This window comes from Pantherophis guttatus, chromosome 7 (assembly GCF_059756535.1).
Source record: "Pantherophis guttatus breed Tessera chromosome 7, ASM5975653v1, whole genome shotgun sequence".
NCBI lineage: Eukaryota > Metazoa > Chordata > Lepidosauria > Squamata > Colubridae > Pantherophis > Pantherophis guttatus.
The window spans coordinates 63,728,853-63,800,941 of NC_142069.1; positions in this window are offsets into that span (position 1 = coordinate 63,728,853).

Here is a 72,089-nt window from a genome sequence, read left to right on the forward strand (position 1 = left end):
TTGCCTAGCCTTCCACTTGTCCCCCTGGGGTCACCGTGACTCCAGAGGGATTGGGATCCTCTGCTTCTGCCACATTCCCTATGTGGTTTGCAGATGAGCAAACACACAAGGAATTTCTCTCTCGTGCATAAGCTCTCAGTGTACATACAAACAACAATTATGTGATGTTATATCATCATATAATAACTATTGCTTGTGCTATCTGCACGCACTCTCACACCACCACCCAGCACAGATCAACTCCATAGCCAAGACACTCATCTCCAGAACAAAACGCTTAGCTGACGAACAACACCTAAAAACTGAACTACACACTCTCACTAACGTACTAACATCCAATGGATTCCAAAGAAATAAGATTACCAACCTAATCCAAAAAGAAACCCCCACTAAAATCCAAGACAGAGAACAAGAAAAGGCAAAGCCCTCCTCCCATACATAAAAGGCACCACAGACAGAATCAGCAAGATCCTCCACAAACACAATATCAAGACAGCATTCTGCACAAACTGAAAAATATCCATCATCCTAAGAAACCCCAAAGACAAAATTGAGTTAGAAAATCAAGGAGTATATGAAATCCCATGCACCGCCTGCCCCACCACATACATCGGACAAACCAACAGAAGAATAAGTGCATGCATTGAAGAACACAAGAACTCAATCATAAAAGAGGAACCAACTTCTTCCCTGGTCCAATACCTCAAAGCCACAGGACATGATATTGACTTTAAAAAGACTAGAACTATCGCCAAAACTGAACACTTTAACAACAGAATAATCAGAGAAGACATCGAGATAGAAAAACGCCCACACAGCATGAATAAACGAGATGATACCTCCCACCTACCAGCCATTGTGGAAACCCGCCCTTATTGACAAACGAGTCCTTAACACAAAGAATGACACCAGACCCACACTCACGAAAACCACACAGGATGTCACCACCACACATCCACGCAAAAAGCAAACCCACACTGATGAGGCACAACCACAAACCAGAAGCCAGACCACAGCTGCATCATTAGCCACTTTAAACCCCTCCAATCCATACATGAAGCAAACTGACACCCACCATGAAGATGTGGCATGACCATGAACATGAAGCCAAACAACAGCAACGCAGCTCACCAGCTCAAATCCCCCTGCTACTCAGACTAACCCAAGCACAACCAAGCTCCCACCTAAACAGAACACACACCCAGCCAATCAGAGCACAGCCAACCCCCCATCCAATCAGAACACAGCCAAGCTCCCACCCAATCAGTTCACACCCCCACTGGCAGTTAAAAGGAAGAAACACCTGCGATCACACACATTGCTCCTAGAAGCACGAAGCCGAAAACACCAGCCTGAAGATGACGAATGAGACTTCGTCGAAACGTTGCCAAGACACCTCCAATTTTACGCGGGAGAAAATCTGAATAACCAAAGACCTACATACAAACACCCACGAAAACCTCAGAAAACAAACAAATATATATCCCCCCCTCAAAAAAAAAACTTTTGGGGGGAATAAAGAAAAGGAAAGTGAGAGTTAAAAAAGCTGAAAACTGCAGACAGGCTATTCACAGAAACTAACAGAAATCCCAAATAGCTCAGTTCCGCATTGAGTTGATGGAATACATTAACTTGGGTTTCCCTGATCCTTGTCTAACTTATTAAGCATTTTTTTGCAATTCTTTTGAATAATTAAATGAAAAATAGGCAGTGGTGGTATTCAGACAGTTCTTTTTTTTAATTTATTTATAGATTTTTATTATTACAAATAGTGATACACTCAATACATTTTCGGTTCAGTGGTGCAAATATATACATACATACATACATATAAATATCTACATGCATTTTTACTTGTCTTTTGTTTGATATTGTTTCTTAAAGCTAAATTTTGTTTTAAGACAGTTAGAGATAATAGTACTCCTATCTCTACAGATATATATAATACTGTTCATTTCTCTACGTACTTTGTTGATTAGTTATTACTTATTATAGAGATTACAAGGGGACCAAAGGTAAAAAGAAAAAAAGGAAAAAATTTACCAAAATCATTTTTTGATATGGTAGAAGAGCTTAATCTAGTGGACATTTGGTGGGTTCTGCACCCACATAAGAGGCAATATACATATTATTCTAACCCTAAAAAATCTTGGTCTAGGATCGATATGGTGTGGGTAAGCAGAGACATAGGGTTAGATATCAAGTCAATGGAAATTATGCCCAACATTTGGGCAGATCATAATCCACTAGAGGTTAAATGGGAATGTACGCACAAGAAAGGAAATATAAGATGGAGACTAAATAATCAATTTCTAAAGGACAAGCAAAATGTTGAGAAAGTAAAAAAAGAATTAAATTTCTTTTTTGAAGTAAATGAAAAGGAAGCAACATCTCAAGGTATCATATGGGATACAATGAAAGCGTACATAAGAGGACTAGCAATATCGTATAGTGCACATAGGAATAAGAAAAGAAAAGAGAGGCAGAAGGCAATGATAGAAGAATTAGGGAGAGCTGAGAGGGAATTACAGCAAAAACTGGATAATAAGGCTGTTAAAGAAAATTGGATGGTTATACGGCACAAATTAAATATTATCGATCAGGAGAAATTGGCGTATAAAATGAAACCGACTAAACAATATTATTTTGAAAACGCAAACAAACCGGGCAGGTGGCTGTCCTACAGGTATTCAGCCAGTTATATCCGGTTTGGGTGAATTGGTAGCAGTGGGTGCTGGAGGCTCCACCCACCAGCTCGGACTTCCACACATCCTGTTTTTGATGCTCTGCACATGCGCAGAAGGTCCTGCGTATGCGTCACGGGTGAAATGCTCCTGGTTCAGACTGGATCGCCTGGTTCGGGTGGTTCAGAGAACCGGTAGCAAAAATCCCTGCACCCCCCACCCCCCACCCCAATGCCCAGCTGAGCGAAGCAATCATCAGAGGCTTTTTAAAAAAAACTTTTAAAAGCATTTTTTCTACAACCTCTTTGGCCGAAAAAATGCTTTTAAAAGTTAAAAAAAAAAAGCCTCTGATGATCATGCGGCTACAGAGGTTGTAGAAAAAAATGCTTTTAAAAGTAAAAAAAAAAAGTTGGCCACGCCCACCCAGTCACATTACCCCCACCCCACCCACCAACCACGCCCACAAAACCAGTAGTAACAAATTTTACATTTCACCACTGGTATGTGTGGAGGTGGCAAGTGCGCTCACATTTATGAACTGGTAAGTGAATACCACCCCTGAAAATAGATATACTCAATGTAATGCAATGTATTTATTTTAGCTTTTATTTTGTAAGAAAACTATTACAACAACAATCATAGTGCCAAAAATAACCATTTGCTGCTAAATTTTAAAAATTTCCAATTATGGGAAATCAACATGAGTAATATCATGTTGTAGTCTATGCCTTTTTGTGCTCTTCTAACAAACATATATTGTCTGAGTTCTCACCAAACCTAAAAAGTTAAACAGCTTTTGAAAACCTTTGAGAATTAAAATTTTGACTAGTATAAAAATGGCATCTGTGTAAGGTAAATAAAATCTTGATGGCCAGGAAGAACCAGTGGTTACAGAAAAGGAACAAAGCTGAGCATAATAGAACAAAAGTAATGCACTTTTCATGTTATGGAGCAAAGGAGACCGAAATTTTAATATCTTCCAGCAGACGAACTCATTCTGGAAACTTATTGAAATGAAGAAAAGACATATGCAATCCAAAAAAACAATAATGGTAGGTTTTAATAATATGTATTTGCTTCATATTAGAAAAAACTGTAATATTCTATTTTCATGTTCTCCTTACAAAGCAGATTTCCCTATGCCAACCGTTCCCATACTATTTATTATTAAATTCCATTAAATTCGGGATGATGAGCCAACAACAAGCAGATCTTGACATCTAAGGCCATCATCAGCCCTTTCCAGAACTGGGCAGTGAACTGGGTCCGTCTGTCCGAAACAACCCTATCTGATAGACTGTGTAGCCGAAAGACATGTTGGATGAACATGCGGGTGGTGGCACGAGCTGTCGGCAATCCTCGACAGGGAATAAAATGTGCCATCTTTGTCAACATATCCACCACTACGAATATGGTCATGAAACCCGAAGACTGGGGCAAGTCCGTTAGAAAGTCCATCGAGACAGACCGAAATGTCCTGCCACAGGGTTGTCGTGGCACTGGGACAATATAAGACCCTGAAGCGGCCCCGATGGTACAAAAAGACTCTCCCAGTACCTCAAGAGGTTGTCGGTAAATGTCCAGGGAGAGTCGGGCCCTACTTCATGCTTCTGAAGATCGATGTAGGTGTCCTGCTGCTGTGCCTCCCGGATCTGAACCCGTAGGTCGACAGGTTCCTGGATGGCAGCGAATGACTCGACTGGAAGAATTGTCCAAGGCGGAAGAGGGTCCTCGACTTGGGCATATTTGGGTTTCCTCGAGAGTGCATCTACTCATTGATTGTGCCCACTCAGAATGTACGTCACCTTGAAGTTGAAGCGGGTAAAAAAGAAGGACCACCGGATTTGTCGTTGATTGAGTTTCCATGCAGTCTGCAGAAACTCCAGATTCTTGTGGACCATCCGGACTTACACTTGATGTTGGGCCCCCTCGAGGTGATGTCTCCAGGTCTCAAATGCAGTCTTAATGCCCAGTAGCTCTTTTTCCCAGATGGTATAATTGTGCTTGGAAGGATTCAATCTCCGGGAATAGTATGCGCAAGGGAAAAGAGTACCGCCAGCCGTGTGAGCCTGGAGTAACACCGATCCGTCCACGATCCGATGTGTCCATTTCCACCACAAACGGATGGTGAGGGTCAGGATGTTTCAGAATCGGCTCTTTCATGAAGGCTTGCTTTAAGGCCAGGAACGCCTGCTGCTCAGGGGTGCCCCACCAGAACGGGACTTTCTTCTGCAGGAGCTGAGTGAGGGGCGCAGTCAAAGTGGCGAAGCCAGGGATGAATGTCTGGTAACAATTGGCAAACCCAAGGAATCGCTGGACCTCTTTCACCCGACGAGGAGGTTGCCAACTTCTCAATGCCTCGACCTTGTTCCGATCCATTGCTATGCCCTTGGGAGAAATGCGATGGCCCAAGAAGTTGATGGTTGTCTCCAGCTTCGCATATAACTGGTGTTCCCGAAGCCGTTGCAAGATCAGACGGAGATGTTGGAGATGACTTTTCCGGGATGTCAAGTAAATCAAGATGTCATCTGGATAAACCATGACAAACTGGTCCAAAAGATCCCACAAAATATTGTTCATAAAATGCTGGAAGACAGCAGGAGCGTTGGTTAATCCAAACGGCATGACTGTGTATTCAAAATGGCCATACCTGTGCCAAACGCTGTCTTCCACTCATCCCCTTCTCGTACTCGAACCAGATTGTAGGCACCACGCAGGTCCAAATTGGTAAACACGGTAGCCCTCCTCTAAGAGTTCAGAAATCAAGGGCAAAGGATACCGGTTATGTACTATAATGGCATTCAGTTTATGGTAATCGCAACACAAATCTCTGGGTTTTTTTCTTGACAAAAAGGACCAGAGCGGACAAGGGCGATGACGCAGGCCGAATAAAACCCCGGGCCAGGTTTTTATCCACAAATTCCCTTAATGCGGCCAATTCAGGGTCCGACATAGAATACAACTGCCCTGCAGGGAGCAGTGTATCTGGGATTAAGTCAATGGGACAATCGTACGATCGGTGCTGGAGCAATTGGTCCAGCCTCTTTCTCGCTAAAAATGTCCACGAAGTCTGAGAGGTCAGCCGGCAAAGATACCGCAGGTGGACCCTGCACCTGGCCTGGGGAGTATGATCCACACATTGCAGGCTCAGAATGACATGAAATTCTGAGACCAAAGGAGGTGTGGATCATGAATCCGAAGCCAAGCCAGCCCCAAAACCAAAGGGAAATGTAATCTGGACGTGACATAAAATTGGATGGCCTCTTCATGCTTACCGATGGTCAGATGCACGGGTTGAGTGGCAGCCTTAATCGGCCCAGACAGAAGCACCCAATCATCAATGGTCTCTACGACCATGGGAGGATCCACTGGACACAGAGGAACAGCAAAGTGATTAGCAAACACCTCATCCATGAAATTGGTCATCGTGCCAGAGTCCACAAAGGCATGAGCCAGAATCCCTTGGGGGTTATTGGCAATGAAGACTTTGGTATTCAAAATCAAATGATGAGGGGGTCCGGAATCCATGTCGAATCATGAAGGGTGTGAGCCGGTGTTGGTATGTGCCCGACCCAGGGTCTCCCCTAGATCAGGCTCTGGCCATTTCCCAACAGGGTAGGCTGTGACTGTGGTGCAGGGCCAGGAGCCGATGCCCTGCGTCTCTTCTTGGGGCAAGAGGCGGCGAAGTGTCCAGGCTCCCCACAATATAAGCACAACCTCCTGCCCATCGTCTGTCCTTCTCAGCTATGGATAGGCGGGGTCTGGCTGCACCAATTTTCATGGGCTCATCCCTTGGAGCCGGAGCCTCACGTACAACTGGGTTCACACGGGGTTCCTAGTGGGCACGACGAGAGGGCCGCCACTGTAACCTCGCATCAATTCTGAGGCACAGACGAACCAGCTCATTAAGAGTTGGAAGAATGTCCACTCTAGCCAAATCATCCTGTAACGCCTCTGACAAGCCCTCCTGGAATACATCCAAAAGTGCTGCCTCATTCCAGGCCGAGTCCTGGTTTAGCAAACAGAATTTGCTAATGTATTCCTTTAGGGGTAGTCGGCCTTGCTTCAAAGACTTCAACCATCTGGTAGATATTTCTGCTTTGATAGGGTCCTCGTACATTTGCTGCAAGTGCTCACAAAGCCCCAGAAAGTCATTAAGCAATGGACTGTTGTGGACCAACAGGGGCATGGCCCAACAAACTGCAGAGTCGGAGAGCAGGCTGATAATGAATCCAACTTTATTCCGGTCATTGGGAAAATCCTCAGCTTGCAAACTCATGAATAAATTGCATTGTCAAAAAAAGCCGGGAACATTTCCAAATTACCAGCAAACTTATCTAGCACAGCTACCGGGCAGTTTGAGGAGGAGGAGGAGGAGGAGGAGGAGCAGATGAAACCATTTGGGCTTGAAGCTGAGCTAGCTGGCCAGCCATCAAAGCTAACTGCTGCCAAAGCTGTGTGTTCTTTACACTCAGCTGCTCCATCTTAATCAAGGTTTGTGTGTGTGTTTTTAGGCAGGAAACAAACTGTTCTGCCCAAGCTACGGACCCCAAAGAATGCAGCACACACAAAGTCCGTACAAACCTTAATTTATTAATTAAGGACTACTAATGAGCTTTCTTAGTAGTTGTTCAAACACAAGTACAATTTAAATCAGTCTTTTCTGAACAAGGGCTGTTAATTTAACATCCTTATCAGCCGACAAGAATTCAAAGAATAATAACTCAGTTCTGAGGCACAGTATTTCAGATAACCATAATCTTACTGTGGTTGGCAGAATGCCCAGAAGCAATTTGCAGGAAAACTGATAAGAGAAAAACAAGAGCCGAAATCAAACATTTCTGGAATCAAGACTAGAAGGAATGTGAATGAAGTTGTTTCCTGCAAATTGCATCAGTCATCGTCCTTCCTTAAATAGGCTAGGGGAGTGGCCAATTAGCCCCAAGCCTTACTCTCAAGGAGACTTCCTCCTTAGGAGCCATTCCTGCCTTTTTGCAGCTCTGCGTGCTCGTGCATCGAGAAGAGGCTCCTCCTCTTCTTCCTCTTCACTTATGGGAGCTTTTGAAGGCCCTGGCTGAATCCCCACCTCTGTTCTGTCCCCGTACCCCACACGCACCCCCACAGACAGCCTGGAGTTAATAAGCCAAACAACAAAACTCTTTGAAGATAAAGCTGGCAGCAACCCAGTGGCTAGCTGCCAATTCAGACTTTACTCACACAAAACAAAGATTAGACTGCAAGCATTCTGATAAAACAGGCAGAGTCTCAACAATACAAGGATTAATCCAAATGCAGTCCGATAAAACAGGCAAAGTCCAGTAACGCAGAGATCATGGAGTATTTCCAGTTTTTGCTCGTCACAAACTGAACCGGCCATCACACCCACATTTATACCCTGTGGGGTGTGGTCCAGTGACTCAGCTAATCTCTGGCACACCTTCCCTTCTGCTGCGCACGCTTCTCCCTGCGCCTCTGTTGCGGGTCCAGCCAGCACTTATCTTCTTCGTCGCTATCCACCTGTGGCTGCCGGGACGTACTTGGCTCTGAGCCTATCGTTTGGCCTTCGGTGTCCTCCGGAGGCATTGCCAGAGAGGAGGGTCCTGGAGAGGGAGGCCTTGCCAACTCCTCTCCCTCACTCTCAGAGTCTGCATCTGTCGATAGCCCAGACTCAGGCAATGGAGCCACAACAGCCTCTGGCACCACATCTTCTCCAGCCTCCTCATTGTCTGACTCGAATCCCAACTGCACAGGCTGTTGGCACAGCACCACACCAGCCTCCTCGCTGTCGGAATCAGCTACTAACTGCACAGGCTGCTGACGGGCCACAACACAACCTCCACAACGGCAACAAGTCCACTCAGTTATGTTGCTGATAATTTATGTAACATCTAAGGCAGTGGTTCTCAACCTTCCTAATGCCGCGACCCTTTAATACAGTTCCTCCTGTTGTGGTGACCCCCAACCAGGGGTGGGTTCTAAAATTTTTTACTACCAGTTCTGTGTGCGTGGCTTCAATGTCATGTGAGTGGGTGGGCATGTGACTGGGTGACCATGATTATGTGTATAGGGACTACTCAGAGGGCTGAAAAAGTCATTTCTGACAGGTCCTTGAACTTTTGACTGGTCCTCACACTTATGACCATCCTCACATTTATGCCCGTGCAGCATTCTTAACAACCATGTCACTCATTTCACAATTGCTTCTCTTCACTATGGTGACAAGATAGGGAGAAAAACGTAAAATGTGAGGACAGTCGTAAGTTTGAGGACTGGTCAAAAGTGTGAGGACTAGTCAAAAATAACTTTTTCAGCCCTCTGAGTAGTCCATATGCACAAAAGGACTACCCAGAGGGCTGAAAAAAGTGATTTCTGACAGGTCCTTGCACTTTTGACCGGTCCTCATACTTATGACTGGTCATCATTTATGCCCATTGTAGCATTCTTAACAACCATGTCACTCATTTCACAACTGCTTCTCTTCACCATGGTGACAAGATAGGGAGAAAAACGTAAAATGTGAGGACAGTCATAAGTTCAAGGACTGGTCAAAAGTGCAAGAACCAGTCAAAAATAACTTTTTCAGCCCTCTGAGTAGTCCATATGCACAAAAGGACTACCCAGAGGGGTGAAAAAAGTGATTTCTGACAGGTCTTTGCAAATCAAAGATTTCTGAGACCAATGGTGAATACTTAAATTTCAGTAGTCACCAATCCCAGTCTTAAAATGAGTTTAGAATCAGTGGGAGTCACTGATAACAATGAACTAACTAGCTACTGATAATGAGTCCAGTCCTGCCTTTCTTTTCCTTCTGTCCAAGTTTTGCAAGTACTTTTTCCAGGTATATGTTTTATTCCAAAGTATACAAACCATTATTGTTAGGGAAAAAATGGGTCTTCCAAGCAATTTTAAAAGACACTGTCAGAATGACTTGGCTCTCAGCCCCCCTTGTGGCTTGTGGATGAAATGCATCCCCCCCCCACATATGTAAATGAAAAGAATAAGCTTAAAAATCCTAGCCTTTTAAAATTGAAAATATGGAGAATTGGGAGGATGAATTTGAGACATTAAGGGAGATGTTTCAAAAAGTAAGGGAGGCATTTAAGGGAAATAAAGAAGCAGAGAATTGGTTAGCTTGCAAAAAAAGGAAGAGAAAAGATGAATGAGAAGCAAGAGAAACAAGGAGATAATATTGAAAAGGAAATAATTGAAAAAAAAGATAGAAAAAATGGAATAAGATGAAAAATACTGCTAATAATTAAAAAGATGAGGGGAAATTTTGAGAAATATACTTGATAAATGAAAGGAAGACTGGGGTTGCCTGGACTCCATAGCAGAAAATATAAAATTGAAAATGAATACAGCAATAGAGAGGGATGAAGGAAGGAGAAGAGAGATGGAAGAGGGAAGGAAGAGAAGGGAGGGAGGAAGGAAGGAAAGGGAAATTAGAGTAAGAGGGAGGGTAAGAGAGGGAGGAAGAGAGGAGGAGAAGGAGAAAGGAAGAGGAAGTAGGGAGCAGAAGAAGAGGAGGGAAGAGAAAGAAAGAAAGAAAGAAAAGAGAGAGGTGGTACGTTTGCGGAGAAAGATTGCTGTACAATAAAAAAGATGAAAGGGAAGAAAGCCAACCCCAAACAAATATAAAGATATTAAGATAAAGAATGAATTGTTAAACTTTAAAGAATAAAAGAGAACAAAAATAGCAATAATTAGAAACACAGGTACAAACATACAATGTATTTTCTTTGAACAGAGTATTTGGCTGGTTCACAAATTTAAACAGTGTTTAATCATTTCAATTAAATTTACAATTTCTATATTTCCTTTTTGCCATATTTATTCCTCATCTATTTTTTTAAAAAACCAATATTACCCTTCATCCTCATCTCTAATCTTAATCAAATACAATTTTTCCCTTCTATTCTATATTATACCCTTTCACATTGTCATCTATTTTTAAATCCATCCTCACATTGGTTAATTATGTAATATTACAGTTGTTTAATACAAATTCAACATTTTAATATAAATCAATTAGTTATATAACTATCTTTTTTGTATATTAATCAATATGACCATGAATATTCCAATTATTTCCATGCCATCCAATTTCTTACAAATCAATTAATTATATTTACCAATAATAATAAACCAAATAATTTCCCCCATATATTCCTCCAAATCACAACTTAACCATTTCTGCTTTCAACACAATATACAATTAATAGTATCTCAATTATTACAATTCCCTAGTTAAATAAAGCTTTTTTTTTCTTTTGTGTTTTAAAATCTTGAACTCTCCTCTTTTGCCCTAAATTTCCCATTGTTTTCACCTACCTTTTTTGGTGAGGAAAAAGAAAATAAATCTGCCTCTGCCTGCTTTACTTCCAGTTTCGTTTTCAGCTTGATTTGCATAAGGAGAAAAAAAATCCGCTCCAGCAATTTAGCTCTTTGCAGCAAGCTGCAGAGCCTTGCGCAAAACAGCTGAGAGCAAATCAGCTGAGAGTCGGGAGGCAGATCTAATCAACCGGCTAATTAGCCTATGGTGAAGCTGAAAGGAGTTGTTTTTTCTTGCTGTTTGCTTGCAAGGAGGTAACTGCTGCAAGGCACAGGCCAAAGGATGGGGGCCACCCTCCTTGCCACTTAGTGCCCCCCTGCCACCCCCCTTGCCTCTTACCGCTCCTTAAGGCATGGTGCCGCCCACTTTGGGAACCACTGGCTTAACTACTTAACAACCGGTTCTACCGAAGTAGAATCCTACCACTGGGTCTACCTGTTTATTTTTGGAGACACCGGTCTACTCATTTGTTTTCTTTTAACACTGATCAGCTGTAGGGCGGCCCTTTGAAGCCCCGCGGCAAGAGTTTAAACAGTTTTTTTCCCCTCTAGCCATTAGCTGGGACTCAGGAGGCAGCAATAGATTGGGGGTGGGGCCAAATAAAAGGTAAGAATAATGCAGGGGGTGGGAGGGGCCCCAGAACCGGTTTTCTGATGGTCTTAGGCGACCCCTGGGAAAGGATCATTCAACCCCCAAAGGAGTCGTGACCCACAGGTTGAGAACCACTAATCTAAGGTATTGTTTCAACACCGAGTTAGTTCTTTCACAAGCCCCATTGGTCTGAGGGTGGTGGGCGGAGCTTAACCCCTGGGCAGAGCCTAACAACCCCAGGAACTACTTCCAGAAGTGGGAGGTGAACTGTACCCCTCTGTCCAAGATTATTTGCTCTGGAGCCCTGTGTAATCTATACATATGCTGGACAAACAGTTTAGCCAGAGTCTTAGCTGAAGGGATCTTGGGACATGGGATAAAATGCACTTGCTTAGAAAACAAATCAGTGATCACCCAAATGACCATATTTCCTCCACTTTCAGGCAACTCAACAATAAAATCCATGGATATCTCCTTCCTTAATCTGAACTTTATAATATGCCTCCCGCAAGTCCACAATGTGTTCTGTTGTGGCCGCCACCAATTCACTCGACACTTTGGCCATGCAATAGAGGCTCCCCCCTCTCTTTCCTTGCTGGTTAGAGCAGATGCGCAACACACCCATCCTCCAATTTACATGCGGGTTCCATTTTCGGAGCCAGGGCAGCCCAAGTAGGAGGGGTCATTCCATGCCAGGGGCCACGATAAAACTCAGAGTTTCTTGGTGATCCCCCATTCTCATCTCAATCGGTTTGGTTACAAAATGGGCTGGGGGCCCTCCAGCTACCAACCCGTCTAGCTGACAGAATGTGATGGACCTTTTCATCGTTTTTAGTCTTAGACCCATCTTTTCCACAATCTCAGGACTGATGACACACCTTGTGCATCCCGAATCTAGAAGGGCTAGCATCTTCCCATGGGCCCCAGTGGATGGTACCTTTAGTTCCACTGGGATGGTCATGGGTCCCACACTCTGACTTACCAGGAGGTCCTCATCGGAATCAATTTTGGTTTCGCTGTCATTGGCAGGGGTCAGAGTTCCCAACTCACCCTGTTTCAGGGGAGAGAACTCAATGACTTCCACCCCTTTTAGGGTGGTCTCGGGGGCTTTTGCAGGCAGTTTGTCAGCTCTCTTCCCTCCACTAGGGGTCGCCTTGGGTCCAGGCTTAGAGAAACATTCAGCCGCTTGGTGCCCCTCCTTTCCACATCTGAAGCATGCGGTGGACTTCAACTTGGAGCCTGCAGGTCCCCCTTCGGCCTTTGGAGCCCCCTTGTGGGGTGAGGAGGGTGTTTTGCTCCAAGTGCGCCCACCATGGTAGTGATATCTGGCCAAGTCAATCTCCACGTCAGCAGCCAGCACATACCGACTTTGCAGATCCCTAGGGGCCCCTCAGGAGCAGCAATCCTTGTAGACATCCTCATTGAGGCCATCCTTATAGCTTTCCAGCAGGGCTACTTCTGACCACCCTCTCATGTAGTGCACCAGCTCACAGAACTCTTGGGTGTACTCCGCCACTGATCTCCGCCCCAGATGTATGGACTTCATTCTGATTCTCACCATTCACTCAGCTAATGGGTCCTCAAAGTGCGTTCTGAGGGCTGCCATGAACTGGTCATAATTTCTCATCAGAGGGGAATCTTCATTATGGAGTCCCACCATCCACTCAGCTGCCACCCCTTCCAGGGCCCTGGTAGTGCACCTCACGCATGCGGCATCTGAGGAGAAATCCTCCCCCCCAGTCTTGCATGTGGTTCCACACTTGGGTTAAGAAGAATCACAGTCCTTTCGGATCTCCCCCATATTTTACTGATAGCAAGGGAATTTTGGGCTTTTTTCACCTCCGTGGCAATGCCTACCCAGCAGGGGGGCCCTGGATCGCAGCAGCCACTTGAGTTCCAGAGGCCTGAGCTGTCTCTTCCTGGGCTTGGGCTCTCTCTTCTATGCAAGCAGCAGCCTCAATTTCACCCCCGGGGTGTTCAGCCTCCCCCCCCCCAGCAGGCAACCCATGGGTAGGCAATCCATACCTTTCATGGGCTCTTCGACTCTCACAAGCCTCTCTCAGTAGTTGCAAAGCCTGGGTCATCAGGAGTTTTTCTTTCTGCTCTTCCTGCCAGGCAGCATCTCCACGTCAGCGTCTGGTAGTTGTTACTCCTTGGGGGGTCTTCTCCAGCTCCGGCAACCTCCTCACGCTCAGCGACCATTTGGCTCTCTCCGGCTTTTCCTCAAGCTGTAAATCAGCTATCCACTCCGAAGCCTGCCAGCTGGGGCATGACTGGGAGGTAGTGGAACCAGCAGCTCCCATGTCCTCCTGGTCCCTGCCTTGGTCAGACATTCTTTGCTCAGCCCCAACAGTAGTTTTCTGGGATGGCTGTTAATTGCAGACCTTGCTTAATGTCAGGTATACCTCCTTTCAGTACTCAAGAAAGAAAAACCGCGACTCCATTTTCATAGAGAAAGGTACTTTTATGAGTATGAACTGAATGCAACTAAAGAAAAGCAAGGTCTGAGGCAATAGACGCGAAAATCACATATAGAAAGCATCCTTAAAACCTCCCCCCCCTTAAAATCAGGCATTATGATTATAGATTACGAGCATTTGCAGATGACTTGGTTATAACTTTAACCCAACCAGTGCAATCAGCTATAGGTTTAATGGATATAATTAATCAATATGGACAAGTATCTGGATACAAAATAAATACATGAAAAACAAAGATAATAACTAAAAATATAACTATAAATCAAAAAGAAGAACTAGAAAGAGTAACAGGATTTGAAATAGTAAAAAAGGGGTTTACTTAGGGGTTTATATTACAACTTCAAATGTGAAATTATATAATTATGAACCATTATGGCAAAAAATACAGAAAGAGATGGACAACTGGAAAAAATTAGAATTGTCTTTGTTGGGAAGAATAGCAGTAGTAAAAATGAATGTTTTGCCTAAGTTTTTATTTCTTTTTCAAATGATACCAATACTCAAAAAGGATGCAAATTTGGGGGAATGGCAGAAGGGTATTAATAGCTTTGTTTGGGCAGGGAAAAGACCGAGAATAAAATTAAAAATAATGCAAGATATACGTGAAAGAGGAGGTCTCAAAATGCCCAATTTAAGACTATATTATGAAGGAGCTGCCCTATCAGCAATCAGTGATTGGATCAATTTAACAGAAGAAAGAATATTGAATATTGAGGGATATGACTTGATATATGGTTGGCACGCCTACTTATTATATGACAAGAAGGTGGACAAGACTTTTAAAAGTCATATATTAAGGAATGCTTTATTGCGTGTCTGGAAAAAGTATCAATATAAATTAAACGATAAGATACCTATATGGGCAGTACCCAGACATGCGATAGAGGATATAAGTGTAGAACAAAAACAAGATGTGATTACATATAAAGAGCTTCTTAATAAGGAAAGAGGTACATTACAGTTAAAGTCTTTGAATGTGTTAAAAGAAGAAAGGATAATTCAAACTTGGTTTCAGTACGGAAAGCTACAAACTAGATGGAAAGAGGATCAGAAAATTGGTATCACACAAAATGAGGAAAACTTGGTAAAACAAATCAGGGACCAGAGTCAAATGCATATAAAAAGGTTGTATGATACATTGATAGAAATAGATTCAGAAACAGAGTTAAAGACTGTATGATAAAATGGGCACAAAATATTGAGGAACCAATAATGATGGAAACGTGGGAAAAATATGGGTTAGAAATGTAAAATTTACGCAAGCCCAAAATTTGAGAGAAAATTTTTACAAAATGTTTTATAGATGGCATCTAGATCCTAAAAAGTTAGCTGGTATGTATCCAAGTTTGCAACCCAAGTGTTGGAGATGTGAGAGTGATGATGCCACGTATTATCATATATGGTGGACATGCAAAAAAATCAAAGCATTTTGGATAAAAATATGGTGGATCATGCAAAATATTCTTAAAAAGAAGATAAAGTTTACTCCACAGCTGTTCTTGCTGGGTATAATTACAGATTGTACGGTTATAGAGACTAATCTGATTTTAAATTTAATAACCGCAGCAAGACTTTTGGTGGTGCAGTATTGGAAGAAGGAAGACTTGCTTACTATTGAAGAATGGACACTAAAAGTAGCAAATTTAGCAGAGATGGCCAAAATTTCAGCATATTTGAAGGACCACTCAAATGAAAGATATATTTTGGAATGGAGAAGATGGATTGATTATATTCAAAGCAAATATAGGATTAAAAAGTTCCAAATAGTTTACGAATGAATGAAGAGATTTTAGAAAAGTATTTAAATTTAGTAATGTAAAAGGGGAGTTAAAGTACAAGAGGGAGATAGGAGTCTATAGATAGTTAGCACATGTTAGTATATGATTGTTAAATGCTATACCCTGTATTTTGCTCTGGGAAGTAGGGGGCGAGGGTTGGGGAGGGAGGTGGGAGGTGGGATGGGAAAACATTTGTAAAACTTTCTAAAACTTTTTAATAATAAAAAAAACCGTCCCCCCAATGGTCTAGTCAGGATTATCCAATCCCCATCCCCCCAAGGGGTCATGTGGGGTGCAGCTTCTGATGGCTCTATCCTTCTGGTATGGCAGGACGGTTGACCTTGACTGGTAATCAGTGCACCGCTAAGCTGCAGAAAAACGCTGAGGAAAACTTTCTCCAATTCACTCCACCAGCTCACTTCCCTCCTCCCAACTAACCAGACAGCTCCCCCCAGTTCAATGGCAGCCGTAGCAAGCAAGTAATATAAAAGCAGAGGCTGACACTCATATTGGCTGTATAGAAGAGCTGAATCAAATTTACTATGGTTCTGTTCTGGTGTATTTGAAATTGCTGCAAATTTGGTTTTTTTGCTTGGTTCCAGAAACTTTGAATTAGTACATGTTCCTACTTGTTGGAATTTTCGATACACCAGTCTTCTAGCCCCTATAGAAAAGGCAAAGGAAAAAGGAATAGAATAGAATAGAATAGAATAGAATAGAATAGAATAGAATAGAATAGAATAGAATAGAATAGAATAGAATAGAATAGAATAGAATTCTTTATTGGCCAAGTGTGATTGGATACACAAGGAATTTGTCTTTGGTGTATATGCTCTCAGTGTACATAAAAAGACAAGGTACACTAATCAAGAATCACAGGGCACAACACCCAGTGACAGTCATACAGTACAATAAGCAATCAAATCATACTAGGAAACAATCAATATAAATATAAATCGGAAGGATACAAGCATAAGTGGGAGGAGATGGGTAGTGGGAACGATGAGAAAACCAATAGCAATAGTAATGCAGCCTAATGTGAATAGTTTAACAGTGTTGAGGGAATTATTTGTTTAGCAGAGTGATGGGGTTTTGGAAAAAACTGTTCTTGTATCTAGTTGTCTTGGTATGCAGTGCTCTATAGCGTCGTTTTGAGGGTAGGAGTTGAAACAATTTATGTCCAGGATGAGAGGGTTCTGTAAATATTTTCACAGCCCTCTTTTTGACTCATGCAGTATACAGGTCCTCAATGGAAGGCAGGTTGGTAGTAATTGTTTTTTCTGCAGTTCTAATTATCCTCTGAAGTCTGTGTCTGTCTTGTTGGGTTGCAGAGTCAAACCAGACAGTTATAGAGGTGCAGATGACAGACTCAATATTCCTCTATAGAACTGTATCAGCAGCTCCTTGGACAATTTCAGCTTCCTGAGTTGAGGCAGAAAGAACATTCTCTGTTGTACTTTTCTGATGATGTTTTTGATGTTGGGTCTCCATTTTAGGTCTTGAGATATGATAGAACCTAGAAATTTGAAAATCTCTACTGTTGATACTGTGTTGTCTAGTATTGTAAGAGGTGGTAGTATGAGAGGGTTTCTCCTAAAGTCTATCACCATTTCTACGGTTTTGAGTGTGTTCAGTTCCAGATTGTTCTGGTCGCACCACAAGGCTAGTTGTTCAACCTCCCATCTGTATGCGTATTCATCATTGTCTCGAATAAGAGCAATCAATGTTGTATCATCTGCAAACTTCAGTAGTTTAACAAATGGATCATTTGAGATGCAGTCATTGGTATATAAAGAGAAGAGAAGTGGAGAAAGTACACATCCTTGGTGGGCCCCTGTGCTAATTGTACAGGTATCTGATGTGATTTTGCTTAGCTTCACCTGCTGCTTCCTGTCTGTTAGGAAGCTTGTGATCCACTTACAAGTGTGTTCAGGTACTGCTAGATGATTTAGAAGAATGTCTGGTATGATGGTATTGAATGCTGAACTAAAGTCTACAAAGAGGACCCCTGCATAGGACTTTGGAGATTCAAGATGTTGTAGGATGTAGTGCAGAGCCATATTAACAGCATCATCTGTCAATCTATTTGCTTGGTATGCAAATTGCAGAGGGTCTAACAGAAGATCCATAATGGTTTTCAAGTGGGACAGCCCTAGCCTTTCAAAGGTTTTCATAACTACAGCTGTTAGAGCAACTGGTCTGTAGTCATTCAGTTCCTTGATGGAGAGCTTCTTCAGCACTGGGATGATAGTGGGATGATAGTGGAGCATTTGAAGCAAGAAGGAACATGGCATATTTCTAGTGATTTATTGAAAATTTGGGTGAAGATGGGGGGCCAGTTGGTCAGCATAGACTTTTAAGCAAGAAGGAGATATCTTGTCTGGACCTGGTACTTTTCCTGGCTTTTGTCTGTGAAATAGATCTTGCACTTCCTTTTCTGTGGTCACCAGGGGTTGTGACCCAATGGGATGGGGTCAGTTGCAGGAGGTTTGGCTGTTGTTGGTGTGTCTGAGACGGGGTCAGTTGCAGGAGGCTTAGCTGTTGTTGGTGTGTCTGGGATGGGAGTTGTGGAGATAGGTGGTTGTAGTTTCTTTTCAAACCTGCAGTAAAACACATTCAGGTCATCTGCCAATTGTTGATTTCCTTCAATCTGGGAAGGAGGTTCACCATAACCAGTGATATTTTTAAGAGTTTTCCACCTGTTTGCTGTTTCGTTTGTTGAGAACTGATTTCTTAGCTTTTTGGAGTAGCTTCTTTTTGCTGCTCTGATCTCCCTTGTTAATATGTTTCTGGCCTGATTGTACAGCATTCTATCACATTTTCTGTAAGCTTCCTCTTTGGTACGACGTAGCTGCTTAAGTTTAGCTGTGAACCAAGGTTTATTGTTACTGTGTATTTGAAAGTTCCTGGTCGGTACACATAGGTCTTCACAGAAGCTGACATATGATGTTACAGTATCTGTTGTGACCCAGGCCCAAGTAGTTAGTATTAAATACAAACAGTTCGAAAACAGACTTTATTAGAACAGCTGAGAATTAACTCATTCTTGGCATAGTCCAAACTAAATTAAAGCAAATTCTTCAAAACATCATTCCTCAGTTTATCACCGACTTTGGGATAATTAGGCAAACTGCCAAAGACTTTTCTTGGCAAAAGTTCAGAAGCAGAAGACGCCAACAAGAAATGAATACAGGGAAACAAGAAACAATTCTCTCAACGTTGTTTTCCGGCAAAGAGGCCAAGAGCCATTGCTGGTCTTTTAAGCCTTATGGGAGGGCCAATCATCTCTTGGCCCTACTCCCGAGTCATCCTTTCTGCTTTATCTGCTCCTGCCTTCTGGCAGCTCTTCTCATACGTGCACTAGGAACAGGCTCCTCCTGTTCCTCTGCCTCTCTACTGTCAGCCTCTGGAGGCTCCGAAGTCTGCACATCACTCCCTGATGGCCCTGAACCTATCTCTGCCTCTGATGCAGACCCCTCATCAGGCCTTTCCCAACCTCCAGGACTGGCTCATGTTCTTCCTCAGCCTCATCACTGTCTGACTCTGATGCAAACTCCGCAGGCTGCTGGCAGAAAACAACAGCTGGCAAGGCAAGGCGGGTGTTGGGCTGTGTGAGACCTGGTAAGTAGGGCAGCTCCACCCCATCCCCACCTAAATTTTCCCCATGCGCCTTACCCACCCCGTGCACCCTGTAGTGGGCTGGGTCTTAACTAGGGCGTATTTTGGGGGTAGGGTTTATATTGGGCACATGTGTAAAAATCAAGCTAGGACTTACTTTTGGGGTAGGTCATATTTTTGGAGAAACACGGTAATATTTCTGAAATTGCAGACAGTGATCCTGGGACACCTATGAATGTGATGCTAGTGCAACATATTTTTCCTTTTTTTCCTTTTTTTAATTTTTATTTTCCATTTTTCCAATTTACATAACAATAAGCATTTTTAACAGTACTGTGTCATGTGTCTCTTACAGTTATCTACATTTAATTCTATACATTTTTGTTTCTCTGTTCTAACCACTTATACCACTTATTTATTTATTTATTTATTTTATTTATTTATTTATTTATTTATTTATTTATTTAATTAATTAATTGATTAAATTTTTATACCGCCCTTCTTCCAAAGGACTCAGGGTGGTATGCAGCCAAGATAAAAAAGCAACAATATAAAAGTTAAAAACAATTTAAAATTATTAAATAGTTTAGCCAATAATCTAAAATAAAATAACCCATTAAAATAATATTTTAGGCCAGCCCTGTTTGATGGAATAATAGTGTTTTAAGGGCACGGCGAAAGGTACGAAGGTCAGGAATCCGACGAATCTCCGGGGGCAGCTCATTCCAGAGGGCAGGTGCCCCCACAGAGAAGGCTCTCCCCCTGGGGGTCACCAGTTGACACTGCCTAACCAATGGCACCCTGAGGAGACCCTCTCTGTAGGAGCACATTGGTCGATGGGAGGCTATCGGAGGCAGAAGGCAGTCTCGTAAGTACCCAGGTCCTATGGCATGGAGCACTTTAAAGGTGGTGACCAACACCTTGAATCGCACCCGGAAGACCACCGGGAGCCAGTGCAGCTTGCGCAGGAACGGTGTTACATGGGAGTATCGAGTCGCCCCCCATAATCACCCACGCGCCTGCATTCTGGACCAGCTGGAACCTCTGGGTGCTCTTAAGGGGAGCCCCATGTAGAGAGCGTTACAGTAGTCCAGACGGGAAGTGATGAGGGCATGAGTGACCGTGCGCAAGGTGTCCTGGTACAGAAAGGGATGCAACTGGTGGATCAGGTGAACCTAATAAAAAGCCCCCCTGGCCACAGCCATCAGATGGTCTTCTAAAGACAGCTGTGAGTCCAGGAGGACACCCAAGTTGCGAATCATCTCTGAGGGGGCCAAGATTTCACCCCCATATATATATGTCTTTGGTTATTTGGGTTTTCTCCCACGTAAAATTGGAGGTTTCTTGGCAACGTTTCGACGAAGTGTCATTTGTCATCTTCAGGCTGGTGTCTTCGGCTTCGTGCTTCTAGGAGCAATGTGTGTGATCGCAGCTGTTTCTTCCTTTTAACTGCCAGTGGGGGTGTGAACTGATTGGGTGGGAGCTTGGCTGTGTTCTGATTGGGTGGAGGTGTGTTCTGATTGGTTGGGGGTTTGGCTGTGCTCTGATTGGATGGGTGTGCGTTCTGTTTAGGTGGGGGCTTGGTTGTGCTCGGGTTAGTCTGAGTAGCAGGGGGATTTGAGCTGGTGAGCTGTGTTGCTGTTGTTTGGCTTCGTGTTCGTGGCCGTGCTACCTCTTCATGGTGAGTGTCAGTCTGCTTCATGAATGGATTAGAGGGGTTTAAAGGGGCTAATGATGCAGCTGTGGTCCGGCTTCTGGTCCGCTGTCGTGCCTCATCCTCAGTGTGGGTTTGAGTCTGCTTTCTGCATGGATGTGTGGTGGTTACATCCTGTGTGTGTCGCGATCCACTCGACACCTCACCTCACCTCGCTGCTATGATCGAGGATTCAGCTCAGGTGCTACGAATTAACAGTAACCATGGGGGTAGCGATGGGAGCGACGGAGACCATCCACGCTATTACACGGTGGTGGGGGGTGCTTTATGTAGGCGGTCGGGCACGGTGGTAGCCGGCCGGGGAGAGGGATCATTGTTTACCTTCTCGCTGTGATGGGATGACAGGCCGGTGGCACATGCGCGTTAGACCCGGAAGGGCGGTGGTTTAATAGCGCGCTGTTTAAAAGGCGTTGGGAGGCAGCCGCTCCCAACGCCGACTTTGTGTATTTGCAATACCGTCAGCTTTGCCGTGAAGCATGTGAAGGGTTGTGAGGAATAAAGAAGTTGCAGCAAGCCGTGGCTACGTGTGCTCCTTTCTCCTTGACACATGGGGACGCAACGCATAGTTGACAGAAAGTCGGCGTTCCTCCTCGCTTTCGGCGGTGGCAGCAGCATGGCGGAGGGCGCAGCAGCTGAGGCTCCAGCGACCGAGGAGGAGTTGGACGCGTTGGACGAGGGCTTATCGGAGTCTGAGGAACTGGACCTGACAGTCGTGCGTCCGAAGGAGGCCACGCCCCAAGCGGGCGTTGTCAACCCCCATACGGACGAGTGCCCTTCCCGAGGAGAGAAAGATTCACCAGGACAGTGGGTGTCCTCCCCCCCGGACCTGGGCGTGTCGTTCCAGGGGTGGCAAGAACGGAGGTGGACGGAGGAAGATGAGTGTGATATGAGCTATTCCACCGGGTTGGGGGCGTCCACGCTGGATGTTCTACGGGAGAAGTTTGGGGAGGCCAGCTTCTGGGACGCCCCCTCTTGGTAGCCGTGGATACCGGAGGCCCGACCCTGGCAGGGACAGAGAGCACCTCACGGCGCCTCGGAGTCGCGGTTCCGTTTGGCAAGCCCGAAGTTGCGGATCGGGGAGGGGACACCACGGCTCGAGTATCGTGACCACGGAGCGATTAGTCCTGCACAGGCTGTGCCTCATACGGGGCCGCGGGGTCACGACCGGGCTGGGGATGACGGGGCGAGAGGCCCACGCTTCAGCCAGCAGGGGTCGCAGGGACACAGTCGTCAGCAGAGGGATACCCACCGCAGGCGTGGTGCTGGGGACGCCCAGGGGGTTAGACCGATGGCTCTGGGCCCCGGGTGGGGTCCTGGCCCATGGCACGCCCAGCAGCAGCTGTGGGGCCCTCCTCCACTACAAGCCGCATTCGATGGTAGCCCAGACAGAATCTCACTATTCTTGAGTCAGGTACTTAGTTATGTGGACTTGTATGGTCACCTTTTCCCGTCGCAGTGGTCTCTGGTGGTGGCTATTACCACTGTTCTGTTGGGCGAGGCGGCGGACTGGGTCGCCGACTTACATAGCGACCACGCCAAGGAATTAGCTGATGTGGGACTTTTCCTGGAAGCAATGCGTTGTCGTTTTGAAGACCAGTCATGTACTCAATTATTGGAAGGCGAGCTGGTGGCGTTAAAACAAGGGGGCCGGCCGGCCAGGCAATATGCCAAGGAGTTCCGGGCCGTGGCAGGCCGCTTACGTGCATGGCCGGAACGGTTACTCATCCATCAATTCCGCCTAGGGCTAGATCGGGAGTTGAGACAGGCATGTGTGTACCGAGGACTACCGCCAAAACTTGCCGAATGGTTTAAGGCTGCAGTAGACCTTGATGTGGGTTTACGGGAGTTTAGGCCCCGAGGGGTGGCTAGTTTCCCCACCTCCATCCGACGCAGCAGTGAAAAGCCTGTGGGGGGCCAGGGCCCAGGATCATCCCCCCCGCTCCTTCCTCCCCGTTGGGAGGGGTATAATTCGTTGTTTCAGGTGCAACCAACTTGGTCATTGCGCCACTGATTGTCCTATACCTCCTGTGTCGGTTGCTGCCTCCAAAACACCGTCCTCTGCAGGGAAGGGTCGTGAACGAGTCCGCTCTTCGTCGGATTGGTCTAAAGGGGCCACACCTACGCTGACATCGGTGGCTACCCGTGGGACAGCGTCGGAGACGAGACCCCTTCCGCTCCAAGGGAGTACCCCTGTGGCCTCGGATAGCGGTGACGACGACGCCACTGAGGACCCTATGGTGAGTGGTCCGATACGACCTTTTGTGATACCTGTGGTCCTAAAACACTTACGTACAGCGGGAAGGGTAAACCGGGATGCCCTTATCGATTCTGGATGTACCCGATGTCTTCTGCAGAGATCCGTAGACATAGAACTGGGTCTACGAATGGTGCCCTTACGGGTCCCCATACGGTTCGAACAGATGGATGGGTCGTTGTTGGGAGGCAAGCCAGCAACCCAAGTAACCAAGCTGGTTCGTCTGGAGATGGGGGACCATTGGGAAAAAATCCGCTTTGTGGTTGTTGACACTATGGTAGAACCCCTTATTCTCGGCCTCGCTTGGTTAGACAAGTGGAGGCCGACCATATGGTGGGAGGGCGGTTACCAGAAAGTATGCCCATAGTTGACAGTGTGGCTCTTGTGAGTGTGGGTCTGGTGTCATTCTTTGTGTTAGGGACTCATTTGTCAATAAGGGCGGGTTTCCAAATGGCTGGTAGGCGGGAGGTATCATCTCATTTATTCATGCTGTGTGGGCGTTTTTCTATCTCGATGGCTTCTCTGATTATTCTGTTGTTAAAGTGTTCGGTTTTGGCGATAGTTCTGGTCTTTTTAAAGTCATGTCCTGTGGCTTTGAGGAGTTGGACCAGGGAAGAAGTTGGTTCCTCTTTTTTGACTGAGTTCTTGTGTTCTTCAATGCGTGCACTTATTCTTCTGTTGGTTTGTCCAATGTATGTGGTGGGGCAGGCGGTGCATGGGATTTCATATACTCCTTGATTTTCTAACTCAATTTTGTCTTTGGGGTTTCTTAGGATGGTGGATATTTTTCGGTTTGTGCAGAATGCTGTCTTGATGTTGTGTTTGTGGAGGATCTTGCTGATTCTATCTGTGGTGCCTTTTATGTATGGGAGGAGGGCTTTGCCGTTTTCTTGTTCTCTGTCTTGGATTTTAGTGGGGGTTTCTTTTTGGATTAGGTTGGTAATCTTATTTCTTTGGAATCCATTGGATGTTAATACGTTAGTGAGAGTGTGTAGTTCGGTTTTTAGGTGTTGTTCGTCAGCTAAGCGTTTTGTCCTGGAGATGAGTGTCTTGGCTACGGAGTTGATTTGAGGGGGATTTGAACTGGTGAGCTGCATTGCTGTTGTTTGGCTTCATGTTCGTGGTCGTGCCACATCTTCATGGTGGGTGTCAGTTTGCTTCATGTATGGATTGGAGGGGTTTAAAGTGGCTAATGATGCAGCTGTGCTCTGGCTTCTGGTTTGTGGTCGTGCCTCATCGGTGTGGGTTTGCTTTTTGCGTGGATGTGTGGTGGTGACATCCTGTGTGGTTTTCGTGAGTGTGGATCTGGTGTCATTTTTTGTGTTAGGGACTCGTTTGTCAATGAGGGTGGGTTTCCAAATGGCTGGTAGGCAGGAGGTATCATCTCGTTTATTCATGCTATGTGGGCGTTTTTCTATCTCGATGGCTTCTTTGAGTATTCTGTTGTTAAAGTGTTCAGTTTTGGCAATAGTTCTGGTCTTTTTAAAGTCAATTGACTTTGACTTTAAAAAGACCAGAACTATCGTCAAAACTGAACACTTTAACAACAGAATAATCAGAGAAGCCATTGAGATAGAAAAACTCCCACACAGCATGAATATATATATATGTATGTTATTGACGGTGTCTATTATACCATATAATATTTCAAGTCTACCTTTTCCCTTAATTCCAGTGTTAACCTGTCCATTTCAATGCAATTGTAGATTTTTTGAATTACTAATTGTTCTGTTCGAATTTGGTCCGTTTTCCAAAGCTGAGCAAATGCCAGTCTGGCTGCCGTAATTATATGCAATATTAAATATTTTATTTCTTTCCTAATATTTTCTCTAATCATACCCAATAAGAAAATTTCCAGCTTAAATTCTATTTCTTCTGTCGTTATTTCCATTAATCAAGTTTTTATTTTTTCCCAATATTTTTTTGTTTTTGGGCAAAGCCACCAGATGTGGAAGAAAGTCCCCTGTACCTGTTTACATTTCCAGCAAACTGGACTGAGGTTGGGATACATCTTCGCCAATCTCGAAGGGGCCAAGTACCACCTGTACCACATTTTGTACTGATTTTCTTTATAAGCTACAGACCTTGTCATAATCTGATTGGTTTCCCACACCCTTTCCCAATTTTCCAACTGTATATTATTTCCAATGTTTCTTGCCCAGGCTATCATTTGTCCTTTTACTATATCCTCTGCCAAATCAAATTCTAATAGATATTTATAAATTTTTGAAATTAATTTTTCTTCTTTAGATTCAAATAATTTGTCTAATCGGTTGGGGTTTAATTCAATTCCTCCTTCATCTTGATCTTTTTTGTATCTTGTTTGTATTTGCAAATAAGGCCACCAGTCCATCTCTACACCTTGATCTCTAAGCTCTTGTCACGTTTTTAATATTCCTCGAGAGTCTAATAGTTCCTAATATCTTATTATTTTCTGTACTGTCAATGTGTTGGGGTGCATTGTCACCTCCATTATGGATATCCAACTGGGAATTTTCATGTAGTGTTTGTTTTTAATTTCTTGCCAAGTGCCAATTAATGAATCTCTTATTATATGATTTTAAAAATGTTTATATGTTTTTTTTCCCAGTGTTCCATATGAAGGCATGCCACCCTTTCAATAGATCATGTCCTTCTAATTTTAATAATCTTTGGTTTTCCAAACTAATCCATTCTCTGATCCATGTCAGACTCGTCGCTTTGTAATATTTTTCCCATGCTGGTAATCCCAATCCTCCTCTGGTTCTGTCGTCCTGTAAAATACTTAATTTTATCCTTGGCTTTTTTCCCTCCCATATAAATTTTGAAGTTATTTTATTCAAATTAATAAAAAAAATATTCTCCAATTTTACCGGAATGGTTTGAAATAAATAGAGGAGTCTTGGCAGTATGTATATTTTTATCGCAGCAATTCTTCCTAAGAGTGATAATTTTAATTTCCCCCATTTTTCTAGATCTTTTTTAATTTGTTGTACTAAGATTTCATAATTGTTGTCTACATTTCTAGCTGTCAAATTAATACCTAAATATTTCCCTTTTTTTACTGCCTGTAGTCCTGATTGATTTTCTAATTCTTCTATTTGTTTTCCTGTTAAGTTTTTGATTAACATTTTGGTCTTGTTCTTTGTTGATTTTTAACCCTGCTACTTTGCTGAATTTCTCTATCTCATTTATTAGTATTGATTCTGTTTCAAATGGGTCCTCTACAAAGAATACAAATGCTTGGACCTTGTATTCTTCTCTTTTTACTTTTAGTCCTTTTATGTGTTCATTCAATCTAATTCTTATAAGTAAGTTTTCTAATGTTAAGATGAAAAGTAATGGTGAGAGTGGACATCCTTATCATACTCCCCTATTTATTTTGAAAGAATTTGTAAGATCCCCATTAACTAATATGCTCGCTCTTTGTTTTGTATATATTGAAGCTATCATTTTTTCAAATTTCTCCCCAAATTTCATATTTTTTATTTGTTGTATCATAAATCACCAATTAACCCGATTGAAAGCCTTTTGTGCATCCAAAAATATCAGAGCTACCTGGTTCTCTGGATGTACCTCGTAATATTCTATTACGTTAATTACAGTTCTTATATTATTTTCTATTTGTCTTGTTGGTAGGAATCCATTTTGGTCTGGGTGTATTCTGCAATTCAATATTTTTTTTACTCTATTTGCCATTATATTCATGAAAATCTTATAGTCAGAGTTTAATAAAGAGATCGGTCTGTGGTTTTTTATCTGCGTTGCATCTGCTCCTTCCTTCGGGATTAGCAAGATATATGCTTCCCTCCATGAGTCTGGTAGCCTTGCCTCTTTCAATGCCTCATTATAAATTTCCAATAAAATCCAATTTAACGATTCCCCTAATCCTTTATAAAATTCAGTTGGTAGCCCGTCTGTCCCCGGGGTTTTATTGTTTTTTTGTTTCTTAATTGTTTCATTTAATTCTTCTATAGTAATATCTCTATTTAATATCCCTTCTTCCTCCTCTGTTATTACTGGCATTCCCTCCCCATTTAAGTATTGATTTATTTCTTCTACTGCCACTCCATCCTTCTTATATAGTTCTTGGAAAAATTGGGTTGTTATTTCTTTTTTCCTTTCTAATCTCTGTTGTAACTTACCTTCCTTATTTTGTAATTGATGGATTATTCTTTTCTCTCTTTCTTTCCTCAATCGGTAGGCCAACCATCTCCCTGGCTTGTTCACATGTTCAAAGTGGCTTTGTTTTATAAATTTCAATGCATTAACATATTTTTCTTGTTCTAATAAGTTCAATTTACGTTTGGCATATTTAGTATCATGGCTAGGAACCAATAGTCTTTTCTCCATTCTCTTATTCTTTTTGGTACTTGTTTTAATGTAATTATTTCTTTCTGTCTGTAATACATAAGTTCTTCTTTTGTTATTTTAAAGACAATGTCTCTCATTTTCCATCATACAAATCGTATATGGACCTCTTGTGGCAATTTGTGTTGTCTAGCATAATTTGTATGTACTCTATAGACTTCATCTAATTCATTAATAATCTCATCTTTATCTCATTGGAGAGCTTCTGCAATCATTCCAGCCATCACTAGTCTAAATTTATATTACAGCCTACATTTTGTGTCCAAGCTATCATTGGACCCTTCACTACTTCTTCTTCCATTTCTACCTCTAATAGATATTTATATGCTTTTGTTATAATTTTTTCTTCCTTGCCTGTCAATATTCTATCCAATTGTTGTGGTACCCCTTGAATTCCATATTCTTCCATAACTTTTCTATATCTCAACTGTGTCTGTAGATATGGCCACCAGTCTATAATTATACCCCGTTCTTTTAATTCTTCATTTGATTTAAGCTTCTCCTGGCTATCTAATAGTTCTTTATATCTTATCATCTTTTTTTTATCTAATGTGTTCGGATAAATCGCTGCCTCCATTGGTGAAACCCAGTTTGGCAATTGCATATAATGTTTCCTTTTAACATTTCCCCATGTCCATATCAATGCTTCTGTCAGATCCCTAAAAGTGATACTGCCATTCAATTGGGAGAAGGGGGAGACTTGGATTTGATTTACTAGCATTTTTTTACAACCTATATCCTGGCACTAAAGAGCCCTGAGATCCCCTTAACATTGAGGAATGTTTATGACAGCCATGTGGGCTATTTCACTTTAAAGAATAAAGGAGAAATGATGAGAATACATACTTATGTATGAACTTATTCAGGGCAGCTGGTAAAGAAAACATCTTCACACTTGTGTATTGACTAAAATCTAAATTCTGGTTTAAGGGTGAGGTCTCTACTGCTTTAATCCTACTTGTCTTGCCTAAGGGCATTCAGACCTTGCTTTGAATCCATTGCTGTCACTTCTGCTTAGTAAAAGGGTCCTTTTGAAATACTACGTTTCAAGAGTTTTTACTTTCTTAAGTTGGAAGGAGAGGCAATCCTTACAGCTTCTCTTATTTGATGTCAGTAAAAATATGAGTGTGCCTTATTATGTTTATCCCATAGGAAGGCATGCCAACTTGCCTGTAGGTCATGTCCTTCAATCATTAAAACCCTTTTATTGTCTAAGTTTATCCAGGCTCTGATCCATAATAGCCCCACAGCTTGATAATAAAGTTCCCATTTTGAGAGTCCAAAGCCACCTCAGCTTCTACTATCTTGTACCATTTTCATATTTATCCATGCTTTCTTACCCAGCCAAATATTTTTTTCAATTATTTTATGTAATTCCTCAAAAAATCTCCTTTCCAATTTTTAGGGACTGCCTGGAATAGATATAATAATTTTGGCAAATATTCATTTTAACCACTGCTATCCTTCCTAATAGTGACAACTGTAATTTTCCCCAAATCTCTAAATCTTTTTTAATTTGTTATATCAGTTTTTTATAATTATCATCTTCTATTGAAGAACACCTTACAGTGAGCCAAATTCCTAAATATTCAATCTTTTTTTCAATTTGCAATCCCAAATCTTTTTCTAATTCTTTCTTTTCTTTTTCAATTAATTTTTTTACTAACATTTTAGTCTTTTCTCTATTAATTTTCAGTCCTGCCATTGTCCCAAATTTTTCTATTTCATTCATTAAGGTGTTTCTTGTCTCTAGCGGCTCTTCTATGAAGAACACTAGGTCATCCACAAATGCCTGTGTCTTTTTTTTTTTATTGAAAAAGTTTTCAAATACAAATTTTCCCCCCTTTTTTCTCCCCCCTCCTCCCTAACCCCCCCTCACCACCCATCCCCCCCTGTGACTTCTTCACAACAAAAACCTAATTCATAACAGATTACATAATATTTTACCATCCCCTTACTCCCTCCTCTAAATACTGACCCTTACTTACTAAAAATATTATTAATATTATTACTTCCCCCTTTTACCATACATTTCAAAAAAAAGCATTCTACTATAACATTATATGATAACTTCTAATTTAGCATAATATTATTATAACTCCCAATTTAGCAATAATCTGCCCTTTTTCTCCTCCCCCAAACTTATATCTGTATATTATTACAACATTTCAAAACAACCTTCCACTTTAAAACTATATAATAAATCCTACTTTAACATTTAATCTTTTGTATATATCAATATAACATTTCAAAGCAGCCTTCCCCATAAATCCTAATTTAACATTTATTCAACTCTATCCATTTCCTCCACTCCCCTAAATATATCACTTAAACATCCCTTTTCTTAAACTAATCAATCAGTAAACTAACCTATTTCCACCCACCCACTATACACATATACATATATATACATATATACATATATACATATATACATATACATATACATATACATATACATATATATATATATATATATATATATATATATATACACACACACACACACACACACACACACACACACACATATATATTCCGTTATATAAAAAAAAAGACAATGACTTTAAATTTATAATCCATATAATATCTTCTTTAATATCTTTCCACTGGATTGTTGAGTCCATCATCCATAGTAGGGTAACATAGCATCCTGGTGCAACAGTTTGTTCAAAATCTTCAGTCATCATCTGCCCCCATCAGTAATGAATATCCTCATATATATATGAAAGTAAAAACAACCACCCGAGTGACATTATGATTATATTCCATACAGTTGTAATTGTGCCTTTCATCAGGATTATTAATTCCCATCATCCTAGTGGGTAACAACCAGATCTTCTGCATGCCCCAGCGTAGCTCTCTTGCCTTGTAGCTCAGTATAATTATAATATATTTATCGATAAAAGAAAGAAATCCAAAGTAGATAATTCAAATCCAACAATTTAAGGCTCTTTTCACATCCCAAAATTACGGCATTGCAGAGGTCTGTCACTGTCCTCAGGATAATATTAACCAATACTTCGCCTCCATTATCTTTTCACATATTCATTCATTTTTTTAAAATCACTGGCTTCACTGTTGCTTAATTTAGAAATTTCTATTTTTATAAGACCTATTTCTTTTTTTCTTTTCTTTTTGTGGGTTTAATTTCCATCCTGGTTTCCTTTCTGCAAGTTGTATATCAACTGATCGGTTTTCATTCTGCTTTATAACTTGATCTTGTTGGTTTTGTTTTTGTATCTCATATTTCTTCTTTGCCAGATGTATATCAGCTAATTGGTTTCCATACTTGTCTTTGACTTGATGAATCATCACGTTAGAGTCAGATGCCACTTCTCTCATATTTGTAGATAATCCAGCTGGGGTATCTAAAGAATCCAAAGGCAATTTGTCTACCGCAACCTCTGTAATTCGATGTTTTCCCTTTATTTCCAACTCCTTCTGCTTATCCTGTATTGTGCCTAAAGATGTTAAGTTCATTTTCAAAATTTTTTGATAAAATTCTTCCGCTTTTTCAACAGTATTTAGTTGGTATCTTTCTCCTTGATATCTCAATATTATACCAACTGGGGCATCCCACCTAAATGGAATATTTCTTTTTTTTAACTCAGTCACCAGAAAATCAAATTTCTTCCTTTCCATTAACATCTTGGGCGGGAGCTCTTTGTAGATCCAAATCTTTCTTCCATACAATTGCAAGGTAGAATTGAAGGAATTTTGCACAATATTATTCCTAATTTCTTTATCTGTAAAATAAATCACCACATCTCTAGGCAATTGCCTTTGCTTTGCAATCCAGGAGTTTATTCTGTAAACTCTGTCAATCCTACAAAACACTTCCTCAGGTTGAACCTTTAAAATCCCAGCCAGAATTTCATTTATATTTTCCTTAAATCATCTCTGTTATTTTCCTGCAAACCTCTCAGTCTAATCGCATATTGAGTAAAATTATATTGCATCATTAAAACTTCTCTTTCAATTCGTTGTTATATATTTTCTGCATTACAAGTCTTTTGTTCAGCCTCCATTTTAGGTTTTTCTTCTGAGCTATTGTCTTAAATGTTTGTCAAATCATTTTCAATTTTTTGTATTCTATTGTCCAAATTGTCCTCAATTTCTTCCACTTTAGACTCTAATAAGTTAGTATTTTCATCCAACTTGATCATAAATTCTGCATAGCCATTAGCCATTTTTATAATCTTTCGATCCAGAGTATCAAACTTTAATTGCACTAATTCTTTAATTTCCTGCTTAAATTTTTCAAAGTTCTGATTCACAATCTCATCCCTTCTTACAATCTCCTCCAAAAGAAATTCAATTATATTAAAATCAGTTTTCTGAGACTGGAGCTTTAAAACTTGTTCACGTAATTTATTAATGGGGGAATCCCCCCCCACTGCTTGTTTGTCCGGCTTTGCAAGCTTTAATGCCATATTTCCACACAGACAAACTATTTTAAAAAAAAGAAAAGAGAGGCAAAAGAGAAAAAAAAACTTCTTTCCAACCAAGATCAATATCAGATCTCCAGGAAGAGAAAAACACAAAAGTAGAGCTTTATTTTCAAGTGTAGCCAAAAGTATTTATTCCGCTACTTTGTATCTCAGTAGGAAACGGAAGGATTCTCCCTTTCAGCCCCTTCTCAAGCCTCGGCAGTCGCCATTTTTAAAGATTCTTTTTTTCCTTTTCCTTTTCCTTCTTCAATAACTATTGTAAAATAAGTAAAATACTTGCGATTCAGTGTCACAGGTCCAGCTCATATCCTTTTTGATTGTTCTGTTAATTTTTGTAGGCTTGATCTTGTCGCCTAGCTCTGCATAAGCAGAGGTCTCCCAAAGCCCGGAGCAGCGGCAAGGGAAATAGGGAGCGTCATCTGCTTTGTCCCCAAAAGTAAAAAAAAACTTTTGGGGCTATGCAGAGAGCTCTACCTGCCCCCGCCGGCTCTATCTCCATTTCCACATGGAAATGGAGTTTTTTCGAGCCGCCTTTCAGATGTAAAGGCGGCTCTTTACAGGCAATGGGGCGGCGATCCCAAGGGATCGTCTAGCGGCGGCAAGAAGCAAACCGGAAGTCCCCACCTGTGTCTTATATTCTTCTTTTTTTTACCTTTAGTCCTTTTATCTCTCCATTGTATCTAATTTGTATTAGCAGCACTTCTAATGTCAAGATGAAAAGCAGAGGTGACATTGGGCATCCCTGTCTTACTCCTTTGTTTATTTCAAATTTCTCTGTGTTATCCCCATTAATTATCACTCTAGCTTTTTGTGTCGTGTATATCACCTTTATTGTTTTCTTGAACTTCCCTCCAAATCTCATATCTTTGATCTGTTGGAAGAAAAACTGCCAGTTAAGATTATCGAATGCTTTCTGGGCATCTAAATATATTAGTGCCACCTGTTTTTCAGGATGTGCTTCATAGTATTCTAAGACATTTAACACCATTCTTATATTCTTCCTAATTTGCCTTGTAGGTAGAAAACCATTTTGGTCCAAATGTATTATTTCATTTAATATTAATTTCAACCTTTCCTCAATTATAGTAGTAAAAAATTTGTAATCTGTGTTCAACAGTGAGATTGGCCTGTAATTTTTTATTCGTTTGGGGTCTGTACCTTCTTTTAGAATAAGGGATATATAAGCTTCAGCCCAGGAGTCTGTAATTTGGCTTTCTCCAATATATCATTATACACTTCCAGTAGTATCATTTCAAAATCCTCATACAAGCTCTTATATACCTCCCCTGGAAGCTCGTCTGGCCCCACTGTTTTATTACTTTTTTGTTTTTGCACTGCTGTTTTAAATTCTGTGGCTGTTATCTCTTTATTTAATATTTCCCTCTGCTCTTCTTTTAGTTCCAGTAAACCATTAACCTTTAAGTATTGTTTTATGTTCCCCTCATCTCCTCATCATAGGAAGAAATTTTTTTAAAATTTTTAAATGTTTAATTGGTTTGTGGTTTTTTAAATTTTGGGCCAAATTTATATAGATTTTAATTGTTTTTAATATTTGTATTTCATGTTTTTAATTCTGGCTGTGCACCGCCCTGAGTCCTCAGGGAGAAGGGCGGTATATAAATTGAAAAATAAAATAAATACAATAAAATAAATCTATTTCTTCTTTTTTATATATCACCTGGATTATTATTTTCTTTTTTTCCACTTTGTAATGTAACTCTCCATTTTCATCTGTAATTCCTGAATCAATCTTTTTTCCCTATCCTTTTTTAATTTATCAGCTAGCCATCTCCTGGGCTTGTTTGCATGTTCAAAAAAAATTTGTTTTGCCACTTTCAATTCCCTTGCCCTTTCATCTTGCTCCACTATTTATGTTTAGTTTATGTTTAGCCAGAACCGTTTTCCCTTTAATTTTTTCATCCTGGGCCTCTTTTTGTAATTTAGATTATAATTTTTTAATCCCATCCTGCAGTGTATTTTGCATATGCTTTCTCTCTCTCTCCCCCCCTCTCTCTCCCTCTCTCTCTCTCTCTCTCTCTCTCTCTCTCTCTTTTTTTTTTTTTTGCTATATAAGCTATCACTGTACCCCTTAGGTACGCTTTAGCCGTATCCGATATAAAGTGTAATGATGTTGGTTGTTTTGTATTTTCTGTAAAAAAAAATTCCATTTCTTTTTTAATCTTTAAAATAAATTTTCCTTTAAAATTTGGGGGGCTTCCGGTGACGACATTGTGGCAATGCAGAGGAAAGAGGATGGTCTCCATCCTTTAACTCTGATTTTTTCATGATTGGGGACCCTTCACGTGGAGAGCCATGTGATATAAAGGGGAAGCCTGGTGGGTAGCGAGGTGAAAGGTGATCACCCACTGCAACAAAAGGAAACCCCTTAAACCTGGCATGAAAGTGTCTGCTATTGTGAGATGGCAGGCCCGAGGCCATCACTAGTCACAGATGATGCGGAAGCAAGGATATATTTAACACATTGTGTCATTGAAGTGAGTAAAAATATCCCAAAACTGTAATAGAAGAGAAGAGCCTAAAGAAAGAGTAAGTCCTTGATTTTTGGTGAAAGAAGGAAGCTCAATTTGCGAGGGAATCCTCAAAGCAAGCGGCGACACAGTGGGAAGAGCTGTGAGTCAGCAAATTAAAATAACAATAGAAGGAATGCTGGGGACAGAAAAACAGAGTGTAATATCAAACATGCAAACTATGCAGACAACATTATTGGCCATTCAGGAAATGATGATGAAGATGCAGGAAACAATGTCTAAAAATCATATAGAATTGAAAGGAGATATGAATAAATTGGATAATAGGATAGAGATGATAGAAGTGAGGTCAGAACAAATGGAAAAAAAGTGGACGTAGTAGACAAAAAATTGATGGCGAGGAATAAGGGACTCAAAGAATCAATTATCCACCTGGAAATGGAGAAACCTGCATTCTATCTAAGATTCCAGAATGTAATGGAAGAAAAGGAAGAAGACTTGGGCACTATTATGGTAGGGCTGATAGTGGGAGCGTTACAAAGGGATAGGCAAGAAATATTATTGGAGATTGACGATGCATACTGAATTCACACAAACTATGCTAGGCACAATAGACTGCCTTGAGAAGTTCATATAAGATTTGTGAGAAAGAAAGTCAGAGACATAATTTATAAGATTATGAGAGATGACCCAATGATTTATAAGGATAAAGAAATACAAACACTAAAACAAATCCTGAAGAAAGTAAGAGAACAGAGAAGAGACTATAGGTTTCTCGCTGCACAGCTGATTAAAAGAAATATACTATTTAGATGGTTAATCTCAGAAGGGATGTTGGTATCATGGCAGGAGAGAAAAATCAAGATAGACAATCTAGACAAGGCACAAGAACTCTAGGATCAGCTGGAGGGGGTAGAAGAAGAGAGCAGTAGCAAAGAGGAATTAGAATCTAGAAGTCAGGAAGACCAGCAACGGGAGCTAAAAGAAATAGAACTGGAGATAGAAAGCAAGGAAGAAAAGGGACAAAGGGAAGGAGAAGGAGCGGGTTTGAGAACACAACCACAAGAGATGTTAGAATCAATAGAAGACAGAAACCAATATATAAGTAGAACAATGGAAGAAGAAATTAGGCTAATATTGATTAATGTTAACGGATTAAATGCCCCTGCTAAAAGAAAACAAATATTAACAAAATTAGCAAAACAAGGTATAGATATAGTGTACCTACAAGAGGTACACATAAAAGAGCAGCATAGAAAATATTTGGAATTCCCGAAATTAGGAACACTATACACAGCATTAGGGGAACAAAAACAGAGGGGAATAGCGGTATATATCAGGGAGGGAATAAAGGCTAAATTAAAATATCAAGATATAGATGGAAGAGTTTTAATGATAGAACTACAAATTGGGCAGAAATCATGATTGTTGATGACAATTTATGCCCCAAATGAGAATCAAAAAGAATTTTACAGCAAATTACACGAAAAACTTATAGAAATGGAACAGGGAAATATTTGCATGGTAGGAGACTACAATGCGGTGGTGAACGAAAAAAAGGACTATGTTAGCAGTATGAAAAATAAAAAGAAATGAAAAATACTACCAAGATCATTCTTTGATATGGTACATGAACTCAATTTATTCGATCAGTGGAGTGAATTGAATCCAAAAAAAAGGGAATACACTTTTTTCTCAAACCCACATAAATCCTGGTCCCGATTAGATATGGCATGGATAAATGGAGATGTAGGAAAGGATATAGAAACAATAGAAATAATGCCAAATACGTGGGCTGACCACAACACCTTAAAAATAATTTGGAAAGGACAGAAAAAAGTTAGGAGAAGGTAGATACTGAATCCCCAAATTTTAAAGGCAATATATTTTTTCTTATTGAGCAGCACTGTTAGTGAGTCACAATCAAGTGTTGGGGATTAGAGATCTCTTTTCTGCCACCTCCTCAGTGAGGGCATAAGTATTGTTAATCGCCCAAGGATGCATGGTTCCTCCCATGGAATTGGCAGGGAGGTATGACTAGGCCTTAGTGCCACAGAGCAAGAACCAGCCTAGGAGACATATTATGTGGAGGTAGGTGAAGGGATAGCCTCAGTGTGGTTTTGAATGGTGTGGGTGTGCAACTACTTATACAAGACAGGTAGTATAAACATCCTTGACAATTTCCCCTCCAACCAGACAGAGGTCCGATGTGTCCAGGACTTGCTGTGCCAACCACTTCCAAATGCTATCCCTCCATGAATCCATTTAACTGGCTAATTACAACATAAATGAGGCAAGAAAGAAAACCTTACAATGAGTTTCTGCCCTCCCTCCATAGTTTTTCCAGTTGTCTTCTGAGGCTTCAAAGAGAGTCTTTAGTCTCCACTTGTCAATCTCAGGGTCCTTTCTTTTAAGTCTGATGGGTGTTGGGCTTAGCTCGGTGCTATGGTCTGTTATGGCTGGCTTTACATCGGGCCAAAGGATCCAGAAGACTCTGCAACTTTCACAGACATCTGGGTGATCAGTAGGACCTGGGAAGTGACATTCTAGTAGATGACCGGATCCAAATCCAATTCCCTGGGTCAAATGGATGGAGGGTCTCCTCTGGAGGCAGCATCTGGGTCAGTGTGGTCTGCTTCCACAGGTTGCAGAATTGTCTGCGCAGGGCTGAAAGATATTTATTTATTTATTTATTTATTTATTTATTTATTTATTTATCGGTTCGATTTATATGCTGCCCTTCTCCGGAGACTTAGGGCGGCTTACAATGCATTAAGCAAAAACAGTTGTGTATTCGGAGGGAAACACACTGAGGCAGGCCTCTGCAACAACTGTTTATTAAATCAGCGAACTAATCGCTAACATGACTTGCAAGAGTAACAGTACAGAACAGAGCAACGAAATAACTTCTGACTGGCTTTTATAGCTAGCTGTCAGATTGTGTAGCCAATCCGACAGCTGATAATTCCCGCTACTTTTGTTGCTAGCGGCTGCTCCAATCAACACTCAGCAGCGCTAGTCAACCTGAATACTCAACACTCCTTCCCACCTGGACCAGAGCATGCATAATTAGCCAGATACGCCGGCCGGCGTCGACTCCGCTCTGAGCGTCTAAGCACCGGTAAAGCTGGTTGTGTGGCTGGGTCTTTTGTTATAGTCCTGGACGGAGCCTCCTCCCTCTCAGGCAGTAGAACTTCCAGAGTAACTGCCCTGTCAGGTGGTGGATGTAACTCGGCCGGTGGGTCGGGAGGTTGTTGGCCAGTGTAGTCTGGTTGGGCCGGTTGCAAACCTCGTGTGGTGACAGAAGGACAAGGTTGTACTTCTGGGGCCTCCTGGGGGTCGCCTGCATTGGCCACGCATCTCATTAGTTGATTAATGTGACGTTTCCACACTCTCCCATCAGTGAGCTGGACCCTATAAGAGTAGGGGCCTGTTAATTGGATTATCTGTCCTGGTAGCCACTTCTCACCCAGGTTAACATTGAAAGCATAGACCAGATCACCTATAGCAAAGGATCTAGCGGGCAGCTGATTTTCCATACAACCCGACAGGTTATAGTTAGGGTGTAGGCAGTTCAGAGTGATCCGGAGCCACCTGCCCATCAGAAGCTCGGCAGGGCTGAGTCTAGAGGTAGGAGTAGGTGTAGTATGTTGAGCCAGGAGATATTGATACACCCTATGATGCCAATCAGACCCCCTTAAACGCTGCAAGGCTTCCTTAGCTGACCTCACTGCCCTTTCCGCCTGGCCATTTGCAGCCGGATGAGACAGGGCCGTGCAGGCGTGGCGAATGCCCAGTCTGGCCAGAAACACCTGGAATGGTGCAGACGTAAACTGAGGGCCGTTATCTGTGACCACCGTGTCCGGCAACCCATGAGTTGAGAACAACCCCTCTAGGACCCTTATTACAGCTTCCATGGTGGTAGTATGCATAAGGGACAGCTCTACCCATTTAGAGTAAGCGTCTACTAATATAAGGAAAGTGCGGTCCTGGAAGGGGCCGGCAAGATCGAGATGTACCCTCACCCAAGGGGACCTGGGCGACTCCCACTCCTGCACGGGGGCAGCGGGAGGAGCAGACCTAGACTGCTGGCATGTATGGCACCTAGCTACCCAGTCCTCAATTTCCTTATCTAGGCCGGGCCACCAGACATAACCCCTGCCCAAAGCCTTCATACGCACCACGCCGGGGTGGGCATCGTGGAGGCAAGCCAGAATGCCCTTCTGTAGGTCAGGGGGAACCACAACCCTATGCCCCCACAGAAGGCAGCCAGCTTGAACAGACAACTCGTGGAAAAAGGGCAAAAATTCAGTACTAGGGCGAACTTGCGGCCAGCCCCGGCGAACCCAATCCAATGCCTGAGACAGCAAGGGATCTGCCGCAGACCGGGTCCGCACCTCCCGAGCTGTCACCAAGGAAGGAAAGTCATTAATCAAGAAGATAGAATCTAAGGGGGCAGGCCGCCACAACCTAAGCAGTTGCCCTGAAACGGTTTGGGCGGGGCAAGCCATCGGGGTTTGCACACTGTCTTGAGGCGTCCCACCTCACCCTCTAACATGGCAGCGTCCTTGGCATCCGAACTCTCGTAGTGAACTGCATGGGGGGTGCAGGTGAAGGACCTCCCGTCAGCTGGGCACGTTGGATCTCCGCTGATGATTGGGCTGACATTTCAGCAGCCCTGGCCTTGTCCATGGCTATTGGAAGTGTCAGGTCTGAGCGAGCCAATAATCTCCGCTGCAGTTTGAGATCCCTGACACCGCAAACAAGCTGATCCAAAAGCATGTTGTCCAGCTCACGGAATTCACAGTGAAGTGCGGCCGTCCGCAATGAGGCCATGTAGTCGTTCACGGACTCGCCAGCCCTTTGAGCTCGCTGATGGAACGCATGGCACTGGGCGATTTTAGAGGGAGTAGGAGAGTAATGATTTTTCAATTTGGCGAGTAACGTTTCCCACGGTACCGAAAAAACTGGTTGCAGAGCGGCCAGGGCCCTGGCCGTTCCAAAAATTTCCCGGCCACACGAGCTCAGGAAATAGCCTCTCTTCCTGGCACTAGATAGATCTGCCAGATCGTTGGCCTGGAGGAAACATTCGAACCTCTCCACGTATTCATCCCATGTTTCAGAGGCAGGTTCAAACTGTGTAAATTGTGGCAGAGCAAAAGCCATTTTACCTCAGGATGGGTGGCCCTGTGGGACGCTCCTCCCCTTGGCTGCCAAGTGAATCGTCCGATCACAGTATTATAATTAACGGGCCGCCTCAGCGAGATCCTACCTTTGTCGCCACTTGTTGTGTATTCGGAGGGAAACACACTGAGGCAGGCCTCTGCAACAACTGTTTATTAAATCAGCGAACTAATTGCTAACATGACTTGCAAGAGTAACAGTACAGAACAGAGCAACGAAATAACTTCTGACCGGCTTTTATAGCTAGCTGTCAGATTGTGTAGCCAATCCGACAGCTGATAATTCCTGCTACTTTTGTTGCTAGCGGCTGCTCCAATCAACACTCAGCAGCGCTAGTCAACCTGAATACTCAACAATAGCCTTCATATTTTTGTATATACCTGCTTAGTAGGGCTTTCAGCACCCCCTAAGCGATGTTCTTTTTATACAAAGTCAGCTTATTGCTCCCACAATCCGGGTCCTCATTTTACCTACCTCGGAAGGATGGAAGGCTGAGTCAACCTTGAGCCTGGTGAGATTTGAACTTGCAGTAATTGCAGGCAGCTGGCAGCTAAGTGCTACTTAACAGCAATTTAGTCCGCTGCACCATCAAGGCTCCTAGAGAACAAGACCACCTCTCTCCTTTGTGGATGACCCTTCCAGAAGAGGAGTTGTTGATCTGACATTAGGAATGAAGAACAGAGGATGGAGATGGAGAGATGGAATGGGGTGGAAAGCTTGCAGGCAGGGTTTGAAAAGACATAGGTTGACACTATAGTTGTTAAATAGACAGATAAAATGTATTTAAACACCTACAGTAAATGCAAGGATAAAACTTTTCCTCTAAATGAACTTAAAAAATTCTCTCCTGACAAACTTCAGCTGTTTTTAAAGGTACAGAGAGTGAGGGGAAAAAGGGAACACAGTTCTCGTCATCCTGTTTTGCTGGTCAGGAAAACTAGGGTGAAGGTATTTTTCTTGTTATGGTTTATTTTAATTTTTTTTGTACAGAATTTAAAATTCTTGTCTCTAAGGATTAGAGACATTTAACAGTTACAGTTACCTTGAGGGCACACAAAAAATTTGACACATACACACACACAAAGACAAGGGAAAAAGAAAAGAAAACAACAGCAGAACTCTCAGGTTTATACACCCTGGTCATTCTCACCATAAATCTTGGTTAATCTAAATTAGGAAAGACAAAAATCTACAAGGGGAGAAAGATCAAAGTTATTATATTTTTCTTTTCTTTTAAGTACCTTTATTTACCCAAATTAGTTTTCCAGCATCCCCGAGCAAAGTCCATCTCTTTTATAATTTCCTTGCTTGTATCTTCCTCATACCAGCCAGGACGGGTCATCGCCTCTCATCTCAAGCATCGAACAAGTCTCCTAGTGGGGATCCTGGCAAGACCCTCGAACTACAGTTTTCCATGTCTCTCTATTTCCTATGCAGAGATTCAGTTGATTCTGCCTTGTGGCTAAGCCTCTTTACAAGCTTCCTGCCTCACTTGCGGTTTTCAGACCAAAAATAAACAAAGGGTCTTGGAGGAGTCTGGTTCCCTTCTCAGAGTACTGGCCCCTCCTTCCTAGGGAACATCTGGCTTCAGTTTTCAGACCAAAAAGGGGTTTGGAATGATCTCTGCTTTCCTGCAGTAGTACAGTCCTCCCACAACCTGCCTCACAGTTTTCAGACCCAGTAGAGTCTGGGAGGACCTCTGTTTTTTTTTTTTTTAGTAATAGTAGTATAGACACCTCCTACTGAATGGAGTTCACTCAGTGACTTCCCAGATGGTTGCCCAGGTTCAACTCTCACTCATTTTTCTGTTCCATTTTCACACAGCCTCTTCCTTTTCCTTAATAGAATGTCTGCACTCTGGCCAAACCCTCTTGCTTTCCACAGTCTGTCAATCATGGTCCTTTGGGACTAGCAAACAGCTTGAAGGAAGCTAGGAAAGGTACCGAGGAAGCAGGATCCAGCTGTGATTGGGAGAAGGGTCCTCTCACTCACACACAGGCATACAGACTCTTCCCTCACTCGCCTAGGCTTTAAAAGTTAAAATTTAGAGGTACACACCTCCTTTCCAAGCAGTTGTTGATCTCAAAACTCAAAACTCCCTTTACTACCCTTGCTCCAAACAGGCAAGGTCCAGGAAATCCACCCACAGACACAAGGAGTCTGCTGCTGGCAAGGTAGAGGCTTACCTGGGCCAGGTCTATTGATCAGATTAGCTTGGAGTTCCATCTGGGTCACCAAATTGTTGGAAGAAAAATCCAGTCCAGTTCCAAGCTGGGAGAAAGATAATGGAAATAAAATGGAGGCTGGCTGCAGGAAAGAAGGCTCTGTTTATTTGGATGCCAGAAACTTCAGTGACAGAGGCATGTTTCTCGGATGGCTGACAAAATGGTGTTGAGATAGGTGGACTTTATATATTCTTTGGGGCTTTGTGATTGAGATGCCTGCTCCTGTGTATAAGAATGTGTCTTTTAATATTTTAATGGCTGTTGCCAGATTCCTATAGAGGTCATGTAGGGGTCATGGCTGGCTCTACAGGTAAAAGGGATAATGCAAATCTTAGGTGTTTGTCTGGGCTAATCTTGTCATCTTTGGCTCGCCTAATTGTGTTGCTTATTTGGGGTCTCTTTGGTTATGAATAAATTGGCCCAGTCTTTCTGAATGGATACAAAATCTGCATTCCTAAAGACCAGCCTCTTCAAGCTTCTGCTTGAGGCTGTTTTCCTATGGTAGGAAGACTGGGGCTGCTTTCTGCCTTTGTTAAGATTTTTTTCTCCTCTTTTCCTTTAGGGGAAATATTCTATACTGCCTCTTTTTAATATTAAGAATTAAAATATTTTAATCTGGGGAGTGGGACTTCCTATACAAGTTTCATTCATAGTATTTATCTTAATGTAAAACTCAATGAGTTTTATTGTATTATCTATTTATATAGGCTACAAAACCTAGTAAATCCATAGACTTTCATGAATACTCATGCAGAAATAAAATATTTAACTACAAGGATATTTTATATTCAGGAAGTTATTTGCTGACATTTAATTCTGTGATCCTTTTAGTTCATACAGAATAATTTATACATAAAAATTGTAAGTAAATGTTTTGCAAATTGACTTTTTGAGTATTCCGTGACCATAAACCATAGATTTTGTCAGAAGTGTTCCTGCAATGTTGTTGGTGTGATTTAGTTTATTTTTGTTTTTATTTTTTATTTGATAAAAACAGATTATGAACACTAACCCTCTTACCTTAGTTTGCCTATGAAAACAATATGATGATATATTTGTATATTTCTAGGCTCTCTATACAAAAGTTTGCCTGTGTTAATTATAGCTATTAATTTAAATTTGGGGAGAGTATTAATTATATGATAGCTATTATGGAGCAATTCTTACATAATAATTATGTGTCCAAAATGTTTTTCATTGACAAGATGAAACCAATAAATATTTTACTGGTTAAAATATATTCTCATATCATTCTAAATCACATTAAAAATCAGTTGAAGATAAGGAGTGGGTGTTGAACTGTCAAGTTTTAGAAGAATAAAAAAAATGAAAACAAGGTTTTCGAGCTTACAAATTCAGATGGAAAGATTTAATCAGCCACTTTCCATGTGCTTCAGTGAGTATATGAAGGTCTGTCTATCATATATTGATATAAAGTTGAAAATCTGATATATTTTTCCCAGTTTCATGTAATTGGATCACTCTAGCACTAACATCAGAAAAGGCAAATAGTAAATGGGACAATAATTCAGATTTGGATTCCTTTATTTAATAAGTGTATAAGGTCATTATGCTATAACAGTTATGTACAAAACAGATTAATTGGCATCTTTTGTTTCACAACCAATTGGGAATGTTATTTGGTACCTTTTATATTAGTTTACATTGTATATTTATTAATTTACTATATTTATTACATTATATATATAATATAATATATATATATATATATAAATTATATATATAATTTAAAGCTTAAGATTTTAAAAACCAATAAAATAAAAAAAATACATGTTAAAAGTTGATGAAAGAAATATGTTATTGTCAGTTTTGGAAAGACTTGGGGTAGGGGACACACTTTGCTAGAGACAACATTTCAAAACTTGGGAACCTCACAAGAGAAGACTTCTACCTACCTACCATCTATATGAGTCTCTGCTGGGATGGGCAAGGACATATTTAAAGAGCCTCTGCAGATGATCTAAACAATTGGGCAGTCAGGCTCTCCAATTGTCTGGGGTTTAAAGGTTAGCACCAGCTCATTATCATATACAGTTGTTGGTCCTCAAAGTTTTTCAATATATGTATTACTTTATCTCAATTTGTTATACTGTTTAGTAGACTAGTTCATGTATTTTGTACCAAATTCAATTTATGGACAGATAAATTACATTAGGGTAATCAAGATGGAATGTAACAGACAGGGATGACTGTTGCCATTGTGATTGACACAGAAAGGCTCCTAGTTTGTATGTTAGCAATCATTGTGCAACTTCTTCAGTTTAATGTAGAAATTAAACAGTACAAAGAACAAGAGATAATCCTATCAGAAACCATAAAACAATGCCCTGTCAAATAGCCCAAGAACCACATTACAGATGTGGCCCAGCAGAAGGACCTAAAGCACTGTAAATTAGGTTTCCCAAGGCAAAATTTTGTTACAGGTCTAAAGGATACCATGCTCAGTGTTATTAAAAACCATAATATATTCAGAAAAAAATGGCAAGACTGCATTTTATCAGCTGCATTGGTACCCAACACTATCTTATTACTCTGGGCTGGAGGAAAATCCTATCCTATCTTTGTGCTGAAGGTTATAGAAGTTGGATGGGAGAGATTGAAGCAAAATCCAGGTATGATGGATTTGCTGTTTGTACATTGGGTTTATTTGTCAACATCTCCAGAGTTAACTTTGGATGGGTAAACACTATCCTTGATGTACGATGAAAACAATCTGAGTTCATTTTGGACTCATAGCTCCTATTTGAACAAGATTCAGAGGCTGTGACTAGAGGGGCTTTTGAGATTTGGCTGGTATAGCAATTGTGACTCTACCTGATGTAGGGGCACCAATCTATAGTAACCTTTTGCATCACCGAACTGGAACACTGTAGCACATTTTACCCAGAGCTGTCCTTGAAGATTACTTGGGAACTGCAAGTAGTCTAGAAAGTATCAGCCAAAATATTCACTGGTTCTCTGTGCTGGGGGCGTATAACAATAGTCTGTGGGTCTTCTTTTGGTTGCCATTTGACTTCCATATTAAATTCTATAATTTAATATGAAGGTGTTTGCTTAGAAAACATTTCATGGCTGGAACATCATAAGGTTAAAAAGAAAAAAAATCCCTTTATTTATTTGCCTCCTTGCTCTTAGCAATTTGATAAACTAGGTTGTTTTTCTAGAGGGAAGGCAATGATTATAAATACTGTAATAGCATCAACTGCCCATATTATTCAGAGCTTCAACAGTATTGCTGGCAGATTTCATTACATTATAGATTTACTGGCTTACTTCATACAAGACACAGAAGTCACATACAACCATAAAAATGTGTTTTGGTGATATTCCAAAACATGATTTCTTCAGACATTTATAAAATTCTGTTTTCACTTTGTCGTTATGGGGTACTGAGTGTAGATTAATGAGAAAAAAATAATTCCAATAACTGTAGAATCAGGATGCAGCACAACACAACTGACAAAAGTGAAAGGGGTCTGAATACTTTCTGAATTATTTATATATATATATGAGAAAGAGTATATTCATATTCATACTCCTAGGCCTATGTGGATTGGGCAGAATTGTGAACTGCCATCTGTCAAATTCTCTAATTCTAAACCAGTTGTAAAATGGCATCTGCATGAATGTACAGGCACATGAATATGCAACACACAATCTAACTGTGATTATCTTAATATAGAGAGAGAAAGCCAGGAAGGGGTTGAATATATATATTCTAATATCAAAACACTGTAACACCAGACAGCTATAATTTATGGTCAGTATTTACAAATAAAATAAAATAAAATATTTTAGTGATAGCTTAATTGTGCATGTTTTTTTGGATTAGGAAATAGTCTAAGGCACTAATCACCTGCAAATAATGAAACACCAAATGAGAAAAGCAGCCAAAAGCAAAGAAGTGTTGTGCTTGCTTTCCTGAATTATAACTAGGCTTTTGACATAGAAAAAATGGAAGACTTATTCTTTCTGTTATTCTTATTCAAAGTCTTATTCAGACTTATTCAAAGTTTACAATGAAAGCATAGTACATACATAGAAGCTACATAATAAGCACAAAATACACCTACTTTATTTGAACACTGATGTCTGAACTTAGCTTGACAAATCAAGTGAAATACAATTTCATTGAAATTCTTCAAGTCCTGCCAAAATAAATGTTTAGAAACAATGAAAATAACTATATAAGCACTATAATGTTTTATTCATTTTCATATTTATACAGTATATGGAGAGGTTAATCAGGCATTAGAGCTCATCATCAAAAAGCTAGAACCTTGCACACAAAAAAGTCCATCTTGAGCCCCAATGCTGAAAATGAGAACGCTTTATCTGTTGTTTCAGTTTAATAAAAGCTATGTGGGATGTTGACCAACAAAATTCATAGATGATTTCATCCTACCTGCAAATACCTGGTTGCCACTGATGCCAAGAAATGGCACAGTTGTTATTGTTGAATTACAATTCCCAGCACCAGTAATGCAATATTTTCCAATACTGCTGTAGTTGAAAGAGCAGAGTTGACAGCAACTTGGCAGAATACCTGAGTCTTGCTGAAATTACAATTCTAAGCAGGGTTGACTGCAACTTGGATAATAGTGAGGGATGGTGCAACAGTGTGCTATAAATTTTTTTCCTCTACATTAATAGATTCAAAACATGCCAAACTGCTCTGTGATATTTATGAATCCTTCTGACATATTCCAATTAAATGTCTTTACAACAACTTCTATATGTGACTTATGGATTGCAGATATAAGAATACAGGATTATTGCGTGTTAAATAATCTCCCTGTCTTTTGGATCAAGTGGTCATGTTTAAATCAGTATATCATCTCTTAAATGTGCCACAGATATTTTATAGCAGTGTGCTAATCCTAATAGCATAGAAGCCAATGATCTCATAAAAGCATACTTGAGTTAGGAGGAACAGGTTTATTTACACTCTCACTGTTACTGAGCATTCTTATATTTTAGATTCATGATATAGCTAAAACATTTTTCTTTCTCATGTATCTTTCATATACATTAATGCAATTCAAAATTATTAACATATTACAAATGCAGTACAATACAATCTAAAGTCTTTACTAAATGAGCCTTATTCAAGATGGTAACTCCAGATATGTGAAGACCACAATTCTCACAATTTCTAATATATATGGTCTGGCTGGGAATTGAGGAACTATACTTCTCACATATCTGTAGGTAAGTACACACTAAACTCAGTATTGCTCCAAATAAACAGGATTAAATAGTAAGAGAACAATTACAGTCTTAATTGTTCAGTGAATGTGTTGATATTTCAGAAGCATTTTAATGAGAATCAAAAACACTCCATAATGTTTTGCATGAATGAATACTAACTACTTTAAGAAAAAATGATATGTGCATGTAATCATCACCAGAGAGGATGGGACAAACTTGTATAGCACATATTAACTGCAGTGGCTTGTCAGAAATCAGCATCTAGCAATTTGTATTTTGTTAAAATATAGTAAAGCGTTCATATACTTATTTATGCAGACATTATTATTAAGCGTTATCGCATAAAAACACACTTTTGAAAGGATAGAGCTTGAAAACCATGCTAGATCACTATGACAAATCACCAGTGGAAAATAATTTCATGTTATAAATCCTTTTATTAAATTCTAAATCTCTTGCTAAAAGCAACAGTTTAAGCTGAATGAAAAGCCAGAAATGGGCCTTATATTGGTAAAAACAGGGTGTTTTTTTTAAAAAAAAGTCAACCAAGAGGAACTTTTGGATACAGAAATAATTGTTTTATCATCTGGCTTTATCTGATCGATCGATAGATAGATAGATAGATAGATAGATAGATAGATAGATAGATCGATCGATAGATGATAGATAATTACTAGTTTAAATACAAATGTATTTTAAATGATCTCTATGTTCCATTTTTGTCAAATGTACTGATTTAACAGAAACTGAATAACTTTCACTACAAGAATTCACTAAGGGATCAAAATTCTTGACTGTTGCGTGTTATACAAAAATTACAGATTTTTAGAGTAGGATCTTTTTTACTCACTTCAGGAGCAATTAACTGCTTACTATAAATTGCCTCAATCATATTTATAAATTTTCCCCCAAAGTCCATAGTCTGCAATTGTTTTATCATAAATTGCCAGTTCACATTATCAAAAGCCTTCTGTCCATCTAGAAACATCAATGCCATTTGCTTTTCTGAGTGTGCTTCATAGTATTCCAAAGTATTTAAGATTGTCCTCATATTGTCCCTGATCTGTCTCTTTGGTAAGAAGCCATTTTGATCAGTGTGAATAAATTCATTTAACAATCTCTTCAGTCTATTCACCATTAATGATGCAAATATTTTATAATCCACATTTAACAAGGAGACCGGTCTATAATTTTTAACTTGTTATAAGTCTGTGTCTTCTTTCAGTATAAGAGTAATATATGCCTCTTATCCAGTGGTGAAATCCAATTTTTTTTCTAACGGTTCTGTGGGCGTGGTTTGGTAGGTGTGGCTTGGCGGGTGTGGCAGGGGAAGGATACTGCAGAATCTCCATTCCCACCCCACTCCAGGGGAAGGATACTGCAAAATCCCCATTCCCTCCCCACTCCTGGGGGAAGGATTTTGCAAAATCTCCATTCCCACCCCACTCTGGGGCCAGCCATTGGTGGTATTTGCCAGTTCTTCAAACTACTCAAAATTCCTGCTACCAGTTCTCTGAACTGCTCAAAATTTTCACTACCAGTTCTCCAGAACCTGTCAGAACCTGCTGGATTTCACCTCTGCCTCTATCCAAGAGTTGGGTATTTTTGCATTTACTAAAAGTTCATTAAATACTTCCAACATTGTATTACTTATTAAATCCTGTAATATTTTGTACAACTCTGCTGGCAAACCATCTGGACCCAGCATTTTACCATTCTTTTATTTTTTAATCCCCTCTGTTAATTTCATCATCGTTATTCTTTCTTCCAAAGCTTTCTTGTATTTTTCTGGTATTTTAGGTACTTCAGACTTTTCTAAGTATTGCTTGATCTTCTCTTCAGATATTATCTCTTGTTTATAGAGTTTCTCATAGTATTTCTGTACTATTTTCTTCTTTTCCTCATTTCGATAACATAAAGTTCCTTCCTCATCCATTAATGGATTAATTAGTTTTCTCTCTCTCTCTCCTTTTTCATTTTATAAGCCAACCATCTACCTGGCTTATTAGCATTTTCAAAAAAGTTTTGTTTGGACATCTTTATTTTATTTGCCAAGTCCTCTTTTTCAATTAAATTCATTTTTTCAAATCCATTTGATTTTTAATCATCTTATTTTGCGTATCTTTTTGTAATTCCATCTCTAACTTCTTGTATTCCTCTTCCAATTTTTTTTGAGATTGTCTTTTCTTTTTATTTCTTTTTCCCAAATAAGTCATTGTCAAACCTCGAATGTATGCTTTCGCTGTATCCCACACATTTTGAAGTGAGGTATCTTCCTTTTTATTTTCCCTGAAAAAGAAAACCAATTCTTTCTCCATATATTATTGAAATTCTTTTTCATTTTTTTTTTAATTTGATTTATATGCCGCCCTTCTCCGGAGACTCAGGGTGGGCTTACAATGCGTTAAGCAATAGCCTTCATACTTTTGTATATTTATACAAAGTCAGCTTATTGCCCCCACAAACTGGATCCTCAATTTACCTACTTTAGAAAGGATGGAAGGCTGAGTCAACCTTGAGCCTGGTGAGATTCAAACTTGCAGTAATTGCAGGCAGCTGGTCCTATTTAACAGCACTTTAGTCTGCTGCGCCACCAAGGCTCTTTAATATTTAATATTGTTTGATTCAAAGACCAACTTAATCTCTTTATTTTTCCCTTCCATGTGATTGTAATCGGGTTATGATCTGCCCAAATGCTTGCTTCAATATTTATATTTTGCACATTAACTAATAAATCAATTAACATCCACATCATATCTATTCTGGACCATGACCTATGTCTATTTGAATAAAATGTATACTGTTTCTACTTCAAATGCCTTTCTCTTCAGGCGTCTTGAATGTCTAGTTCCTCTACCATTGTAAAAAAGCTTTTGGAAGAGTTTTTCTAAGCTTTTTATTAATCTTTGTCATCTTATAGTCCAAATCAACTTCTCTTATTGCATTAAAGTCTCCCATCATGCGGACATTTTCATACACTTCACCTCAAACTCAGCAACAAGATCCACCCCGCACTTTGGGACAAATCCAAACAACTTGCCGTCTGGAGAGCCAAAACATAGACCACCCTCAAGACAGACACACACACCAACAAACTCCGAAGACTACAAGAACTCCAGAAACAATCCCCTCCACCCTCACAGCCACACATGAAACAAACAGTGCATAACATCTCTGATAGGATCCTCACCAAAGCCGAAACCAATGTCCTTTCCAAAGGATTCAACTTTGCAGTCACTCCCAAAAGCATCCCCACTGAAACCATTATATGCGGAGTTGAAACCAGCCTGACCAAAATCAATCCCGACGACGCAAACAGAATCAGACTCGAAATCACCAACATCCTCTGCACCAGCAAGCCACCCAAAAGTAACTTACCCAAAGAGGAACAGACAGCACTACTTAACCTGAAAGAAGACACCAGCATAATAATCCTACCAGCAGACAAGGGCAATGCCACGGTGGTTATGAACACATCTGACTACCAAACCAAATTAACCAACCTACTCCAAGACTCCATATACAAACCCCTAAACACAGACCCCACCACCTACCTGGAAAAAACCACCAGATCCAAAATAAAAGCCTCCCCCATCAGCGAAGAGATTCAGCAAAGAATCATTCCCAGAGAGAAATCATCCAGATGCCCTAAGATTTATGGTCTCCCCAAGATACACAAAGAAGGAACCCCACTTAGACCCATAGTCAGCTCCATAGGCTCACCTCTACAAAACCTAGCCAAATTTCTCGCCAAACAACTACAGCCCTATGCAGAATCCATCACCTCATACGTAAAAAACTCATTCCAGTTCATAGACATCATAAAGCAACAAAACTTACAGCCCAGTGACCTACTCGTGAGCTTTGATGTCATATCCCTCTTCACGCAAGTACCAATCAAAGAAGCCTTGACAGTTATCCAAAACAAATATAACCCCCCCAAGCACATCTTAGATCTGACCAACCACTGCCTATCCAACACATACTTCATCTATAATGGACAGAAATACAAACAAACAGAAGGAGCACCCATGGGTTCACCCCTCTCACCTGTCATTGCCAACCTCTATATGGAATACTTTGAAACCCAAGCTCTAGAAAAATCTGATCACAAACCCAAACTCTGGCTCAGATATGTGGACAACACCTTCATAATCTGGCCACATGGGAAAGAAAAACTGGACAACTTCCTCACACACCTCAAGAGCCTACACCCCAAAATACAGTTCACCATGGAAACAGAAGCGAACAACCAACTTCCCGTCCTGGATGTCTTAGTCTACAGAAAATCCAATGGCTCCCTAGGACACACTATCTACCAGAAGAAAACACACACAAACCGCTATCTGCACGCACTCTCACACCACCACCCTGCCCAGATCAACTCTGTAGCCAAGACACTCATTTCCAGAACAAAACACTTAGGTGACGAACAACACCTAAAAACCGAACTACACACTCTCACTAACGTACTAACATCCAATAGATTCCAAAGAAATAAGATCACCAACCTAATCCAAAAAGAAACCCCCACTAAAATCCAAGACAGAGAACAAGAAAACGGCAAAGCCCTCCTCCCATACATAAAAGGCACCACAGACAGAATAAGCAAAATCCTCCACAAACATAACATCAAGACAGCATTCTGCACAAACCGAAAAATATCCACCATCCTAAGGAACCCCAAAGACAAAATTGAGTTAGAAAATCAAGGAGTATATGAAATCCCATGCACCGCCTGCCCCACCACATACATCGGACAAACCAACAGACGAATAAGTGCACGCATAGAAGAACACAAGAACTCAGTCAGAAAAGAGGAACCAACTTCTTCCCTGGTCCAACACCTTAAAGCCACAGGACATGATATTGACTTTAAAAAGACCAGAACTATCGCCAATACTGAACACTTTAACAACAGAATAATCAGAGAAGCCATCGAGATAGAAAAACGCCCACACAGCATGAACAAACGAGATGATACCTCCCGCCTACCAGCCATTTGGAAACCCGCCCTTATTGACAAACGAGTCCCTAACACGACGAATGACACCAGACCCACACTCACGAGAGCCACACAGGATGTCACCACCACACATCCACGCAGAAAGCAGACTCAAACCCACACTGATAATGAGCCACGACCAAGGACCAGAAGCCAGACCGCAGCTGCATCATTAGCCACTTTAAACCCCTCCAATCCATACATGAAGCAGACTGACACCCACCATGAAGAGCTCGCACGGCCACAAACACGAAGCCAAACAACAACAACGCAGCTTACCAGCTCAAATCCCCCTGCAACTCAGACTAAGCTGAGCACAACCAAGCCCCCACCCAAACAGAACACACCCCCAGCCAATCAGAGCACAACCAACCCCCCATCCAATCAGAGTACAGCCAAGCCCCTAACCAATCAGAACACACCTCCACCCAATCAGAACACACCCCCACTAGCAGTTAAAAGGAAGAGACAGCTGCGATCTCACATTGCTCCTGGAAGCACGAAGCCGAGAACACCAGCCTGACGAATGAGACTTCGTCGAAACGTCGCCAAGACACTTCCAATTTTACGTGGGAGAAGACCCGAATAACCAAAGACCTACACACACACACACACACACACACACACACACACACACACACATATATATATATATATATATATATATATATATATATAAAGAATTGTCCTGAAGATGCGAGTTCCAGGTATAGTTATAGAAGAAGCGATAGACATCACGATATCTGGAACATTCAAAAGTTTTTAAAAAATTTATTTTAAAACTTGTGCTAAGCTTTCGTCGGCCCCTACCGACTTCGTCAGAGTATAAAATCAACATTGAAGAGCTGCTTGCTTTTATGTAATGCTGATCAATTTGGTCATTGCGCGTGTAACAGGCCCACACCCTTGCCTTCCCCTTGTAATTATCTTATTTTCTGCCTTAGTCATGCTGACAGATGACGATGCACTTTCCCCTGCCTCCTGCCCCATTGTGTGTTGCCTCTTTCTCTCCCTGGGGGGGAACGCAGGGTTATCAGGCATTGCTCTGAGTATGGGAGAAGGTTAGAGAGAAACATTATTTGAAAATACCAACATGGCTTTCAACAATGGAAGCATTAGTACATCCAAAGATATTTTATCAGAAAAGGGGGAATTGAAAACGAAACAAGAACTAGTAGAACAAGGGATTGTTATGGAGTGATATATACCAAGAGCCTTGGTAGTACAGTGCTCAAGGTTGACTCAGCCTTCCATCCTTTCTAAGGTAGGTAAATTGAGGACCCAGTTGTGGGGGCAATAAGCTGACTTTGTATAAATATACAAAAGGATGAAGGCTATTGCTGAGCAAATTTGCAGCATGGGCAAAAAATGGGCAATTTGCAGCATGGGCAAATTTTTTTTGGATATTCAATAGAATTAGATAAATGGCAGCAATTATGGGAAAGAAATTACAAATTAACAAGAGAATTTGTATAAAATGTTTTATAGATATCACATGTCACTGGAAAGATTGGCAAAAATGTTCAAAGATAAATCAACTAAATGTTGGAAATGCCACCAGACATCGGGATCATATTATCACATGTGGTGGACATGTCCAGAAGCAAGAAAGTATTGGGCAAAAATTGGTTAGAGAAAATGATACAGCAACACATTGATCTTAAATTGGAGCTGTTCTTGTTGGGTATCTTATCAGAGATATTTAGTAAAGAAAATACATATTTGATTATACATGTAATAACAGCAGCAAGAATGGTATTTGCACAAAATTGGAAAGCAGAAAAAATCCTACAAAGGGAGAGCTAATTAAGAAACTATTAGAATGTACAGAAATGAGTAGATTAACATTAGCAATTAGAGGGAAGGAAGAATTGGAGTATTACAACATATGGGGGCAATTTTATCAATGGATAGAGATTGAATATAGACAATAGACACTTATGCATGCCCCTTACAGATCTCTTAGAAATGGGGGGAGGATAACAGTAGACAGTTTAAGGTTAAAGTTTTGAGGGTTTGGGGAAGAAACTACAGAGTCATGTAGTGCATTCCAGGCATTGATCACTCTGTTACTGAAGTCATATTTTCTGCAATCGAGTTTGGAACGGTTTATCTTGAGTTTATATCTATTATTTGCTCGTGTATTGTTGTGGTTGAAGCTGAAGTAGTCATTGACAGGAAGGACATTGTGGCAGATAATTTTATGTACTATGCTTAGGTCAGACTGAAGTCGGCATAGTTCTAAATTGTCTAAGCCCAAAATTTGGAGTCTGGTGGCATAAGGTATTTTATTGAGGTTAGAGGAATGGAGGACTCTTCTCGTAAAATATCTCTGGACTCTCTCAATTGTATTTATGTCCAATATGCAGTGCGGGTTCCAGACAAATGTAGTATATTCACTGTAGTATGGTAAGAAATCAAATAAACGATGGCATTAAAAGTTAGGTAATACTTATTCTATATTTCTGGCAAGGAAAAAATATTTTATAAATTGCTTGCTTACCTTTGGCTATAAAAATCCAATTTCCATATTGAGATGCTGCATATAACATGAATACTTTATTTTACCTTTTTTTATTTAATTTCATTATTTTAAGACCTGGTAACAGTTCTCAACAGACAAGGTTTGCAACCATTGAAGATCACCTGGTTCAATTTTCAAAGTTCAGAATGTCTTTTAAATTAGGATTTCTAAGAAAATTGATATAAATTAGAGAATGCGAACATTATCTATGATACTTGTATTACAGGGGTGGGGAACCTTGGCTGACTCCAGAATTTTTGGGAGTTGAAGTCCACAAGTCATAAAAGGACCACCTTTTTTGTATTAGAAAGACAAAATGCTTTTTTAACAGTAACTTGACATGATATTGGAGATATCAATGCTGGCATCTAGTAACATCATACCAATTTTTATTTATGATATTCACATGTGCTAAAGCATGATGTAATTGGTTTGACTTTAGCTTTCTGTGTTGCAGAAATTCAGCCAATTTAAGCTGTTCAATATACATAGATAAGCAGGCAATGGATTGCCAGGGTTGTCTATACAATTTGAAATAAAATAGAAAAAATATGAACTCAATTAGAATTTTTTTTTAATTGAAAAGTTTTATAAGAAATACAAGCATTTTCTTCCCCCCCCACCCTTTTCCCCTCCCCTCCTTCCCACCCACTCCCCTCCCTAGACTTCCCAGAACAGGCACAGGGTATAGCATTCACAAACATAAAGCTAAAAAATGCGAACAAATTATTGCATTCATATTCTCCCTAAATCTTTAACTCCTTATAACTCAAAAACTATAAACATAAACTACTTAAAAATATTTCATTCATAAGCTATATGAATCTTATTGTTCGGATACTTTTTTTGCATATAGTCAATCCATCTTCTCCATTCTGATATGTATCTTTCATTTGAATGATCTTTAAGATATGATGAAATTTTTGCCATCTCTGCCAGATGCACAACTTTTAAAGTCCATTCCTCAATGATAGGTGGATCTTCCTTCTTCCAGTACTGTGCCACCAGTAATCTGGCAGCTGTTATTAAATTCAAAACCAACCTGGTCTCTATTACAGTACAGTCCGTTACTATTCCCAACAAAAAAAACTGTGGCGTAAATTTAATTTTTTTCCTTAAAATATTTTGAATAATCCACCATATTTTTATCCAAAAAGCCTTAATTTTTTTATATGTCCACCATATGTGAAAATATGTAGCATCTTCACATTCGCATCGCCAACACTTGGGTTGTAAATTTGGATACATGCAGGCTAATTTTTTTGGGTCTAGATGCCATCTATAAAACATTTTGTAAAAGTTCTCTCTTAAATTTTGAGCTTGTGTGAATCTTACATTTCTGACCCATATCTTTTCCCATGTATCCAACATTATTGGTTCACCTATATTTTGTGCCCATTTTATCATACAATCCTTGACTAACTCTGTTTCCGAATCTATTTCCACTAATACATTATACAACCTTTTAATATGCATTTGACCTTTATCTCTTATTTGCTTTATCAAATTTTCATCCTGCTGCAAAATACCAATTTTTTGATCCTCACTCCATCTGGCTTGCAGCTGACCATATTGAAACCAAGTCTTAATAATTCCTTCTTCTCTTAATTGCTCCATAGATTTTAATTGTAATCTAACTTCTTCCTTATAAAGGAGTTCATTATATGTAAACTTATCTTGCTTTTGCTCCAAATTTATATTCTCTATCGCGTGTCTGGGTACTGTCCATATTGGTAACTTATCTTTTAGTTTATATTTATACTTTTTCCAGACATGCAGTAGAGCATTTCTTAATATATGACTTTTAAAAGTCTTATCTACTTTCTTGTCATACAATAAATAAGCATGCCAGCTGTAGACCAGACCATATCCTTCAATATTCAATATCTTTTCCTCCATTAAATTTATCCAATCTGTAATTGCTGAGAAGGTAGCAGCTTCGTAATACAGTCTTAAATTGGGCATTTTAAGACCACCTCTTTCTCAGGTGTCTTGCATTATCTTTTGATTAACTCGTGGTTTCTTCCCTGCCCACACAAACTTGTTTATGCCCTTCTGTTATTCCTTCAAATTTTCATCTTTTTTAAGTATAGGTATCATTTGAAAAAGAAATAAAAATCTTGGTAAGATATTCATTTTTACAGCAGCTATCCTACCCAGCAAAGACAGTTGCAATTTCTTCCAATTTTCCATCTCTTTCTGTATTTTTTGCCATAACGGTTCATAATTATATTGATATAATTTCGTATTTGCAGTCATAATATAAACCCCTAAATATTTAACCCTCTTAACTATTTCAAATCCTGTTAACCTTTCTATCTCTTCTTTCTGGCTTCTGTCCATGTTTTTAACCATTATCTTTGTTTTAGCTGTATTTATTTTAAAACCAGATACTTGTCCATATGAACGGATTACATCCATCAAGGCTGTAATCGATTGCACCGGTTGGGCTAAGGTAACAACCAGGTCATCTGCAAATGCTCGTAGCTTATATTCAAACTGTCTAATTCTAATTCCCTTTATTATATCAATCTCACGTATTTTATTTAATAAAATTTCCAGCGTCAAAATAAACAATAATGGAGACAAGGGACAGCCTTGCCTTGTTCCTTTTTCTATATTAAAATTATTTGTTAAACCACCATTGATTATTATTTGTGCTGTTTGTTTTTGATATATTGCCTTCATAGATTGCATAAAATGTTCTCCAAGTTGCATCCTTTCTATTAATTTTAATAAAAATTGCCAATTCAATATATCAAAAGCTTTTTCAGCATCCCTTCTTGTCTTTTTTTACATCCAAAACACCATTCCAATCCCCCAGTAGGATACAAGTTTTATATCTCCATTGTGTCAACTTTGAGTGTAGTAAATTATAAAATTTTTCTTGTTGTTGGTTCGGGGCATATACTCCAATTACAAGTGTTTTTTCTTCTTTTATTAAAAGTTCAATCGCTAAAAATCTTGCTCGTCCGCTTCAACTAATTTTGCAATTAAGTCTCTTTTCACATATATAACTATACCATTTTTCTTCTCTGATGCTGCTGCAACATAGTGTGTACCTAATCTTGCATTTATCAAATTTTTTTTTAAATATACTTTATTGGTTTTAAAATTTTTACAAAACAAAACATCGAATCTCTGCTAACGTCTGAGGTGTCGTGTAGTTACATATTTACATTATAAGCATATTTAATACATTCAAATCTACCATTATTAAACAATAAACGTAATCTTACGATCTCATTCTATTATTCCACCATTGGTACCACCTTTCCCATATTGCATTGAATTTTGAGTTCTCTTCATTATTAAGATCATTTGTTAATTTTACCATTTCTGCTCACTCTAGGATTTTATTTATTATTATTATCTCTGGAGGAATTGATTTATCTTTCCAGTATTTTGCAAAAGTTATTCTGGCCACTGTTGTAACATGTATTATAAGATGTCTCTTATCTTTAGAAAATCCATCTCCAATCATTCCTAATAAAAAGATTTCAGGGGATAATTCTATTTCTTCTTCCACTATTTCTCGTAACCAGTTTCGTATTTTTATCCAAAACTTTTTTGTCTCGGGGCAGGACCACCACATATGAAAGAAGATGCCAACCTCCTTTCCACACTTCCAACATGTTGCTGAGGCACTGGGAAATATTTTTGCTAATCTAGCTGGCGCTAGATACCATCTATGGAAAATTTTATAATGATTCTCCCTATAGGTTGCTGATTTAGTCAAATTGTAGTTTCTATTCCAGGCCTCCTCCCAATCATTGAAGTTTAACTTATAACCAATATTCTTTTCCCAAATATTTAATTGATTTCTGGCTATTCCTTCTGCCCTGTCCTTGCCTAGTAACAAATTGTAAAATTTCGCTAACATTTTTTTTTCAGTCCCTAGTATAATTTTGTCCAAATTGTTATATTTCCTCTCTATACCAAACTGATCCCTATCTTTTTGATATCTTGAGCTTATCTGTAGGTAGCTCCACCAATCTAAATTAAAGCCTAGGTTTCCTAATATTTCCCGAGACTTAAGAATTCCATTGTCGTCTAATATGTCTTTATACGTGCCGAATTTTAGAATATCCCTTTTATTTGAGGCGGTCAGGGCCTCCATGATTGAAAGCCAATATGGTACTTTCCCATAAAATCGTTTCCTAATTTCTTCCCATATTTGAATGAGAGTTTCCCTTAATTTGTGTTTATAAAAATATGATTCTTTTTTGTTCTTTGAGTCCCATAAATAGGCGTGCCAGCCTGCCTGTAGGTCATGGCCTTCTAACATCAATAATCTCTTGTTTTGTAATGTGACCCATTCTTTCACCCATACTAGTTTGGCCGCCTTTTGGTATGCTTCCCAATCAGGTAATCCAAATCCACCCATGTTTCTTCTCCCTTGTAGTGTCTTAGATGCAATCCTCGCCTTTTTCCCTTCCCATAAGAAGTCTCGCATCTTTTTTTCCAAATCCAGAAAGTAGTTTTTGTCAAGATTCACTGGTATAGTTTGAAATAAAAATATAATTTTAGGGAGGATATTCATTTTAATTGCTGCAATCTTACCTGTGAAGGATAATTTTAACTTCTTCCATCTGTCTATATCCTGCTTTATTTTTTGTAGTAATGGGCTGTAGTTATCCTCTTTTAAAGAGGAATATCTTGTAGTGATCCATATTCCCAAATACTTTATTTTCTTTACTATCTGAAGGTCTAAGGATTTTTCTAACTCTTTCTTATTTGTCTCTGTCATGTTTCTTACTAATATTTTAGTTTTTGTTTTATTGAGTTTAAAGCCAGCAACTTCTCCGTACTGTTGTGCTTCCTGGAGTAGTTTGGGACCCAATTTCAAGGGATCTTCTATTATTAAGGCCACGTCATCCGCAAAGGCTTGTGTTTTAAATGTTTCTTTCTTAATTCGAAGTCCTTTAATTTCTTTGTCATCTCTAATCTTTCTAAGTAAAATTTCCAGTGCCATTATAAAAAGTAGAGGGGACAAGGGGCATCCCTGCCTAACTCCCTTTTGTATCCAAAATGTCCTCGTCTTGTCCCCGTTTATTAGAATGCTCGCCTTCTGTTTACGATAGATGTTTTCGATCATCTTCCTAAAATTTGTTCCAAATCCCATTAAATCGATTTGATTAATCATAAATTTCCAGTTGAGGTTATCAAACGCCTTTTGGGCATCCAAAAACACTAACGCCAGCTGTTTTTCCGGGTACTGCTCATAGTATTCTATGACATTTATTACAGTCCTCAAATTCTGTCTCATTTGCCTCCCTGGGAGAAATCCCTTCTGATCATTATGAATCCAGCCATTTAAAAAAAAATTTAGTCTTTCCGCAATTATACTTGTAAATAATTTGTAATCGGAATTTAATAAAGAAATAGGCCTATAATTTGCAATTTGTTTCGGGTCAGCACCTTCTTTCAATATGAGTGTAATATAAGTTTCCTTCCAAGAGTCTGGGATTCTTGTGCCCACTAAAACCTCATTAAATATTTCTAACAATTCTAATTGTAGTTCTTCCTCAAATTTTGTATATATTCCCCCCGGGAGACCATCTGGGCCTGGTGTTTTATTTTTTTTAATTTTAGTGAGGGCCGATTTAAGTTCTTCTATTGTAATTTTTTTGTTTAGTATTTCCTTCTCTTCTTCCGATATCTGTGGGAGGTTAGCTTCTATCAGGTATTGTTCGGTTTTTTCTGGGTCGATCCCTTCATCTTTATATAAGGCTTCATAAAATTCTCTCGCTCTTTCTAGTTTGTCCTCTTCTTTTGTCAAAATATCGCCTCTGGAATCTTCTAATATAAGAATTTGATTTTTTTCCTGTTGTTTTTTTAATCTATAAGACAGCCATCTTCCAGACTTATTTGCGTTCTCAAAGTGATACTGTTTTATTCTCTTGATCTTTTGCGCCAACTCCTCCTGATCCAAAATATTGAGATTATGCCTTGCCATCATCCATTTTTGTTTAGCCATCTCGTCTCCCAGGTCTTGTTGTAATTTATTATCCACCTCTTCTAGTTTCCTATTATAAATCTCCCTAACATTCCTTTTTTCCTTATTTTTAAACACCAAATACGAAATCGCTACCCCTCTCACATACGCTTTCATGGTATCCCATACAATTTCCTTCGCCGTGCCTTGTTTGCCATTTTCGCTAAAGAAGCGCTTGACTTCTTCATTCAATTTTATTACAAACTCTTTTTCGTTCAATAGGTTAGTCCTTAGACTCCATCTCTGTTGCTTTCTCTTGTTTGTATAGTGCCAGTTTATTTCATGAAGTTTATGATCTGCCCAAGTATTTGTACATATATCCACTTTCTTAATTTCTAGACCTAATTTTCTAGTAGTCCATACAATATCAATTCTGGACCAGGAGTTCTGTGAAGCTGAGTAAAAAGTGTATTGGGAATCATACGGGTGTAAAGTACGCCACACATCGATTAAATTCATTTCATCCACCAGATCGAAAAAGCTTTTTGGCAGAGGTAGGAGCCTTGGTAGTACAGTGGTTTAATGCACGCTGTAATTAACACAGCTGCCTGCAATTTCTGCAGGTTCGAATCTTACCAGGCTCAAGGTTGACTCAGCCTTCCATCCTTTCTAAGGTAGGTTAAATGAGGACCCAGTTTGTGGGTGCAATAAGTTGACTTTGTATAAATATACAAAAGTATGAAGGCTATTGCTTAACGCATTGTAAGCCGCCCTGAGTCTCCGGAGAAGGGCGGCATATAAATCAAATAAAAATAAAAAAATAAATAAAAAAAGAGGTAACCTTTTATTTTATTTTTCTTTCCCCACTCTTATAATCTTTCTCTGGGTTGACAATGCCATTAAAGTCACCTAACATGCAAAGTTCAACATGAGCCCAATTTCCTAATTGTTTGTGTAATTTTTTGTAAAATTGTCCCTGTTTTTTGTTCGGGGCGTATACCCCCACCAACATCATTTTTGAGTTACCTCTCTTAATTTCTACCATTAAAATTCTCCCTTTGGTGTCTTTGTATTTTAGTTCTGCCTCAGTTCCTTTTCTCACATATATAACCACTCCCCTTTTCTTTTTCTCTGCTAATGACATAAAAGCTTTGCCAAATTTGGTAAATTCTAAACAATTTGCCTCGTCTTTTTTTATGTGGACTTCCTGTATACAAATTATGTTTTGGTTCTGTTTTACCAGTTTTGATAGAATTATCTTCCTTTTCTTGTGGTCATTTAGACCATTAACATTTAAGGATAAAATTTTTAAGCCATCCATTTCTAGTATTATGTCCGGTTTCTAGTTCTTGTTTGTCTTTAATGTTACTGCTCTTACTGGTCTAGTCTTCTTTCCTTTTTCTTCTGCTTCTTCTTTTTTCTTCTCCTCCTCTATTTCTTCCTTTGTGCTTTGCTCTTGTGAGGTTTCTTCTTCTTCTGTATTTGCTATATCGATCACTTCCTTACTCTTCTTCCCCTCCTCTTAGTTGATCTAAAAAGTCTTGTGCTATGCCTAAACTGTCAATTTTGATTTTTCTTCCCTGCCATGTGATTAGCATCCCCTCTGGCAGAATCCATCTAAATATAATACTTCTTCTGTTCAGTTGGCTCGCCAGAAACCTATAATTTTTCCTCACTTCCCTCACTCTCCTTGGTATTTGTTTCAAAATATTCACTTCCTTTCCTTTAAATACAATCTGTTCTTCTCTCGCTATGTTAAATAGAATATCCCTCACTTTCCTTCTGGCGAACCTCACGTGGACCTCCCTAGGGAGCCTATTTCTTCTCACATAATTCGTTTGAACCCTGTAAACCTCATCGAGTTCTTTAATAATATCTTGTTTATCTTGCTGAAGGGTGTCCGCTATCAGCTCAGCTATTTTATCGCCTAAATCCTCTTCCTTTTCTTCGCAGATATTTTGGAAGCGGAGGTAATATGAAGCCTTATCCATTTCCAGTTGTATCAGAGACTCTTCGATTCCTTTATTCTGCATCGCGACTGTCTGATCCACCATATCTAATCTTTTCTCGCTTTGTTCCATCCTTTGTTCTACATTTTGTATTCTTCTCTCATTGTTCGCAATAGAGGCTTGAATCTCAGTCATTTTTGAGTCCAAAACGTGAACGTCTATTTTTAGTTCGGAATGACTGTTTAACAATTTCTCCTGCATTGCTAGCATGGTCTCTTGAATTAACGATTAAGAAGATTGTACTGTTTGAAGAGTTGGGGTCATTGGTGGCTTGTCTGATTTCTGTATGCCTTCTAAGGGCTTCTGAATCACAGGGGACATTGTTGTTAAGGTAGGATTGGATGGGGCCTTTTTGCCTGATTTCAACATTGTTGATGTCATTGTTGCCATTTCTTTCAGAGTTAATTTTTGCTCTCTTATAATTTTCTCTATATTTTTCCAAATGACCATTCAATGGTTTTGCCCCTGTTTCCTCAATTAGTTCCACTTCTTAGGTTCCTATTTAAAGATTTACTGTCTCAACTGGAAGGAATCAATTCCTCAAAGTATCTTCCTTAAATCAAATCCTCCTAACACACCAAGATTCTCAAAATTCCTTAGTAATTTAAAAACTTAAGAGTTAAATCACATTACCAAGATCCAAATTAATTTTCACATATAATTACAAAAACAAGATTTTTATACCTATATATTCCTGTAAATAATATGATTCTTCTGTAGCTAAGTTCAACCTTAATATAAGAATTAATATAAGTAAGTTAATAAATTAGTAAGTTCTCTCTATAGTTCTTATATATCTAAGTTCGAGCCTTAATATGAAAAGTTGATATAAGTAAATTAATAAATACTACCCGTAGGAATAAATATTCTAAAGTAGATAAATATACTTAGATAAATGTGAATAAATATAGTAAATTAATTAATTAGTTAGGTACAAATCTATGTCCTTATTTGTAAATATGTCTAATGATTACTAGATAGAATCACTTAATTTCTATATTCCTGTATTCTATAGTTCTTAACAATTTCTCAACAATTAGCGATTCTTATTAATAATAATGTTTAAAAGATCAAAATCCAAGTGTTAGAGACACAATTATTCAAAGGAGGAGGAGGAAAAATGAATATCCAAGTATCTAAATATTGTTATATAGTGTCCACGAAGTTGTAAATCTTCACCTCTCTGCTCTACTGAGTTCCGGCACTTCTCTATGATGAATCTCACTGCTAGATCATCTCCTTGTCAGTTTCTCTGCTATCTCACCCCTTCAATTCAATGGCCGCACTTCCTGTTTTGCTGAAACGTTAAAAAAAAACAGATCAGTAATTTCTCCGGTTTACTTTCCTCCTCGTTTGCCGATCACAGCGCCAGCCACACCGATATTCATTTTTCTTTTCCCTCTCGCTGTGCCCTCCAGAACTCTTTATCAAAGCGATCTGCTCCCTCCGTATCTCTCGTCGGCTTGTCGGGTCTCCGCCGTTGCGATCTGCTCTGCACTCTCCGTTGCCGCCTCTCACCGCACCAAGCACTCCTCTCCCAACTCTACCGACCTCCTCTCTCAATGCTAGATCACTCCAAGGTATGGGAATGTGGCTTTAGATCTAGCAAGGCACCTCCAATCTCCTCCTTAGCTCCCGGCTTTTGCTGGCTATTGCAGCTTCAGGCCCGCCATCAAATGACCGGCTCACCACGTTGGATTGACAGAGCCGCCCTGACTTGTGAGAAGTGGCTGCGCCACACTTTCTCCCTCGCCTGGCTTTCTCTTTTGTCCGCAGGGCTCTCCGGGTCCTGCGCCCCCAAAGGGATCCCCAAAACGTGGTGACAGAGGGTGTTGAGGAGCAGCGATCACTCACTCGACACCATATCGTTGCAAGTCACCAACCGGAAGTCTCCTTATCAAATATTTTTGGTCTTGTATCCTAATATGAGTCTCTTGTAAACAAATTACTTCATTCTTAAATTGTTTAAGATAGTGAAATATTTTCCTTCTCTTCTGCGGAGAATTCAAACCATTAACATTCCAGGTCAAAAATCTAGTTCCCATCTCTGGGCCTCTGAAGTATCTGGAGCAATTTCTGATGATCTTGCCTCATTTGACCTTTAGGTCTTGCTCTTCCCACAGCTTCTATTTTGGTAGTTTCTTGGGTTGCTATCTGCAGTAGTAGTAGTAGTAGTAGTTGTTGTTGTTGTTGTTGCTGTCTTAGTTCTTACGCTTAGCTATTGCTACTCTGGTCTGTCTTTGATCCTTCGGTTCTGCAAATATATCAATTAAATCCACATCCTGAACAGCCATCTGAATTTGTAGTGGTTCTTCTTGACCAGTCAAAACTCCCCCACTGAACTACTGTCAGTAGCTCTTCTCTCTCTCCTTGCATTACTTCCTTCTTTCTTTTTCCTTCTGGTGATTTGGGTGATTTAGGTGTCCCAGCCTTTAATACATTGATGTAAAAATCTCTTGCTTTCCATATTGTATTAAGCCGATATCTCTCTCCAGAATATGTCACCACTAAACTGGCTGGGACCTCCCATCTGTACTGTAACTGACGTTTTTTAAGCTCCTCCACCAGAAAAGCATACTCCCTTCTAGCTCTCAGCATCTTGGGGAGGATTTCTTTCATTGTCATCACCTCCTGGCCTTCAACCTGAAGCTTGTTTTTAAAAGTAGCCTGTAAAATTTCATTGCATACTCTCCTTGTAGTAAAATATATTACAATATCTCTTGGTAAATGTTTCTGTCTGGCCACCCAAGAATTAACACGATATGCCTTGTCAATCTGCCAGCCCAGCTCAGTTTTTGACTCCTCCAGCAACTGTGCCAATGCCTCTGACATCATTTCTTTCAAGTTCTCTTGTTTATTCTCCTTCACCCCTCTGAATCTTAAAGCAAATTCCATATCTCTATATTGTAACATGGTTACGCGCTCCATGGCTCAGGACCAGGGTATTTACGAGACCGCCTCCTGCCACCAATAGCCTCTCACCGACCAGTTCGCTCCCATAGAGAGGGACTCCTCAGGGTGCCGTCGGCCAAACAATGTCGACTGACGGCCCCCAGGGGGAGAGCCTTTTCTGTGGGGGCACCTACCATCTGGAACGGGCTTCCCCCGGAGTTACGAAACATCCAAGACTTACGCATTTTCCGCCAAGCCCTGAAAACATTTCTATTCCAACAAGCTGGTCTGGCCTAACTCTCCCTTTTTAAATTGGCTTTTTAAATTGGCTTTTAAATCGGGTTTAGACCTCTTTTAGAAAATTTGGATGTTTTAGTCTTTGAGCCAAATTACTTAATCTGTTTTTTAATAGTTTTTAACTTCTATATGTATTTGTATTTATTATGGCTGTTCACCGCCCTGAGTCCTTCGGGAGTAGGGCGGTATACAAATATGAAAAATAAATAAATAAATAAATAAATAAACTTCAGCTCTCTCAAGTCTACTGTGCGTCTCTTCCAATTTATTGTCCAAAATTTCCGTAGATTTCTTAATTTCTTCAACTTTATCATCCACCATTTCAATATCACCTGCCAAACAGTTAAATGCCAACAATATATCATCTCTGATTTGCTGATTCCGAATTAAAATCTCATCTGAAACAGCCTGTATTTTTTCATTAGTTTCATTAATTTTTTCATTAGTTTCATTAATTTTTTCATTAATCACAGTAGCAATTTTATTTTGTGTGGCTTGTAAGCCTTCTTGTATCATCTCAAACGTTAAAGTCTGTGGGTCTGTTAGAGGGGCAGAGGCTTGCAATCTAGGAGTATGAGCTGGGGAGCTTCCAGCGCTCCCAGTTTCTTTAATAGGAACAGTCTTTGCAGATTTTGAGGCCATTTTCAATTTAAATTGATAGTTGTATTTTATTCAGAAGCCAAACAGAAAAGTTCATCAAAGTCAAAGAATTTTCCCAATCGTAAATTAATGTTTAAAATCCTCCTTCTCTCAACACAACAGTTCTTTCCAGGCAAGAGGCTACCAGGGAAACGAAACTTTCTGTAACTTTCCCTTTCTCCGCCCCTCCCTTTCAAGTTTCAATCACCATTTTGTTGCAAATTGCTAACTTGTTACTTCTGAAGGAGGCTATAAACTTCGGAGTTAAGTGTAAATACTTGCAGTCTGACTTCTCCTGGGTTGTTCTGCCTGCAGCAATTAAAGATGTTAAAAATCCCTCATTTGTTGTCAGCAGAGATGGTTGCGGCTTCTAGCTCTGCTAGATAGCGGAGTCTTCCCAGGTCCGGAGCAGATTGGCAGACTTCTAGGGAGCCCATGCCCTTCGCGCCCCAAGATTTCTCCTAGGGCACTTGGGGGGTTCTACCTCCGCCTGCTGGCTCTTCTCTCTCCCCTTTGCCCGGGGAGAGGGTTTTCAAGCCCCAGACAGCTGTTTTTCGGCTGTTCTGGGGCTTTTACGGAACCGGGGATCGGGCGCCCATGGAGGAGCGTCAGCGAAGTCCTGCGGAGCCAACCGGAAGTTCAGAAAAATTTTAAGGCCTTGGTTTGTGTGGCTTCAGAAATTATTGGCACCCAAAAGGATAAATCATTTTATTAATGAAATCAAATTAATAAAAGCAAATGATTACGGTAAATAGATACGTGTTGGAAGAAATTTCCTGTGTTCATTTCCCAGCTGGGAAGCAGTCACCGATGCTGAGAAGAAATAGACATGGAAGCCAGCTGCCAGAAAAGGAATCCTTTAATTCAGGAAGGCAAGAAAAGTAATGACATAGCTCCAGCATTCCTGGTTTGAAAGCAGATTAGGGTTGTGACTCTGAGCCCTTTATGCTTAATTCCCCTTTAAAGCTCCTGCAGCTTGATTGGTTTATTTGTGTGCCTCTAGTTAAAGTGATTGCCCTGGATCCTGTCTTCCTGCCTTAATGGATTAATCCTGTCCCAGGACCTTTGTCTTTCCTATCCTAGGGCAATGGTGGGTTGCCCCCGGTTCGGACCGGTTCTATAGAACTGGTAGTAAAACTGGCGGGAAGCTCTGCCCACTGACCAGGACGTCATCATAAGTGATCTGTGTGCATGGGCACGATGCGAACCAGTAGTAAAGGTAAGTAGAACCCACCCCTGTCCTAGGGGTTAATCTTGTTGGGGACAGGAAAAAGGGAGTTCTGGTTTTGCCTTGGTGAGTTATTTTTAGCTTGATTCTCCTTATCTTAATGATTCTCCTTAAGTGTTTCTATTGTCAGCTCTGTTAGCACAGCTGCTTTCAGATTTTCTTTCAGCTGGTGCTTCTTGGTTTTCTTAAAGTGGGAAGGGCTGGCTTGAGTTTCTTGGCACTGTTTTCTGAGGTTTCTGGTGCTGTGAGGTTTCTGGCACTGTCCTTTTGAGGTGTACTTCCCACATAAGTATTACTTTATTTTTCTTAAATATGTGTGATATTTATTTTTCCCATCCCAGATGGGAAATGCCAGCCTATCTGAAGATCATGGTTTTCTATCATTGGTATGTGTTCGTTTTGTAACTAGATCCAATCTTTGAGCCATGTTAAGGCTGCACCCTGATAATAGAGCTCCCAATTTGGGACACCAAAGCTGCCCCTATTTCTACTATCTTGCAATAATTTAAATTTGATGTGTGTGTTTTTTTCCCTGACCAAATGAATTTCAATGTAATTTTATTTAATTGTTTGGAAAAAAAAATTCTCTAATTTAATTGGTACAGTTTGGAAAAGATATAATAGTTTGGGAAATATATTCACCTAAAAGTCCCAATTTAGGTTATTGAAAGCTTTCTGTGCATCCAGAAATATCAAAGCTGCCTGTTTCTCCGGGTGAGCCTCATAATATTCAAGTACATTCATAATGGTTCTTTTTTTTAAAAAAAACAAGTTTTATTGGTCCCCCTCCTCCCCATTCACCCACATCTTTTTTGAACAGAGTATTGGCCATATCTTATCTTATACAATTTATCAAATTCAAATACATTTTACTCAATTACAATTTTTGCCACAATTTTCTTTTTTCCCTTTTTTAAAATCATATCTCAATATTTCTTTGCTTACTTATATAAACAACATCTTCATTCACCCTCAAATTCTAATTTTCCTGCTTATTCATATTTATTCTCTTTTATTTTTTAACCATTCATTCTTTATCTTAGTATATTTATATATGTTTGGGGTTGCCTTTCTTCCATTTCATCTTTTTTGTTGTACAGCAATCTTTCTTCTCAATCCTGCCATCTCCCTCTCTTCTTTTCTTCTTACTTTCTTTTTCCCTCCTCTCCTGCTCCTCTCTACTTTCTCTTCCTTTCTCCTTCTCCTCCTTTCTTCCTCCCTGTCTAGCCCTCTCTCCTACTCTGATTTCCCCTCTCTTCCTTCCTCCCCTCTCTTCCATCCCTCTCTCTTCTCCCCTTCTCTTACTATCTCTCTACTCTCTACTCCTCTTTCATCTCTCTCTATTGCTGTATTCATTTTCAATTTAATATTTTCCACTATGGTATCCAGGCAACCCCGATCTTTCTCATTTATTAAAAATATTACTCAAATTCCCCTCCACTTTTTAATTATTAACAAATATTTCAACTTAGTGCATTTTTTCCTTGAAACCTTTGTTAAAATAATCTTCCAACCCTTGCTTTTTTCCCTTTAACAATGTATTTCTTCCGTTTTACTTCTTACAAGTCTGTCATTTATATCATTTACTAACATTTCATTTTCATTCAATTTTACATTTAAATTTCAATTCCCATCTTAATTTCAATTAATTCTTTTGTTGCTTTTATTATCCACTTCCTCCAACATCAGAAACATAGTTCATTTTTTTTCACATTTCATCTACTGATCTATTGTACATTAAACAGTATTTCACATATAATTTCTACAACTAACATCCTTCTCTTTATTAACATATTAAAAGAACCATTTTCTTTTAAACTCTCCACCATCCCATTTCTTGATGCTTTTCTCCCTTTTTCCCATTCCCTTACAAGTATGACATTTAAATCATTTTTTAACATTTCAATTTCATTCAATTTTACATTCAATTTCAATTTTCCATCTTAGTTTCAATTAATCTTTATGTTACTATTTGTTTCTCTCCATTTAGTGCTTCCTCCAATATCATTCTTTCTTTCACATTGCATCTACTGGTGTATTTTTCATTTAACAGCATTTTCACATATAATTTCTACAACTAACATCCTTCTCTTTATTAACAAATTAACATTTTCACTGACTCTTAACCATTTTCTCTTAGACTCTCCACAGTTCCATTTCTTGATGCTTTCCTCCCTTTCTCCCATTCCCTTACCTTCTTCTTTTTCCTTTTCAAATATTCACTTGAGCCAATACAATTTCAATCTTTATCTTTCACTTCTGTTTAATCTTGCTGCAGCTGCATGAATATGTACTCCCATGTCTCTTTCTCATGCTCTTTCCACCAGCAGATGTCTTTATCTGATTCACAAATCTTCTAGTAACAACGTATCCATTTTGTAATCCACAAAAACACTTACTTTCTCTTTTCCAAATTAAATCCTTTTGTTATTTAAAAAATACTTTTCTGTCTCCTTTTTCCTTGTCTTATATTTTTTTTCCTTTCGAAATCCAATTTTAAGTCCAGGTGGAAGATTCCTTTTAGGCCAGGGTGAAATCTAAAAATTTTTGCTACCGGTTCTGTGGTTTAATTAGTGGGGGGGGCTTGGCGGTAAGGTGACTGGGAGGGCGTGGCTTGTTGGTCAGGTGGGCGTGGCCAAGTCAATGTCATTTTTTTGCCCTTTTTTAACCTACAAAATACAACACAACACAACTGGCTCACCCACAATATAAAAGCAGCTGTGCTAGACCCAAAATGGTCCCTGCAACAAGCAGGAACCTCACACAGCCACAAAAAGCCCAAAAAACCAACTTTCACACTTTACACACACAAAGTTCCACATACAGCTTTGTGAGATTTTGTGTGTTTGTGTAGTTAGAGTGAAACACTACAGAAATGCACTAAATCTCAGAAAGCTGCACAAATATTATTTTATTTTAATTTATTTTTATTTTTATATAAAAGCAGCTAAATTTAAAACTTCCTAAACTTTAAATGGCTAGGTCTAAAAAAAGAACAACTAAAAAAACTCCAAATTAACTATTTTTTTAAAGCTCTCAAAGGGGAAAAAAACTTACCCAATAGAACAGGGGTCTCCAACCTTGGCAACTTTAAGACTTTTAGACTTCAACTCCCAGAATTCCTCAGCCAGCTTTGCTTTGCTGGCTGAGGAATTCTGGGAGTTGAAGTCCACAACTCCCTGCCTGCTTGATTGCAGGCAGGGAGATTCAATTGCTTGCTGATGCAATAGATTGCAGGGATTACAGCAAGGCGTTACGACCAGCAGCTAAGGTAAGCAAGCTGAGGGGGGGAGGGGGAGGCATTTTTGCTACCGATTAGCAGATCGTCAGAACCATTTAAAAGGAAAAAAGTTTTTTTCTTTTACATGGCTCTGGCGATCCAAGCTGAGTTGCCTGATTAGCAGGCAACTCAGCTGGGATCATCAGAGCTTGGTTCCTCAGAGTCATTTTAAAGAAAAAAAAGGCTCTGCTGATAAGGTGGCTTAGCTGGGCATGGGGGGCGGGGGCAGGGATTTTTGCTACCGGTTCTCTGAACTGCCCGCCGCCATCGCTACCTACTCGCCTGAGCCGGTCCGAACCGGGAGCATTTCACCCCTGCTTTTAGGGCTTTAGGTTTGATTTTAAAGTTCCTCTTTTTTTCTCCCTCTGCTTAAATTCCTCTGTGCCAATTAGCCGCCAATTTATCGCTGGGATGTCTTTAAGCTATTAAAAGTTTTTTTCTTTTTACCTGTGAGTTGGCCAATTACTCACCCGATAACAATACTCTGTTCAAAACTCCACTCCTGCACATCTCTTAGTCCGGTTGCTCCAGCTTGTAGCGGACGTAATGGCCGCCTCCCCCACTGCCAGGTCAAAGAGCTGCCTCTGACCATTCGAGGAACTTGCCTGTTCCTCTTTGGTCTTCCAAGGCACCTCTCTCTCCCCCTCATTCCTACAAGACAGTTCTAGTCCAAAGGCCCCCCCCCCAGTGATTTGTCTGCCTGGGTTTTCGCGAAGCTCGGCAGAGCTTCGCTATTTCCCAGCCAGTGTCACTGCGACACTTCCGGTTTCTCCATAATGGTTCTTATGTTATTTTTTATATGTCGGCTGGGCAAAAATCTGTTTTGGTCCGAATTAATAATTTTGTTTAATATAATTTTAATTCTTTCTGCTATAATAGCCATAGATATCTT